The 72,089-nt window shown below is 39.9% G+C and overlaps 2 protein-coding genes and 1 pseudogene across 2 annotated transcripts in view; 2 read left to right on the forward strand and 1 right to left on the reverse strand.

Annotated features, from left to right (window-relative positions):
- Positions 1-5,599: 5,599 nt before the first annotated feature.
- On the forward strand, positions 5,600-41,474 carry LOC139457511 (histone-lysine N-methyltransferase PRDM9-like). Its single transcript, XM_071238897.1, has 10 exons — positions 5,600-5,616; positions 7,871-8,051; positions 14,515-14,640; positions 15,027-15,118; positions 19,097-19,208; positions 25,370-25,446; positions 31,634-31,834; positions 37,235-37,400; positions 38,931-39,020; positions 40,330-41,474. Exons 1-10 carry the CDS (start codon positions 5,605-5,607, stop codon positions 41,472-41,474), a joined length of 2,202 nt encoding a protein of 733 aa, XP_071094998.1. The 5' UTR covers positions 5,600-5,604.
- LOC139457975 (uncharacterized) lies at positions 21,458-25,306 on the reverse strand (annotated as a pseudogene).
- Positions 41,475-53,645: 12,171 nt separating the features above from the next.
- LOC139457512 (protogenin-like) overlaps positions 53,646-72,089 on the forward strand; it is a 38,840-nt gene continuing 20,396 nt past the window's right edge. Inside the window, exons 1-7 of the mRNA XM_071238898.1 lie at positions 53,646-53,749; positions 56,338-56,491; positions 58,192-58,328; positions 59,017-59,191; positions 61,874-62,010; positions 63,455-63,614; positions 66,789-66,925. Of these exons, the coding sequence (XP_071094999.1) occupies positions 53,686-53,749; positions 56,338-56,491; positions 58,192-58,328; positions 59,017-59,191; positions 61,874-62,010; positions 63,455-63,614; positions 66,789-66,925 (964 nt within the window). The 5' untranslated portion in view covers positions 53,646-53,685. The remainder of the gene's footprint in view (positions 53,750-56,337; positions 56,492-58,191; positions 58,329-59,016; positions 59,192-61,873; positions 62,011-63,454; positions 63,615-66,788; positions 66,926-72,089) is intronic.

Here is a 72,089-nt window from a genome sequence, read left to right on the forward strand (position 1 = left end):
ATTAATGGTAAAACTTTGAGGAAGATACTTCAGTACAGATTTTTCAGGACATTATCCATTGTAGAAAAACACCCACAGCCTTGTTTCAAATTTGATTTATTCTAACTAAAGATATATTATTTCAGTTTATCATTATCCCTTTGCCTATGTTTACAAGCAATGAAACTGCATAAAATTACTTGTCCCCAATACTTTCCTGCTATTTTTTGCATACAAGTGTTTGTAATATGTACATACCTTTGTATCTGATCTTTTAATGAAAAACGTTTATTTGCAGTTTTGGTTTACCATGATGTAATCTACATATATTTTGGCATCATATAATAAATGAAATCTGTTTTGTGGTAACCAGACTTCACAGGATCTGTTCAATATTATGTCAATATGGGGATTTTCTCACTGCTTTTCAATGGATGTGGCTATGGCTATTAACGTGAAACTACTTTCCCTGGGAAATTATTTCTGCTACATGGCTCCAGATAAGGACTGTATGTACAAGTCAATATTATGTCAATATGGGGATTTTCTCACTGCTTTTCAATGGATGTGGCTATGGCTATTAACATGAAAATACTTTCCCTGGGAAATTATTTCTGCTACATGGCTCCAGATAAGGACTGTATGTACAAGTGCAAATATATGAGATAAGATGTATGACTTAAGGAAAGGACCTGATATCTGTGTATGGCCAAAGCTTTATTTAAATGTTACTTTTATGTTTTGAGCAATATTCCCCTCAACCTCTTGACATCATCACCATAATAGCTAAGTGCTCACTGCTGCTACACAAACTTGACATATAATATCCTTATATTTCTATTTAAGAAAATCAGATTGGCAAACATGGATGAGCTGAATGAACTCTTAGCAGCTTTTCCAAAATCGAGCAACTGAGAGAGAACTGGTGAGTGAATTAAATTTCTTTAGATGTATCAAGTATGGGAAATTTACTCCAATTTTGATTCATATAGAAGATCCGGGGTAGAAGATATCTTCAGCAACCCATGTTTGCCGTAAAAGGCAACTATGCTTGTCGTATGAGGCGACTAATGGGATCGGGAGGTGAGGCTCTCTGACTTTGTTGATGCATGTCATCAATCCCAATTGCATGGATTGATGCTCATGATGTTAATCACTGGATTGTCTTGTCCAGACTCGATTATTTACAGACCGCCGTCATATAGCTGGAATATTGCTGAGTGAGGCGTTAAACAACAAACCAAACCAACTGATACATGTTTCTGCTTGAAATATTTATAAGCATATATTTAATATCATGTTTGCCCTATTAAGGGACCCTGACACTTACTATGGTAATCTTCCAAATGAAATTTCATGCTGACTTACTTTTGATGGACATACAATAGAGATTGCACACCTAAAACTGTTTTCCAGCAAGATTGGAGGAGCGGGGTTATGTGGTTATTGGGGATTTTTATTGGGCTAAATTAATAGGGTAATATGTCAGTTATAAAATCTTTTTTAATTGACATAAGAAACAGATTAGGGACCTACCATACAATATTGGGAGTTGATATGTTATTTGCGTATATAATTACACATAATTCAATTTACTTATTTACACATATTATTAACTCATCAATTTACTTACTGGGATTCCGATAATTCTAGGGTGGGGCCTTCTGCTTTTAGCCCCTAAATTTGGAAAAAGGCCCACATTTTCAAATACAATGGGGCATTTTAACATTGTGCTGTATGGACAAGTGCGGGTGTACCTAGGGAATATATGAAATTGTCACATAAAGGGCCCATGGCAGAAAATTCCTTGAGTGAACCCTGTATTTATTAACAGGTGTCAAGACTTAAAATAAAATATACACACATATGTAAGGTGGTGCATGTGAACAGGGTATTACTTATTCTATTATTCCATTATGTTAACACACTTGTGAAGTCCATTACTTGTAATTGTGAGAGTGCATGCAATGACTTATAATATGCACACTGACATTTTTTGCTATCATTTGTAAACAGAAGCTGAGGAGGAAGCCTGCAGCTGGGCTCTTACAAGCCACTGACAAGTACATGGTGACCTGTGTAAAAGAATGGCTTCGAGTTCCAGGAGCAAGGCTTAGAAATGGCATAAGGAATACGCGTACTGAAAAACAGAGGTGTAGATAGAGAATCTGCAAACAAAAGTGCTGAATTGCAACGGAACAAAGAAATCCAAAAAGATGGTGTTGACAACATATTTTTCACAGGGTTATGACCCTTGTTTTTGAACTTGGTACATATACTGCCAGGTTCTCTTGGACACTACTGAAGTTAATAAATGAAACTTTCCATGCTTATCTAAGGTACAAACTCCAGAAGATGGTTATAAGAACTTATTTTGTATGGAGTTATGGCCTTTTCTTCATGCTATTTTAACTTGATGAAATATGGGGGGGGGGGGGGAGTTTGTCTCTGAATTTGAAGCCACATAAATGAAATTTTGCAGGCCAATATGAGGGGTATATGTTTAGACTGTGTTTTAAAACAGATTTTGAGAATATATGTTTCACATCCGCCTTGTTGCAGGTAGTAACACTGTTTTCTTGTAAATAATAATTAATTAATAATAAAGTTTATTATTCTATTTTGCTCTTTGTGTTTATTTATAAGTATTAACTACACATGTATTAGGGTACATAAAAAATAGTACTGTAACTAGTGTAAGCATTTCGATTGTTTTGTACAGCTAGAAGTATTTATATTACTAACATTTGGTTTTCAAAGTATTAACTATGATAAAAAAATATTATCTTTTTAAAAATGCAGTATTTTTTAGTTTTACCTTTTATCTTTGTAACTTTAACATCACGGCTAGCTGCAGCTTTTAGAAATGTTTAGTTTTATGTACCCTAACACTACACTTGGAAAATATGAAATATGAAGATGAGATGTTGTCAGTTATGACTTCTGATGACATCAGCCTATTTAAGACAATGGCAGATGCTGCGCTGATAATTATTGTCGACGTTCGGCCGATGTCCATCCAATGCTGATTCCATAACAGTTGCCGGAGGCTGGCCAGATAACTATTTACGACGTTGGGCCGATGTCGATCCGATGAGCAAAACTTCATCGGCCCGACATTGTTTGCCGACGCTGGGCCAATGCTGGGCCGGTGCATTGCCGATGCAGGGCCGATGATGTTTGCCGACGTTGGGCCAATGTCGATCCGATGAGCAAAACTTCATCGGCCCGACGATGTTTGCCGACGCTGGGCCGATGCTGGGCCGGTGCAGTGCCGATGCAGGGCCAATGACGTTTGCCGGCGTTGGGCCGATGCCGATCCGATGAGCAAAACTTCATCGGCCCGATGCAGTTTGCCGACGTTGGGCCGATGGTGTAGCCGACGTTGGGCCGATGCAGGGCCGATGATGGCATGCTACCTGGGGGGCTGCTTCGGTTGGAGCACCGTTCAAGTTTCTCGCAAACAAGGGAAACAATAAATAAAATGCTCTCCGCACGGAAACGGAACCTCATGAATAACTCCTCGGGTTCCATGAACTCGAGAGGATTTTGTCTATCGACTAATCCCCTTGACAATGTTGATGTTTGTTTCTGCCTACGACGTACGTCTACGCCTATTCAACACCGCCATTTTATGACCGACAAAAAAACTTAAGTTACCTTCCTACCTAACTCAAGTTGTAAACTCTGTTTGAGCTCAAAATCAAACTCAGTTTGGTTCGAGAAATGCATTTTGCTGAGTTTTCTCAAATTTGAGTAAAAACTCAGATTTAAGTCAATTTTTTAACTTATGTTTGTTTCTTTCATATATAGTCTAGTGGTTAATGCGTTCGCTCGTCACGCCGAAGGCCCGGGTTCGATTCTTCTATAATGATTGAATTGTGTGAAGCCAATTTCTGGCGTCCCAAGTCGTCATACTCATATGGCTCGGCGTAAAACTACATCACAGTCACCGGAAATCACTTTAATGAAGCGGGTGTAAAATAATGTGAAGGCATAATTCTAAGAGAATTACTGGACGATTTGGCAGGACATAGGACACAAACTAAATACCGTTAATAGTTGAAATTATTCCCAGGAAAGAAGATAAACTGAACTGTATTCCTGAATAACAACCAGGAGATCTATTTCGAGTAAGAATTCTTTTTCAGTCCGCGATTTAAATGTATTTTTCTTCTAAAAGGATCGAAGACCTCAAACGTCCAATGCCATGCAAGTTCAGTTTTTGAGGTCGGCCTAATACCCGAGGTAGGACCAATTTAATTTAGGGAAAAGATTATATTTTTAAAAACACCCACACAAACCTCCCCTTAATCCCGAATATCATCCATGTTTTCACACACACACAGTCTCATTGCTTACCTTTAAGTCACGTACTTTACGCAAGTCTCAAAAACATTGAGAAAAGGGTGATATTTACAGTTGGATTGCTGAAAAAATATCGAAAAAATGAAATAATATGAAGGATATTGACGTACACTAAATTATATTTTTTCGTGGAAATGTTGAATCTAAGTACGATTTTATTTGCGTCCCACGTAGCGCACTGCTGGTCGAGTCCCGAATACTTCTATTAGGCCTAATATAAACCCTGAATCCCGCTTTCCAAGAGGGGGTTGGCAAACTCATATTAACGTGATAAGAGACTCAAGGTAATTTGTTGAATTAATATTTTCTGATATTACAATATATATGTATATAAAACCCGATTATGGCTTTAAACGCTAATCCAAACACATTTCGACACTTTGGGTTCATGAGAAAAAGAGATAGAAAAACGAATGCACACTCAATTTATACTTATAATAATTTGTCCTGTAGTGTTCAGGTTGTTAAAAATGTTGGCCTAACCAGGGAACTTTATTCACAGCCACTCGTAGCACATGTTTTGTCAAATCTATCCCGTTTCATTAAAAAAGCTAGCTGGAACACGTCGCGTCAATGATGTCACGTGATTCTTACGCGGGAAATTGGTTACCGGAAGTGCCAATGTCGTCTGCTGCAAATACTGGCGTCTGCTATCTGTTGCGCAACCCCTTCTTGAACATAGATTTTAGAGCAACTCAGACAGGGCACCCAGTTATCTGTTTCCAATGCGCGAGACAACTGCCGAAAGCACTGAAAATATTCTCTTCAGAGTTTTTCTCTTTTTGAATCGATTATTGTCAGGTAAGATCCATGTTAATTATTTTTTTATGTTGTGACATTGATCATTTTGATTCGTGGTCAATTTCAAAACAATAATCGACAGTTTAGTGTGGTTACAGGAACATGCTATATGGGGTCCCAAAATGATGACAAGCTGATTTTCACATGTGGACGAATGTCATGTCTGCCTTGTCTGTATATCTGAAAGGCTTGTCACCTTTGAATACAAAGCAAACATTTCGCACAAAGTTAATTGTATAGTAATGTGAACATGTATGTATGGGTTGACATTCTTGTGATATAGTCGGAATCGAACAATCGACTCTGTTCTTGACAGAAAGTTCTTGGAAACCGGAATTTGTCACTTTTATTTATCTATGAATGATTCCAAGTTGTGCACGTATCTTCATGTTTTCATTCCTGATTTCATTTTTCAGAGTGAGCTCTTGACTGTGAACATCGAAGTGGACAATCATCATGGACATACCGGTAAGTTGAGCTCAAGGGGTCGTTGTCGGCACAGATACTACAGAAATGTAACCCCAGGTACGATTCTGTAAACAGAAATGTACCCAAGCCAAAATTAAAATCAAAATCAATATATTTTCTTGTGTTTCATGAGCACGTGAGTATAGATTTAAACGGCGAATTTCATGGTGTGGGGGAATTGCTACCACTGCCAGTCTTGGAAATACCTTTTTATCCCCCTGGCACATAATGTGGGGAGATATAGTCGATGCCTGTGCTCTGCCCGTCCGTCCGTCCGTAATCATTTCATTTACGGAACATATCGAAAACCTTTCAATATTTTTCATCAAAACTTAGCAGATATATGTCATGATGTAACAGATCCTGAAGTGGTGCCTTTTGCTAGTTGCGGATTTGGGGCGTATTCTTTTTCTCAATATCCATGGAAACAATTTGTAACTTGTCTAAAAAGGGTAGGGTTAGTAGGTGTCATATCCGGAGCACAACTTAAAAACTGTGAAAGACTTTTCATCCAAACCTTGTACATGTGTTAACCAAGGGCTGAAGTGGTGCCTTTTGCTATTTAGGAATTTTTTAAAATTGATTTTTCCTGTCAAACAAGTTTGACTTTGACCCTGTTCTTAGTAGCGTATTTGTCCGGACCATATCTCTAAAACTAGTAAGTATTCTTTCATAACACTTTGCACAAACAAAGACCAGGTTGTCAAATGGTGCCTTTTGCTACTTGGGGGGTGTTTAGATAGTATATATTTTCTGTTTCCATGGCAACAAGTTTGACTTTAGGGTTCATTGTGGTGTGTTTGTCCAGACCATTTCTCTAAAACTAGTAAGTATTCTTTCATAACACTTTGCACAAATAAAGACCAGGTTGTGAAATGGTGTCTTTTGCTACTTGGGGGGTGTTTAAAATTTGTAGATTTGCTGTTTCTGTGGCAACAAGATTGACTTTTACTGTTCATAGTGGTCAGTGTTTGAAATTGGCATTCGTCCTGTAGTCCTTGCCAAACTGCCCAATGGTTAACTTAAGGTATCATAAGGACTTGTAGAAATTTGCCCTTTATAAGGCTTTTGCTACTTGTTATCATTATAAGGACTAGTGGACTAAAAATGTTAGTTTCTACCCCTGGTGGTGTGTTTGTGCGGACCATATCTCTACTTTTGAAACTGCACACAAAGACCATGTTGTCAACTGGTGTCTTTTGCTATTTAGGGATTTTTAGAGTTTATATTTTTTTCTGTTTCCATGGCAACAAGTTTGACTGACTGTTCAAAGTGGTGTGTACCTGACATTGAAAAACACAAATCCATGGAATTGTTTGGATAGCTCAATAACTTGTTGGTTTGTTGTTTAATGCCACACTCAGCATTATTCCAGCTATATGATGGCGGTCTGTAAATAATCGAGTCTGGACCAGACAATCCAGTGATTAATATCATGAGCATTGATCCACGCAATTGGGATCGATGACATGCATCAACAAAGTCAGCGAGCCTGACCACCGGATCCCGTTAGTTGCCTTTTACGACAAGCATAGTCACCTTTTACGGCAAGCATGGGTTTCTGAAGACTTATTCTACTCCGGAATCTTACCGGGTCAGCTCAATAACTACTCTTTTATACAGACAGACATATTCATTAGAAATTCTCTGATCAAGTTCTCTAAACACCAGTCAAAAGATTTGTTCATTCAAATTTGTGGGGGCTGGGGGGATTTGTCATCTTGTCTTGTTGAATACCTGCACCGTGGTGGCAGCTTGATCATTTTAATTTTAATCTTTCTCCGGTTATCAAACTCAGCAAAACTTCTTTGAATCTTCTTAGTTAAACATCAGCATTTCTAGTCAACTTTCTTGACACTTTCTTTTTTTTCGATGAAGTTTGGGCGGTACCGTCTTGACCTTGTGTCCTAGACATTGTCAAGATTGTGTTAACAAGTTCTGTGTTTGGCTTACTTTTCTTAGCCAATCAGCAGTGCCTCTACAGACAAGACATGAAAGAGAAACATCATTTCATACTTCGCTGGTTCCCGCATCGCCATTGATAAACAACGGCTATACGATGTCACTTTGATTCTGGGACGCAAGAGAAACCTTGATTCAAAACAACATTAAATTATGTATGAAGTAAACATTATTCCACATGAGGGTTGGCTGTAGGTTGGGTTGTTTTGCTTCCTAGTATGTTTCAGTGCATATTTTTGTACATGGTATGCCTTTAATGCAAACACTCACTGGAGAATCACTTATTTTATAGATCCTGCCAGCTTTGAGCAGAGAAGGTGAGCGTCCCATTGACTACAAGGCCATCATGAAGAAGAAAGTTTGTGATGAAATCGAACAGTTCTTCACAAAGGCTGAACTGACCACCATGTCCAATTATGAAAAGCTACGACTACGAAACATGAGGAAAAACTATGAGATGATGGCTGAACTAGGTATGCTGTTGTTTTGTTGTTTACATATTTGGCATAAGATAATTTGAAAGATTCTGAGTCACAGTAACCTGTGCTTACTCCTTTGGAGTGTGTAGTTGTTGAATATACTGGGACGGTGGAAAACAGCGTTAGAATAGACCGATCCAGTCCCGACCGATAAGCCCCGCCCACCAGCTGCCGTCCTCGTTTTAGGCGTTAGGGGGGACAACCACTGGCTATTCGCTATGGCGTCACAGCCGGTGAAACTTGAATGAGCGGGTGATGAATTTGGCTCAGGATGTTTTGTTGCCAGTCGTGTGTCAAAAATATCAAAAATAGTTCTGTTTTGGGTTCTATTTTAGTTGTCAAATTGCATATGGGGAGTAAGAATGAGTCATATGTCCGATGTAATGGTGTAATGAGGAAGTCACCATGGCTGAAAGTTAGAAGTGTGCACTACTTCGAAGCACTCACGTCAGGCAGAGCATAATATATTTTCAATATATAGCATGTAAATAATATATCACTCATCCAAGGGCGGGGTAACTAAGTTTTGTTTTTACTTTGTGTAGCAGGGCATGGAGTCATCCCACAGATGACATCCTTACCTTGTCAGCTTTCTGATGGGGTTAACCTCTTTGGTCATGTGGACAAGGCGTCTGACCTCGGTCAGAAAGTCTGTGGTTGGAATCCCATCACGGGACTCGGAAATTTTATGGCCGCTACATTTGCATCGCAATTTAGTGTATGGAAAGTACTGGAAACCGTAAACACAAGCACAAAGTTAGAAATCATGTGGATATCTATAAATAGAATGTCAACAGTTACATTGGCCACGTTTTTTGTCTGGTGCTCTAAGTGAAACTAATAAAGCCTGAAAGGCATGGAGTTAGTGGGTCTTATTAATAAATAAACATTTGAATAAGAATAGTTGAATAAAAGAATAAAATCAAAGCAGTACATTATTTTCCCCACTGCTACATTGGTTTTTATTATATAATAAATCATAACATATATTTTATTTGGGCATCTGGAACATGGGGTTGGGTATGTCACCAGGGATAAATCTAGACCCTATTCAGCCCTAAATCTGTAGCAGATGTCAGTAAACTGTCTCTCTTCAAATGTTTCTAGGCCATACTAAAATAATGCAAAATGTAAGGAAATTATGTTATTATTTTTTTTCCCAATCTGTTTGCCAAGGGCACTTAGTTTGGAATTCTAAATTTAGATCAAAATCCCTGGTCACACTTCCAGAATATTGGACTAAATAAACTGCCAACATTTAGGTTCATGTTTGAAAACATTAAGAGGATCCAAGATAAAATGAGCACCTGTAACAGTGAAACTGCCATAGTTATGGCAAGTCAGTCGGATTCATGTTCCGGAAAAGGGAAACCTGTGGTGGCAAAAGTATCTGAAGACAGGGTCTGCAGTACTTCCCATCAATTAACTTGCATTGAAAAAATATTCAACACAAATTAAAATTCATATATGATCTTTTATTCAAAAGACTTGCTAATCCAAGCATTATTACTGCTAACAACTAAACATGTAAATGAAGTACAACAAATATCTCATAAGGAAGAGAATTTATGGGTGTTAACTTCTTAACTATGGGGAACAACACCATCCTTAAATTTTCTTCCGTTTTGTGTATCACTTCTAAATGCCATCCAAAGACATACATATGTCATAAGTTAAAAGCCTTAATCAACAAAATTACCTGTTGACATCATGACTGTTACTTAATAAGAAGAAATAATTCTTTCATTGCTCCAGAAACCACATAACAACAGGAAATAACACTAAATAATATTTCATTTTACAAATCACATGTGAAGTGACAAGTATTACTTATGCATGAGTCACTGAGACAACATACATTTAAATGCAAATATTAGGTTGCTGGACACCTTGAGTTCATTAGATATTTAAACATACATTCCAAGTATGCTTCACAAATACTGAGGTGGCCATGACCTTTCCTTAAATGATTAAAATACACACAAACAGGGATTCAGACCAGTTCCTTGTCTAGGATACTGACTGATCGTCATCCATAATGTCATAAAGTTGTTCTAAAATTTGGTAAATCATATCTAAAGATTAAAACCCCACTTGAAAATGTCCTGAGTGAGTGGGTTTAACGCCGATTTTAACATTATTCCAGTTATATCACGGCGTGTCAGCTTAATATGGAGGAAAGCCCGAAGTGATGCAGGTCTCAGACGTTTACCACTTCGCTGAAACCCACGAGCACGGGTATGGTGCTGACAAACTTAGAAACATAATAAGCAAAATAAAAGTCTGTGTGTATTATACACGACAGATATATTTATCCAGAATTTAATTGCCCATAATTAAGGTTGCATATAACACACGAGTGCATATTATACACAAATAGATAAGTCTTGTGTACATTGATCAATCGGAAGGGGTGCTAATTGGGATTGTTCACAAGCCAATATATTAGCAAATATCGCCATGGGCGCTTATTAGAGCGGGGCGCTTATTACGTCGAATACGGTAATCATAACCAAAACTTGAACAATATGTAATTAACCAACATTCTTAATAAACACTAGCTCTTGCTCAATTACCAAATATTGACAATCTTCTCAAATCAAGGTAAAGAATTACATTTTGAGTTAAATACATTTCAATATTCACAGTTATATATGACATGTATTAAGAATTATATAATTCATTCTGTATCAGAATTGGTCAGGCACTTTGGATAATGCCTCAGCCCTGATCAGGGTGTGACAAAGAGATGCTGCCTTTGTTAACAAATTCTTTGTATCTTGAAATAAGTATCATGTGTTATGATACTGACAATGACTTTCAACACTTTCTTTTTTAAAAATATATTATTTAAAAAGAATTTTTTAAATAATATTATGTCCTATAGAAAGAGCCAACAAGCTAAGTTTTATACCCGGTGGATGTTGTACCATCAAATGTTTAGTGTTTGTTAGTGCAATTAAATCATATTAATCTTACTTTTTTACGGCATCAATTAAATGACAGGTTGGAAACATTATTAATTACTTGATTAGATTATAATTTATATCATTACTTGACCATGTTACTCTGAGTTCATAAAAAACTTGCTATTATTTCCAGTAAATTTATTAAAATGACTTGACACATAAAATAATTTTTAACAGTTATATTGTTTCACTAAAATGTATATCAGTAAGCTTCCACTACCACTACCAGTGAATGACCTATATCTTATGTCAACTAAGATTTTTTTTTATTTCAATCTGTCAAAATATTTCAGTAATTCACTTCCTTCTCACGAAATTGTCCTCTTCTTTCTAACCTTGAAGGGATGATTCCAATTCACAAGAGTAGGATCAGGTAATTCATTACTGCATGGGTCCTGTCTCTTCATAGAAATGCTGAAATAGTCAAAGCATGATTTAATGGGAACTTATATCAGTAAAATCGAAATATTTTGTGGAACGAAAACCATTGTATGATTATATATCTATGTTTAAAGAATTATTACTGCTAGTGTAATTTGCAACATTATGCTTGAGTAATTTGCAATATTAATAGATAGCTTATTGTGATTTTTGTGATTTTGAAACTAAATCATATCTAAAAAACTAACAAAATAAATCATATCTAAGAGAGAGGAATACAATTTCCATTAGATTGTACTTCAATGTAAATAATAGTAGATTTCGTTCTGCTCTAACCAAAATCAGATCACTGTCATATTTGTTTACAGTGTGGCGCAGACGTCTCGCGTGTCATATTTCAGCAATATTACCTGCTAACTCAATGCCTGATGTTGCCAAAATACATAATTCAAAAAAGATTTTGTAGTTACAAGCATTATCCTTGTTTGTAACGTGTAAAATCATAACTTGCTTCTTGTTGTCATTTACCTGTATTGAGTATGCATATGTGCCAAAGTGCGAAAATTCTTGCAAATTCTCACCTTTGAGCAGACGTGGTTCCCGTGGAAAATGGTGTCTACATTTAACTGATGGTGAGGCCTACCGCACATCTTGATCAGCCTCAAACATTTTTTCTCCTGACTCTGTGGGTTTGGGTAAAGGTATATATCTAATCCTAGCGATACGTAATGAATATCGCGAAAATAGCACAAACCGTAGCCACGTCGCTTCTCGGGTGTCGTTTGACCTCGGATGTAAGTCTGACAAATCCGCAAAGCACGCCCGGCCTTCTGATTGGCTCAAACTGACGCATGCGCCAATTTTGATTGACAGACTAGATTGGTCTATAGGCACTGGTCCTGTTGTCCTTGCCAAACTATCCAGTAGTTAAGGTATAATGACTAGTAGAACTTTGTCACTTTTAAGGCTTTTGCTATATGTTATCATTATAAGGACTCATGGGCTAACACTGTTAGTTTCTACTCCTGCCTTTGACTTGCCTACTTAATTTCAAACACTGAAATAGATAAGGTGACTTGGTTGATTACGTGGTTTTGTACCCCAATGGCATAGGATGTTGCACTTATATTTTGTTAACAGGTTTGTGTGGTCCAGACAGAATATTTAAAGGTCCCCTCGTACAGCTGAAATATTGCTGACATCAAAGACCAAAGCAAACATAAGTGTAATATTTGTAATTGGTTTGCTTGTGATTTCAGGCCTTGTCTCATTAATGCGGCCAGTACGCATGAAAATCAAGGAGTCCTTGTCATAACCGTGATGTTAAAATTTAGGGGGTTCCTAGATTCAAATACCATTGAAGACCTTAAGAATCAATGGAACCTCCTCAATTTTGAAAAAGGGTAATCATATGGGCTGTACGAGTGTGAAAACTATTAGTTGGAAGAGGGGAACAGCAGCCTTTTGTTCTAGCCTGGAGTACATTTCTATCCATGTGAGGATTCTGGAAAGTAACAGGACTGCAGTACTTCATGCTTGTCTTAGTGCCAATCTCAATGAAATCAGACCTTAGTTCTGGCTACAGCTAGACAAAGATCTGAGGACATCCCATTAGGGGTCAGGTCAGAACGACCTTTAATCCAACCAATCAGAGCGTCGCTTACCAGATCATGAAAGTGACCGTCGGAATGTGATTTCTAATCATGCAACCACGAGAACTTTAACACGGGGAATTCTGAACGATAGTTACAGGTTTAACGACTGAATCCATACAATCTAGACCTTCTATTAGTATTATCCATTCCAGAATGTTCTTTAGTTCAGGTTTCAAAGTTTTAATGGAGAATTTGTCAAAATATGTTTCGAAGCGTTGTCACCAATTTGAAATTAGTGCCGTAAAGCATGTGAAAGCTCTCTTCTGATTGGTCATTCCATTGGTGGGTCAAAGTTTGCGCAAGGTTGGTCTTACTTAACCCATAATGGGATATCCTCAGATCTTTGTTTAACGGAAGATCTGATTTTAATGAGATTGGTCTAAGTGCTAACCGAAAAGGGGATTGGATATGACTTGGCTCAGTGTGCAGGGTTTCTTCAAATCCATCCATTTTTGAGGAAATCAACTGATTATCCTCCAATATGTCCTGAACATATTTTTCAAATTTGGAAAAATGATCAGAGTTGATAAGATCATAAAAATATCCCTTTGGCATTTGTCTGTAGTAAGGTCACTGGGGTGTAGTAATTCACAGATTTCAGTGAACAGGGTCACGTGACGAAAATATTTGCATATCGTATTGTGAGCTGATGCATCACTAGAAAACAATACAAAAGTTCTTTTTATTGTTAGTATTTGTGTCTTATTGTGGTATATTCTATTGATAAAACTTGCAGACCTAGTCATCGTAACACAGAGGAGTGTACCTTGCTCATGCTTCAGTGACAGTTTTGCTGGTACAAACTCTTATACAGCTGTTATACAGCTGACTCAGCATGTTTTAGTCACTTTCCTATTCATACTGTCTGAACATCAGTTGTTCTATTGATACAAAGAAATAGAAATCTTTTGTTGCTAGTCATAAGTTTGTTTGTTTAACACCACACTCAGCAATATTCCAGCTATAAGATGGCGGCTGCATTTCGTCCACTGGTCCTTATGATGATAACAGCAAACCTATTTTAAATGGCAAATTTCTAATAGTCCTTATGATACCTTAACTACTGGGTAGTTTGGCAAGGACGACAGGACTAGTGCCCATTTCTAATGCTGGTCTGCAAAGTATCGAGTCTGGACAAGACAATCCAGTGAGTAACAACACGAGCATCGATCCACGCAATTGGACATGCATCCAACAACTCACTGAGCCTGACCACCCGATCCTGTTAGTCGCCTCTTACGACAAGCATAGTTGCCTTTCATGGCAAGCATGGGTTACTAAAGACCTATTCTAACCCGGATCTTCATATAATAATAAGCTCTTCCTTTGGACTCTCTTTTAGAGTTACAAAACAATGAGGCTATTTTGGGAAAGGCATAACTTTAGTCGTAACTTTACAGAAATTATGAAATAACCAATGATTACCATTCATAATGGGTTGTTTTTTTTCAGGTCTACCAGTCATCAAACCTGAATTTATGCGAGGCCCCAAGGGCAAGAAGAGAGTGAAGAAAGTCGTTGAGGAGTCGGACAGTGACGAGGAATGGATTCCAGCATCACAGAGGAAAAGTAGCAGAAGTAGGTGCTCTATAATCAGTTCTTTGGAAATAGAAAATATCAGGGGTCTTAGACCAGTCAAATTCAGAAAGAGTGAATGACACGTAAAACTACAGTATTGTTAATTTGCAATAGCTAATAGCTTGGTGCATAATTGACGAAATTCACTGTAAATACCAATTTTAGTTATTATTAGATGTATTATGATGACACATACTGTTAACATTACATTATGACGTTTTCATGGGGCCCTTGTCATTACACTAAAGTCAAGTTATGTAAATATAAAGTGGAAGTTCCCTGAACTACATTATTTCCAATGCTGTTCGTAGGTCCAAGTGTACTATCATTGAGCAATTTGGGTTTTTAGTTTTTAATAATTTGTAACTCTTACTTCTACATTGCAGCTGTCAAGCCAGTAGCTACATTTAGGTATCCAATCAAAGAGGAGCAGAAAAAGAGAAAAGTAAAGCAAGTGAAGAAAGAACCAAGCGTCAAGGTAATACTGTAAAACTATGCATTTGTTGTTTTCAGTGTAACATAAGTCACTTCTTCAAGGCCATATAAAACTGTTTCCCACATACGAGTACATCGTATTGAGTCTTGGTGCCCCCCCCCCCCCCCCCCCCCCCCCCCAGTAAGCACTGGTCTATGTGTCTGAAATACTGTTTAAGCTGCATGATACCATCATAACTAGTCATAAAGTCCTATTACCCAATTATTATGCTGTTCTGTCCTTGCACATCAAACTTTTCCCAACTCAAATCCTTGTATTAACCCCTCCTTAATTATGCAGTGTTTATCAGAATCCGTTCCATTTTAAATAAGATAAATACCATACAATCTCCCATCATTACATAGCATCCTGTTTTGAAGTGAGGTCACCACCATGCTCAGAAGAGTAATTTGATTGGATGAGAATTGTGCCAAACAAATTCAGCTTCCAAAAGAATCTATGGCAAATGGGTCCAGGGTATTTATCATAGTGAGTGAGTGAGTTTGGTTTTACGCCGCTTTTAGTAGGGAGGTCAGGCTTATTTTGTACATAAATTATTTTGTACAGGTTTATGCATCTACATTTAGTTTATGTGAAAATGAATAAAAAACACTTTTCCTTTTTAATTTATGTCAACAACTTTTTGAGATATGGCTGTTTTAAGGAGTGTAAAAGGCGGCCATTTTGTTTTCCAAGATGGCCGCCATTAAGTTTGCATATTTTTCAGGATTAAAAAGCTCCGGGAAAATAAACTGAAAAGGTATTTTCCTATTTTTAATACATTATTTACCTGGAAAGAAACAGTCTCAACCAAGCCATTAACAATCAGCTCCTTGACTGTATCATAACTTTTAATTTTAACATTTAAAAACATGGAAAATGGCTATTCATATGCACAACAATAGCCAAAATTACCATACTTTGAATGGTGTTAGAAGTGCATTGACAATTCATTTGCATTTTAAGATCCCTGATGTGATTCAACAATAATATTTATTCACAAAAAATAAAGTAAAAAACAATCAATTCCTTCATTATCATTTTCAAAAATCATCACGAAAATGTACCTTTATCAATTATCAATCATGAAAATAGATGTGGCACCATGCAGTGATCGGAATTCCTTCAATGACATGCACAAAATTGAACATAATTATTTTTTTAATGAAGATATCTCAGTGAATTTTGGAAGGCATGTACATCTTTCAATGCTCCATTTGGGGTGCATCATCATGTTCCTCTTACTGCAAGTAATAAGGTTTTATCTCCTCTATAATACAAAGAACAACAACCTTGATATGCAGTTTTGATCAATTTTATTCGCATTTGTATCGTGTGGACTGACCGGACCGAGTACACACTTACAAGTCTGATGAAGATTTTACAATACACATTTTAAATTTGTATTAAATGTGAAGTGTTCACTGCTGTCTTTCACCTGACGAACCAGCCTTCAGAATCCCAAGGAGCAGAAGCCTGGTTGGCTAATCTCATCCAGTGACCAGTCATCTGTAACAAATATTTGGAATCACTTGAACTCATATCCAGTTCAGTATCAAGGGAGATATAAGAAGAAAAGATTCAAGCAATTGTTATGTGTAATTATATTCAGGAAAAATTATTTTTACCTGACTAATCTCATTAATATATAATAGGTCTTTTACAAGCTTGGGTATTTGCACCCCACTGTCTAACGGCTGAATAAATGCAAAGTGTGATATGGGATAGGTTATAAATAAAACACAAAGTCATATCACTCACTATCACACACTAGGGCCATTCAATATTGTTCAGTTTGCTAAATGTAATTTTAAACCTGTATAGATCTATTTTAAAGTGATGATAATCATATAATAAATACATGGATAACAATATTAAAATTGATAAATATTTGGTGAATAGGATGCAGTCAACAAAATGAAATCATGTTAAGTTGACTGGAATTCCAGTATTAATTTAAGTTCTATAACATAATTTATTTTTGTTTGGAAATAAAGCACTGTAACTATTTTCATGATTCACTCCCCCTGCAGTTGTATTATATTTTGACCATCACCACCCCCTTTCGCAGTCATTTTTTCATTGGTAGATATAAAAACTAAATTTTGGAATGTTCAAATACATTGTCAACATTTCCTTCTAATTGTATAGCGTATACAATTAACTTCATGACTTTTTAGCAACCTTTCATTTAAGTTGTCAGGATAAAGTACCGGGGTATATTTCAAGTGTCATCAATTACATTTTGATAAGTCAGCGGCATCTTTACGCAAAGCAAACCGGAAGTAAAATTGACAAATGTTTTCATGTTTGTATGACGGCAATTCAGTGGCAGCTAGCTGAATCTTGCTGACAATAATCTTTTTTCAAAGTGCTGTGCTTTCAAGTATGTGTGTAAATGGTAACCAGATGTGAAATCGCACAAAATGCCTTCTTTAAAAAATAATGAAGTTGTAAACATTCGAGCTACGAAACATGGACCAGTCCATTTTGATACGGGGAAATGGGCTGCCATGAAAATCTCAATGTACATAAAAATAAAGTTTTACATTGTGATACCCCAACAATAAATGTTTATTGCCTATCAATACAAATTACAACGACTACAAAAGACTTAGTCCCCCCAACTAAGACAGGGCGTGTCAGCAATTCCTGTACTTTCTCCCTTGTCACCCCTACTATGGACCAAGCCCACTCGGAGTGCGACTGAGCTGTCAGCATGGCTGTGATGGAAATTGGGCCTAATTAGGATGAAATGTAAACAGAATGCGTTCCAAATATAACATTTCAATGGAAGTGGTATTTTGGGGGACATTTCAGGATTGTGAATATACACACGAAGTCTTGAATGTGTTTATTGTCAAGACTTCTACTGAAAGCGACAGCTAGGAAAAACCTTGGACGAGTTTAAGTTTATTGATAGGGGAGAGGTAGTAACTCTATAATCTTTTTCCTGTTGTTTATTTTCCTTTTTCAACTAATAACATCAATTGATATCTGATAAAGGAAACATGTTTTTTTATTTACCAACATTCTACTTATGTAAGTTTTTTTTAACGGGTTTTACCTGTCACATTGTCCGTGGGACACTTCCATCTTTGGCATTGTCCCCTTCCACAATAAGCTCGTCTGATCGGTGGTAATGTCGGCTGCTAGATGAAAACGACGGAACTTTGTTGAGAAAAAAGTAGGTGTGCCTAGAATTTTACAGTTTTTCGATTACAATATTTAGAAACTAGATAGTCTTGAAATACATAGTAGCTATTCGTTTTGCCGCCATTTTAAAATTTTCACTGAAAATGTTAGTAAACTTACCTTTGAATGATTTTTGTTTTCAAATTTCGCGCCGCTAGCTCCAGAACGATATCAAAGTCGTTAAATAGAGTCTTCCATCTGTCATGTGATATAAGTATTGTTGTAATGTGAATCCAGGCACACCTCCTAGTTTTTCCCTCAACGTCGAAGGTACCAAGATTTTATGGTGCCATTTTGGCAAAAAGTGCATACCCTTGTAATCTAAAGAAGCTGCATTCTTAAATAAACATTCTATTCATGGTGAAATAAGCGAAGAGAACAAACAAGAATAGGCATAATGTTTTATTTAGACATTCTTCATAAGCATGAATCTTCTTGTTCTTTCTGTTAATGAAGCTGAAATGTAATGAATTTTGTTAATCTTCATTTAATAAACAAGATGGCCGCCGGGCCTGACCTCCCTACTTTTAGCAATATTCAAGCATTATCACGGCAGGGGACACCAGAAATGGAGATATATAATACTCTGATTATTAGAGGGTGGTACTTAATAGCCACATTTCACTATTTCAGCTTCCTGAGAACATACCTGTTGAGTACAAGTGCTTTGTCCATTTCAGATAGTTGCAAGATAGATCAAAAATGCGAATGTGGACAATAAGTTTTATCCTTAACTGTCTGAGAGTTCAGGTGATGTAGTAATAACAGTATAACCTAATGTTGCAGAGAACAGCGAAACCAACAGCCACTGAGACTGTCAGCTGCCCCTATCCCCTCCGACAGAGACCTGACACAAACTACATGATGATGGAAGGCCCTGATGATGACCATTTTCTGTGTAAGTTTGATCTGGAGCATTATTGACTGTTATTTCCCTGTGTTAGGGGTATGAGAAACATTCGTAGTTTGCTCTCTAATCACCTAAATAACTGTAAAACCATTATCTTAGTATTTACAATGTCTGTGTGATACTAAATCCCAAGTAATGGCGTGAGTAATTGAGATAAACATGACCGTCCCAAAACGGATGATGTCTGGAAGCCTATGATCCAAGTTATATATTTTCTAGGGCTGGAACGTTACACCAACTGTGCAATCGGATATGTATCATGATATCTTATTCATGATGCGATACATGTCTCGAAAGGTTTTGGTTAAATTGTGTTAATCTGAACGTTTTAAATATGAAATTTAACATACATAAGGATGGTATCCATTGCTGTCATCGATTGGCTGCCTTAGGTCTTGTGCTTAGAAATTGACCAATCACGATCCTTGCAGCAGATTACAACGATCATTAATCCACCATGAGGTCCACACTTCAGTGATGCATGAGAACAGGAGATTAAGTATGTCCAGAATAGACTTAAGGTAATTTGGGGAGATCAATCAGTCACTGAGGCTGTACTTCAAACAGTATTTGCTAAAATAGAAGGCATTTTAAACTCTAAACCATTAAGGTATGTGTCTAGTGACGTGCGTGACATAGATCCTGTTACTCCAAATGTACTGCTGATCAGATGCCAGGATCAATCCCTTTCACAGGTGCCAGTGAAATCATAGGATGGCGCAGATGGCGTCATGGTCAAATCCTTACAGATCAGTATTGGAAGCACTATTTGAGACGTAATTTGCCAGACTTGCAGTTAATAATCAAATGGGTTTCTGTTTTGAAAGATCAGAAAGACATTGACTGTATGTTGTGATGATAGTTGACCAACAAAGTATGCATGCCACCTGGTAAGTCCCATCCCAGTAGTGAAGGTAGAGTTTGTGTTGCTACAGTAACTGTGGGTGACCGCTGACATTACGCGATCAGTCACACAACTGATCAGACTCTCACTCTTAGAATGCCCAGATGATGACTGATTATTTGTGCCTTTGATACTTTTAGTATTCTATTGCCAATGACTGACCTTGTTTTAGTGCCATTGAACAGTACAGACATCATAGTCAAGGACCAACCTGTAGGTCCCATGACCAAATCATTGAAACAAAGGTTTGAAAGTGTTTTTGAGTTTCCTGCTGTATACTGAACAATTTTGACTTGGGCTGCCCAGTTGAAAATCCCGGTAATTTTTGGGAAGGGTCAACAAAGGTCAAACAGGGGTCAAAATACAAAATTGTGTCGATATGCATATCAAATTACTCGTCCAGTCATAAGGAACCTAGAAATATATAGTTTGTTATACTTCTGAAATGGGGGAGCTATGGCCAAAAACGTTGAAAGGTCAACACACTTTTGGCTGTCAGTGAAATTCACAAACACAGTTAACATTGTCCGATAGTCATGATTTTAGTGTCTAATAATATGTTTTCTGACATGACAAATTCAACCAAGCTACTTTTAAAAGTAAAAAGGGTTACCTTGACCTTGAAAATCGAAAATGGTGGAATTGGCTGCACGAAGAATTGTCATGCTTCAGCAAAGTCATTGGAAACAGGATCCTTGGCCAATAACGCAGCATATTCACAGCCAGCACTGCCTGAACATCTGAGTGATGCCAGAGCAAACTGCTCTGTAGAATCGGACACAGATTCAGATACTAGTGATTCTGATGGGTATGACACAGAGTAGGATGATGAACTGTGTACTAAAGTAAGGTTAGAAAAGTATTTCTGGACAATGGATTCTGAAATAGGCTGCGTTATTGGCCAAGGATCCTGTAATCGAACTCTGGTATACTGAAAATAATAAGAACCAATCCAGGGACATGTTCCAAGTAAATGTCAGCAACATTAGCACCATTCCAGGAACTGGTTACAACTAAATGTCACTATCTTAGCTCCATTCCAGGAACCAACTTCAACTAAATTGTTGTTATCAAAGCACAAATTAAACTTCCCATTGCCATGTCACACGTTGAGGTTACAGAACAACTCCCAGCATTCTTGAGTGACATAAAAACAAAAAAAGGTCTAAATGGGAAGGTTTTTTTTCTGAAACATGAAATGTAAAGCTACAACAAACCTTAAAGGTATCATCACTAACTGTGCAAGAACATTTAACTGATGTCCAGAAAGCAAACATACACTGTCTGAGCAAGACCAACAGAGATGAATAAGAACATGGAACTTAAAATGAGTTCATGATATGATTCCACTCATGAATCGCTTGTCTGTTGGCGTCATGAAGTTCAGCATTGCTTTGATATCAGCAACTTTTTCCTTTGCTAATTCTGGTTTCTTTGTGGAAGCCTTTGTTGAAGGCCATTCGATATTTGATGGATATCTAGGAGGAGATGACATGCAAGCACCAGCGCATCATGGACGAATGGATATTGTAGTAAAGGGCTCACTCAAGGAGGTTTTATATTTCAAACTGTACAGATCATCTTTTGGGAACTTCATGGATTTCACTTTTGTAAAGGGTACCTGTTTCAGGTTCAGCAGTTTAGCTGACTCGAAATACTTTTTGAAGTTGGACTCCTTCATCTGAATTATATGCATTGGTGCCTTACTCCAGGCCCTTTTTATCCGAAGGGCAGAATGTGTCATGACTACTCAGTTGTGTACTGTGGATACTGGCCACTTCCTGAATTGAGGAATGTCCAGGTTCACAATACTTGTGTTCAATTGACTTAATCGAATGATGACGCATAAAATCTTTCAGAGCAAACGCCATTCCAGAATTTCTATTTTGAGCAACACATGAATCTGACCAAAGGACAAGATGCTTTGGGTGATGTTCTGATTCTATTTTCTCAAGGATCGCAATCAGTGAACTAGCCAGTTCATTTGCACCTCTGCCAGCTTGCTTCTCATTCCATATGGCACAATAGGCTGATGAATCAATTGAACAATGAGCAGTTACGTTGTAGACGCTGATTTTGGGTCTGTAAAAAACCCTGAAATATTGGCTCTGGGACAAGAAATCACATTTTCGAGAAATTTTGTTAAATGTGGACCTGAAATGGTGTACTTTAGGACATTCTGAGCATAAATAAGTGTGTGGTTAAAATCTTTAAGTCTCAGTTTTTATGTGTGTACACAAGACATCTTTGAAATCTTCATAGATTAGCCACTTGACTCTTTCAACACCAGTCAACCAGAAGCTTTATCTGCTGTGACACCAAGTTCCCAGAGACTCTTGTGTGATAGATGGAGCCAACATTTATCAAGGAAAATATCTGCTTGTAAAACATTAGTCCTGCACTATGACTGTGGAATATATATATTTTGTGAAAACAACACCAATCTAGAAACGTATACAAAAGCAAGTCAAGCCAGTTCTAGCTAGGAAATCAGCAAAGGGGAAATTATATATTTATTTTTAGAGTCGAGAAGGGTATTGTGTAATATAAGATTTCATAGACTAAACGTTAGTCTAGTAAAACATCTTTGCAACTACATGTTATACACCATTTGAAAGGTCTAATCCTACTGTTTATATATATTTATGTTTATCACATTATTTTAATAAAGCATTTACAACTTAAGTAAGTTGTAAATAAAAACAAATGTAAGCTAACACATTCAAACGTCCAGATTGAGTACCAAGGAAGGGTAAATTAGACGATTTTTGTCAAATATAAACAAACATAAAATCCACTTACCTATTTCTTTTTTATTTCATTGTTTACCTGATCGGGAAAGTATTTTATAAATAATTGTAAATAGTATCTGTCATCACCAATTTCTCAATACCTGCGGCTGTCAGTAAAATACGTCCGTTTTCGAAGCTTCGTATTAGAAAGTTTATTTTTTCATCTACACTAACCTCGCCATGTCTTTTCGTCGCTGTAAGTTTGTCACGTGCTTTCTTGTCGATATCTGCTACGAGGGTGGTGATTGGTCAAACTAAGGCTGTCAATCAAATGACAGCAATGGCACGTGTGTAATCAAACATTTTGACGAAAGTTTTTTGTTATTCTGAACGTTTCAAGAAGGAAACTCGCGATCTATATTAAGAACATGGAACTTCGTGGATGTATCGTTCTAGGTTAGGAGCTGTGACACAGGTTTTTCGGGCATATTGGAAACATCGTATCTGAGCCGAGAAATCGAGGCGACGAAAGCCGAGATGTCATTTGATTTACATTATACGCGATCGCACGAAAAGATTGAAATAATAACTTAGCTGTAATTTCGACAACTTATTGATATATTTTGGTTGATGTTATTTATTACTTTGTATACTGGATTTAAATATTTGTTTAAAACGTCTTTGTTTTGCTCTTTGACATGTTTGAAGTGTGTGTCCGAGAATCTTATTTTCAATAACATCGCGGGAAATAGTGAATCATTTAATCTTTCGATAAAAAATGATAAATTGAAATGGAATACATATATTAGACATTGTGAAATGTGATTGATTTAATATGAATGATATGACAGGTAGGTTCATAAAATTATATAGATCTACCCTTTATTTTGACGTGACTACGACATGGCTGGTCTACCGGCCTACGGTGTTGAAAGAGTGTATTGGCTCTTCAAGCAAACTTTCTTGAAACCTAATTTTCTTTTGACAAAGTTTCGGGGATGCCATTTGGACTTTAGTCCTTGACATTGACAAAATACTGTTAACAATGTCTGCGATTGGCTTACGTTTCTATTTCCGTTTTATAAACCAATCAGCGGTGCCATTACGGACGCGACATCGAAGAGAAACGTCATCGGATACCTCTCAGTTTCCCGCCAAAATCTTGCTTGCACCGGAACCCCGCGAATATTGGATACACATTATCACATGGGTTTTGGGAGCGAGAGAAACACGAAACAAAACAACAATAAGTTATGCGTGAAGTGACCTTTTTTCAAAATAAAAAACGCGTAAAGGGACGCGTGAAGGTTGTTTTTTTTGCGTCCTATTTTTTTTCAGTGCATATTTTTGTATATGGGACGCCGTAAACGTAAACACTGTCTCATATCACCCTGATTTGGAGTAGAACTCAAAGAATCATGTTTAACTTCAAAGTAATAGGAAATTCTTCTCTGCGATATGTTTAGTGTAGAGAGATAGTACTCCTTATAGACGTGAATCTGGCTTTCACTAATATTGAAAAAGTAGGCATAGGAGTACATTCTCCTGCTTTGCTCTTTACTCCGCTGTCTCTTCTTGACCATTCTGTCAACTGTTTTGTTGTAAAAGTGTTGCTTCTCGCCGTCTGAAAGAGACCAAAATGACTCAAATAGATTCTTCCTCTCTGTAACTGATATTTTCCTTGCACACTTGTATTTGCACGTCCCAATACAATCTTTCTTTGTTTTCACACTTCGCTCAGGAACCTTCCGACCCCTTGTGTCGATGTAACTGTTCCCAGACTACCTTTGAAGGTTTTTTTTTAGATGACCCCCATGTACGGTGCACATGCTTGTTCATTCCCTGGCTGTTCCATGAGCGACTGGTCCTCCCTAGTATGGGATGGCAAAAAATGTCAACAATATGATGATCGTTTGTTAAACAAATGTTTTATTCGGGTGTCTAAGATTATGAGACAAACCATCAGAGTTGGTCTGTCCAATTCATGTCACTGGGCACATTTTGGTTTTGTTGCAATTATTAGATTTTGAGTTAGTGAGCAATTCATTGGTCTCAAATGGAATCAAATGGACTGTAGTGTTCGTTTTAGATAGGGAGATAGCACAATACTATTATGTGAAAAATCGCATTTCTCCTCATACTAATGACTTGAAACTTTTTCAAGACATAGAACAAAGCCTTCTGAGTCAATTTTGACCAAAAGTGGAGATAGAACAACCTGGTTCTCATTGGATAAAATTGTGAATAGATGTGCATAGATGTGCATCACTGATATTTATTTATGGTTGGATGTAAACATAGTTAATGTAGTCGTAATACCAAAAGAACTTTTAAAAGTGAGAATAATACTTTTTAAATTTCGTTTTATTCTAGGTTTCATATTTTGTATCTTTGAATCCTATGTTGTATGTCAGATATATTGTCTGATATCTGTGTTGTTACACCGACATCTGTGGATCATCAGTTCTAGTATGACACTTGATAGACTGCTGTACTGAACAATTGTGTTCCAGACTGTGAAGAATGCAACAAGGAGTATGAGGGAGACTGTCCTGTTCATGGACCTCTACTCGTCGTCATGGACACCCAGGTATGTACAGACAATGAAGTCTTGAACATTTATGACACAACAGGATTGCAAGCCTATTGCTGTTTTCACTTGTTTGGAAATATGATCTGCTACATTATATTAGTTGTCATTTACGTAATTTGAGTCAGTTACACAGAATTGTTTGTATGAGCCAAAAGAAATTTTTTCAAAGTCATGTAATATTGCAAGAAAATATTATTTTTTTTGAAACTGAGTATCTTCACCAGGCCATTAAAAAATGATTGTATTGCAGCAATAAATTTATGTTAACTGACTCATTTAGTGCTTGTTGTCGACTGCTTTTCATTTTGATTGACAGTTTTTTTATCTTGTCGCATGATATACTAATCACGCACATTTAAATATTTTTCATGTAAAGTAAATGTGAATGTTATTCATGATTTATGTCATATTCAGCTTTAATGCTGGACGAGAGGCCAGTCACAAGGGTTACAACTTAACACTAGCATGGGGCTAGTACAAATTTTCAAGATTTCCGCATTGTTTCAACATTACAAAGGAAGTTTATCTTTACCTGAGCTAGTAAAGCTTTTGAGTTTAGTTCTATCCTTCCCAGTCAGTGGTTGCGAAACAGATGTTCATAAGTGTATGAGTGCCACATTTTGACTTTCTTGCATATTTTTCACTAGATTCTTGATATGACTTTTTACTTCCACATTCATAGGGATAACCCAACTTAATACAGAAGCGTCGTTTCTGATCATTTAGACCCTTTTCGTAAGTTTGAACTCTGGGTTTTACCATACATTGGGGAAGGTGAGAGTGTTTGGCTGCATGCCCATGTAGGAATATCAGGGTTAGAACTAAACTAAAAAGCTTTATTTGCAAGGGTAAAGATCAAGTGCCCTTGTAATGTCACTGTAAGCAAGGATTATATCCTACCTAAATATTATCCCGGGGGAAGTTTTACTCTAGAGTATAGTATCCTACCTTAGTTGTCTTTAAATGTCAATGATTGGCCAATTGGTCAATGATGACTAACACTTGTAATTGCCACAGGTTCATCAACTACTTCTGAAATCTCTCCAGTCACAGTGATTGTATGGGCTATTTTGATTCCCGGTACTTTATGTAAATTATGAGGTAATGTGAAGTGGGTATAACGTCACATCCAAGATTATTGCACTTTTATGTACGTGTGTGTTTGGCTGCTTGTACTAGTCTGGTCAAATGCCGACTTTATTGTGTTAGCCCACTGAGATACAATGCTGCATTAACACCTCACTCAGACACAGTATACTGACTCCGAGCTGACCAGTCCTTGTTTTAGCCCCTTAATGGTGAGCAACAGTACCATATCTTATGGAAACAATTGGGACTTACGCCTTGGTCTCAAAAGGGTGGGGGAGGTGTCATCCAAACCTTGTAAATGTATTAACCAAGGGCTAAAGTGGTGCTTTTTTGCTATTGAGGAAGTTTTCAGAATTTGATTTTCATGTTTCCATGTAAACAAGTTGGACAGCTGAAACGGAGGTAGGTGTCGTTTCCCGAGCAGAACTAAAAATCTATTCAACATTTTTCATCCAGAAGTGGTGCCTTTTGCTATTTAGGAATTTTAAATATTCATTTTTCCTGTTTCCATTGCAACACGTTTTACTTTGAATCTGTTCATAGTGGTGTGTTTGTCCGGACCATATCTCTAAAAGTAATAGGTATTCTTACTTGAAACTGTGCACAAACAAAGACCAAGTTTGCTACTTAGATGTGTTTAGAAGTTAATTTTTTTCTGTTTCCAATTTAACAAGTTTGAATTTGACTTTGTTCATAGTGGTGTGTACCTGACATAGAAATACAAACTTCTGAATCCCAATTCCATGGTATTGTTTTGATAGCTCAATAACTATTCTTGTATACAGGTCTAAGAACTGTGACATCCATCACTATGATGTCACAATCGGCACTCACAAACTATGGAGTCCCTCCAATGCCCACACTGCCCGAAATACTACTCACGCCAGGACGGGCTCAAAAGACACATAAGGAGCGTCCATAGCTCCGACAGGTTCATTTGTGTGTCATGCCATAAATCCTACAAACGGCAGGATGATTTTAAAAATCACCATTACCACCATGGAATATGCACTGCCCACAAAGCAGCTACTATCACCGATATCACCGCTACTATGAGCGTGAGCGACGGCCCACCAAGGCCAGAAATCCCAGCCCCACTGGGAGAAGGACGGCCGGGCGCACTAACACATTGTGCGCATAACGTTACCGGCAAGCCAGCACATGACCCGACTACAAGCACGACACAATCTCCAGATTCCTACAGGGACACACCACTGGAATCACCGCCATACAGCCCGGCGCTGATACTCCCTCCACCATTTACCAAATGGACGGAGTACCTAAATGAGCCAAGTGTCAACTTGGACACCAAATTTTGGTCTGTTTACAGGCCACAGAATAGGGAAGATGTGGCAAAGCCATCTTTCACCAATAATAGACCAAATGTGCCAAACACCCAAGAGTAATGGCTGAAATTACTCCGTCTTTCTCCTTCAGCAGCCTAGAAAGCCGCTCTATTACTACAGTGGTTCAAGTAGAACCATCAAGTAAAAGGAAGAGGGTTGAATTTGGAACCACAGAATCCAAATCAACCCATAACATCGCAAAAGCGGTGGATTTACCCGACAATCTAGTCGGCCCATATAAGACATATAGGAATCTCACGAGCAAAATCGCCCGTAACAATATGCAACTGGAATTTACAATTGCATGTAAAGAGAAAATTCTGATCCCTAGGTCGTTTAGACCGTTTATCCTACAGCACCAAACCAATTACAATCAAGAATTGGTCAGAATTAGAAGCGAGGCGGCAAAATCATGCGCCTTAAAATTAATTGAAACACACATTTCCCAATTACAAGTCAAGAGACCAAGCCACCATGGAGAAAAACAAACTCCAAAAGGATGCTGACAAAACCTCACTGGATACACCCGTGAATCTACAAACTGGCACACGAAATTGGATAAACGATTTGATGAACTCAAAACCGAGTTCAACGAGAGGAACCCATACTGTCCCAAACTATTCATGGAACCCACCATCACCCCACGTAACCCAACGGGGACCGCGCCGCCAAGAACCTGGAAACTTAGGCCTCTGAACCGGTTCAATAACAAATCAAGACAGACCTTCAAAAGGAAACCTGGAACCAGTCAGGAAATTTCCAACTGGAAAAAGTCCTAAGGCAGCTTGCCAATGCCCTCAATGTGAGCGGCAACAATAATACAGACATTAGCAATGAATTTTCATATTTGAATCTCAACAATAATAGTTCAAATACAAATCCTGAACCTTACAAATATGCCTTTGTTGTCAATCTGTCTGATTATCAGTTTAATGAGACAGAACTTAGTGTTCTTAGCAAGGGTCTGACCTTTAGCCCTACACCGTTAGATACGGATCTTAGCAAAATATATAAAGATCTTAAAGCCTTTTTTTCGGAGAATGAGAATCTCTCACTTCTCTCATGAGACAAACAAAACAGATACAGGTGATAATTTCAAAGATCTAGAGGGTAAATTTGGCCCACGAAGCACCTGGACCCCAAATCCAGGCATAGACCCTATGCTCGCTGCCTTCATCAAATCAGTTAAACACCAGTTTCTCAAAATGAACACCATCCCGTTCATACGCAACAATCTAACACGTGCACAGAGAACTGCCATCAATAGTCTCAAAAACAACACAGAAATCGTGATTAAAAAAAGCTGATAAGGGATCAGCAGTCGTTATTCTCAACACTACTGATTACATACAAGAGGCCACATGTCAACTCATTGACATAGACCATGACCCCACCATGGAATTTGCTAATGAGATCACACAACTTCTCACCAAAATCTTCATTAAAGAAGAGATTACTTACAAAATATTCAATGGACTGTTACCCAAAGACCCCAAACCCCGCTGGTTCTACCTCCTGCACAAAATTCATAAAGCCTAACACCTGGCAAAGTACCAGGCCGCCCAATCATAAGCGGAAACTGTACTACCACTGAACTGATTAGCAGCTGCGTTGACGAACACATAAAAGAGTTTGTCAAACATTATCCCAGGTACATCATCAGGGACACCACCCACTTCATCCAGCCCGTGGGCTCCATCCACCTCCCACCCAATAGTGACATCATTCTTGTCACTATGGACGTCACATCCCGTTACACCAATATACCCAACACGGAGGGCCTCCGTGCAGTAGCTCAGGCCATTAGACGCTTCAAGCCTGACTGGTCCATCAGCTCCACTAGCTTACTTTCTTTACTTAGACTTGTTCTATACAAAAACAATTTTGTTTTCAACTATATACACTTCGTACAAACCGGAGGAACAGCCATGGGTACCAAACTAGCCCCATCATACGCAAACATTTTCATGGGAGAATTAGAAGAAAAACTTCTTAAAAAACCCAACTGATAGCCCAAACTCACATCCCATAATCAAATTCACGGCCGAATTTTCCAGAGAAAAAGTGGCTTTCTTAGACACATGGGTCATATTTAACCAAGAAACCAATAAACTGGACTTTGACCTATATTGCAAACCCACAGATACACATTCTTATCTGCTATATACTTCCTGCCACCCGCGTCACATCAAAGTCAAAGGACCATTTCCTCCGACTCAAAAAGATCTGCAGCTCGCAATCACAATATGAGTTCCACAGTAACAATCTAGTAAAGTATTACCTCAGGAGAGGTTACCCCAAGAAAATTCTCTTGGATAATGAAATAAAAGCTAACGCTAAAGAGAGAACATCCCTCTTATCACAAAAACAGACACCCTCTAAAGACACTAAACCAGTGATCTTTATCACAGATTACAACCCCACTGCACTCAAGGTTAGCTCTATGAAAAAAAAATCCTGGCACCTACTTCTAGGATCAGACACCTGCAAAGACACCAAAGAACCACACACTGAAGAGATATCCTCATGAGAGCGGCAATCACCTATCCACCAGCCAAACCACAAATCAGTGGCCGAACTGTGCCCAAACAGCTGTCACAAACAAACATGCAAAATCTGCATAAATATGAAATCGGTCAACACCTTCAACAGCCACACAACAGGCAAAAAATCCACAAAAGCAGAAACATAATCTACCTGCTCAGCTGCATTAAATGTGGTAAACAATACGTAGGTGAGACCAAACGACACTTCTGCACTAGACTCAAAGAACACTTTGCAGATATAAACCACCAAAGGGACAAACCTGTTGCTAAACACTTGAATTCCGTAGGAGACTCAACCAGAGACCTACACTATCAAATCATACAACAGCTCCGAGCACGGCTAGACGCCGGTCCATTGAACTAAAATGGATATTTGATCTGAAAACCATCCATCCACAGGGCATGAATGATAAGATCTAATCCTGGAATTCCCAAACCCACCCACCTATATTCTATTCTTGTATACAGACAGACAGATTAGATAGAAATTCTCTCATCAAGTTGGACTTAAAGTAGCAGTCGGATGATTTGTTCTTTAGAATTTGTTGGGCTGGAGGGATTTGGCATCATCTGATGACTCTTGTTTGCCCTGTCAGCATCTTCACCATTGAAACTGATGGACTGAGGATGAAGCACCCCACTCTAATAAGCGCTCACAGCAATATTTGCTAATATATTGGCTAGTGATCAATCCCAATTAGCACCCCTTGAGATTGATCAATATACACAAGACTTATTTATTGGTGTATAATACGCACTCGTGTGTTATATGCACCCTTAATTATGGGCAATTAAATTCTGGAAAATATATCTGTCTTGTAAGATGTGCACATACTTTTCTTTTGTATCATTTCAGGCTGTCAGCATAAACTACCAAATTTACAATCTTTCAACTCTGTTTTTTTATTTCTTACCAAAATTATATTCTAATAAGAGCCCCCTATTTCTAATTTTGAGAGCGCCTTTAGAGCTATCAAATCCTGCCCTGGGCGCTTGTTACGTCGAACACGATATGTTTCTTCTTAACAAGTCGATGTTGCCAAAACAAGCCATATCTGTTTAACAGTTTTAGATCCTTTATTTTGGAACAGAGGTTTTTTTATTAATTGTTGGAGCAATGTACATGATCTGTGAAGTAGTGAACTTGTTTTTTACCCATAGGGATCTTCACTATTGCAGTAGTCTCCTTGTTTCTGTATGCAGGTATCGTCACCAAGCAAGAAGGGTGAACGAGCTGAAAAGACACTGCCACCAGGTCTGGAGATAAGATCTTCCTCAATCCCTAATGCTGGCCTGGGGGTGTTTGCCATCGCTGACTTCCCCACACGCACAAGGTTTGGTCCGTACGAGGGAGACAACATCAAAGATGCTGATGTGGCACACAACTCTGGATACTGCTGGCAGGTGCTGAACATTGTGCAATAGCTGGTTAAATTTATAAGACTTGTATAGTCACGATATGTGACTATAAACCATAACTCACTCACTCATAAGACTTGTGGAAAGGACTAAATTGAGGAAGTTTGAGCCATATGAATAATTTCAAGAAAATTACATGTGATGTGAATGACAAGCATAGCACTGAGCTATTGCACTGCAGTTGTTTTGAATATTTTGATAACGGTAAATCGGATACGAAAAGCTTTCAGTTTCAGTAAGGGGAATAATGGGTCCAAGAATTTTCACACTACAAACAAGTAGGGACAACTGTGACTTGTTATTATAAACAATCAGGTGTTGCAGATTAAAAGCAAAGGTCATATACCCTGTGTAAGAGTTTATGGGTATTGAAATACTAGAGCACTGAACAGAACTTAAGTTTGAAAAAACGAAATAAGACAAATACTATATTGACAAATTGATCAATATGGTATTCAGCGTTTTAGGTGACCTGGGCTTGTAAATATAGAGTAGACACAATTTATGGATAACAACTTTTATAACACTGTAAAGGCGGCATTTCGGTATAGATCCTTATACTGTTGTCAAGCAAAACTAAATGAGGATTGGAATGGGATTAAGGGTTTCGTCCATTTCAAAGTTCATGTATTTCGTGGACAACTAAATGAGGAACATTGCACAAAATATACATAGTAGGTGGAGGATTAACAGCAACAACAATTGCATACATGAGTGGGCTAACATGAGTAAGTTAGGACAACACAAGGATAATACGGTCACAACATATGGACAGAGAACACATAGGAGGAAGCCGATGGTTATTATTGCTTAATAAGTTCATAGTAGGCGGATGGGATGAAATAGCCTTGATCTCTGTTGACTGATGGCTTGTAGCGGTGAATGTGGACTGCTTCTGTTAGTTTTCTTTTAGTGAAGTCATGGAGGTTGTTGGAGAGGGTTTTGACATTGTTCCAGTTTATGACTTGTAAATATAGTTTAGAAAGGTGGCACTTCTTCAGCATTAGGATAGTTGGATATATCTTGCAACAATCGTGGAATTGTGATCACCAATAAAAATGTAATCCTTTTTTAACCGTTCACTAGTCCTTAAATTTTTCAGAATTAATATTGTGACTTGAAAGATTTTCAATGGGAGGGTCAGGTGGGCTTATGTGATACAACTGTAAAATGATTTTCCAAAATAGATAACGCAATTTGAGCATTGGGATAAACTCTTGATAGTCTCCTATTTTTAACAGTTATCAATAGTTTTTGTTATGACTTACAAATATATTTTTCACAAAATTGTGGGTGCTGCTAACATGAAACTATGCATCTTCAGGTTGTCAGCTAATAAGGATGGCTTCCTTTATGATTTAAATTTCTTATCTTTTTCATTTAATTTTCATTTAAGTTGAACCTTAAATATTTGTTAATAGCAACACTTGTTAATGTCTTCAGCAACCCATGCTTGCCGTAAAAGGTGACTATGCTTGTCGTAAAAGGCGACTAACGGGATCGAGTGGTCAGGCTCGGTGACTTGGTTGATGCATGTCATCGATCCCAATTGCGTGGACCAAGGCTCATGATGTCAATCACTGGATTGTCTGGTCCAGACTCGATTATTTACAGACCGCCGTTATTTAGCTGGAATATTGCTGAGTGCGGCGTTAAACAACACACAAACAAACAAAACAAAACTTCTTAATGTCAGAATTGTTGTGTACTTTGATGTCAGTTGGCTGAAACAGAGAACAAGAAGAGATTTGTGGACAGCTGGATATTTCAAAATGCCAGCTGCATTTGCTTATACTTGTCCTTAGAGATCTATTAGCTAATGGCTGACAGAGTCAAGCTGTTGCACCTTGTTATTTAAACTTTCCTGCACCCACCAATTTGATTTTATTACTAGCCAGCTAGCCAACTATGCTTGTCGCAAGAGGCGACTAACGGGATCCGGGGGTCAGGCCCGCTGACTTGGATGATGTATGTCATCTTGTCCCAATTGCGTGTATCGATGCTCATGATATCAATCACTGGATTGTCTTGTCCAGACTTGATTATTTACAGACCGCCATCATATAGCTTGACTATTGCTGAGTGAGGCATGAAATAACAAACAAACAACAAACCATAAACTTACATGCTTGTATGATGTTAATTCATTTGTCATCTTGTTTCATGCCTATGTAATCTCCCCTCGTACTTTGCGATCATTTTGTTGATTAATATCGCAGTCCCAGCTGAATTCAGCAGCCATTGGATCACTATTCTGGATGTTATCTTTTATCAATTCTTCAATCCATTTTCATTCTGCACAAATTTCTCTGAAGCTTTTCTTTATGAATTAACTGGACATTATTAATAATTATTATGAACTGACAGTCACAGCCTACGTAGAAATTGGCACTATAAGTCTGAGACTGAGATGTCCCTCGGGTAGTGGGAGGCAAACACTGTGTCTTTCCAGATACAATCTGCCAATATTGATGATAATGTATGGTTGCTATGTAGAGCAATGGTCAACGTTACTGCCCTGCCCTTGTTTCACGCAGGTTGTAGGCCACCAGCGGTGGTAATCACACGAAAGGAGTAGACTTGTAAGATTACGTTTTCATGTAGAACGTTGAAAGTCTTGACTTGAAGAGGTTCATGCACTGGTTTCAACAATCTTTCATAGTGCACTGGCCATGACATGCACTCAGTCATGCTTTCAGTTATGACAGTCACAGTATAAGGAGTGAGTGTCTGTTAGTGGCCTTTTTACGACAAGCATAGTCACCTTTCACGGCAAGCATGGGTTGCTGAAGACCTATTCTACCCCGGAATCTTCACGGGTCCATTATCCATAGTAACCTCTCTGTTTAGTGTTATAAGACTTTAAAAAAACAAAGTATTATTCAATTCATACCAAGGCGATGAGAAAGAGAATGAGTTTGCTGTGAACGTTGTGTGATCAAGTCGTGCTGGAATCAGGTGGTGCATGACCCATTGTTTATGGTGGTGGCCATGGTGAAGATAAGGATGTGTTTAGGTCAGGTGTTGTTTTAAAAGTTTTAAAATTGTGATTTTAGGCAATATGGGTACATTTCTGAATCAAGAGTACAAATCAGCAAAATATTCTGTGACGGGACTGATTTGACATGGTGTTTCAGGTCTGTGTGGACTGATTTGACATGGTGTTTCAGGTCTGTGTGGACTGATTTGTAATGGTGTTTCAGGTCTGTGTGGACTGATTTGTCGTGGTGTTTCAGGTCTGTGTGGACTGATTTGTCGTGGTGTTTCAGGTCTGTGTGGACTGATTTGTCATGGTGTTTCAGGTCTGGGTGGACTGATTTGTCATGGTGTTTCAGGTCTGTGTGGACTGATTTGTAATGGTGTTTCAGGTCTGTGTGGACTGATTTGACATGGTGTTTCAGGTCTGTGTGGACTGATTTGTCATGGTGTTTCAGGTCTGTGGACTGATTTGTCATGGTGTTTCAGGTCTGTGGACTGATTTGTCATGGTGTTTCAGGTCTGGGTGGACTGATTAGTAATGGTGTTTCAGGTCTGTGTGGACTGATTTGTCATGGTGTTTCAGGTCTGTGTGGACGGATTTGTCGTGGTGTTTCAGGTCTGTGTGGACTGATTTGTCATGGTGTTTCAGGTCTGTGGACTGATTTGGCATGGTGTTTCAGGTCTGTGTGGACTGATTTGTCATGGTGTTTCAGGTCTGTGTGGACTGATTTGTCATGATGTTTCAGGTCTGTGTGGACTGATTAGTAATGGTGTTTTCAGGTCTGTGTGGACTGATTTGTCATGGTGTTTCAGGTCTGTGGACTGATTTGACATGGTGTTTCAGGTCTAAGTGGACTGATTTGTCATGGTGTTTCAGGTCTGTGGACTGATTTGTCGTGTTTCAGGTCTGTGTGGACTGATTAGTAATGGTGTTTCAGGTCTGTGTGGACTGATTTGTCATGGTGTTTCATGTCTGTGTGGACTGATTAGTAATGGTGTTTCAGGTCTGTGTGGACTGATTTGTCGTGGTGTTTCAGGTCTGTGTGGACTGATTTGTCATGGTGTTTCAGGTCTGTGGACTGATTTGTCATGGTGTTTCAGGTCTGTGAGGACTGATTTGTCATGGTGTTTCAGGTCTGGGTGGACTGATTAGTAATGGTGTTTCAGGTCTGTGTGGACTGAATTGTCATGGTGTTTCAGGTCTGTGTGGACTGATTTGTCGTGGTGTTTCAGGTCTGTGTGGACTGATTTGTCATGGTGTTTCAGGTCTGTGTGGACTGATTTGTCATGGTGTTTCAGGTCTGTGTGGACTGATTTGTCATGGTGTTTCAGGTCTGTGGACTGATTTGTCGTGGTGTTTCAGGTCTGTCGGACTGATTTGTCATGGTGTTTCAGGTCTGTGGACTGATTTGTCGTGGTGTTTCAGGTCTGTGTGGACTGATTTGTCATGGTGTTTCAGGTCTGGGTGGACTGATTAGTAATGGTGTTTCAGGTCTGTGGACTGATTTGTCATGGTGTTTCATGTCTGTGTGGACTGATTTGTCGTGGTGTTTCAGGTCTGTGTGGACTGATTTGTCATGGTGTTTCAGGTCTGTGTGGACTGATTTGTCATGGTGTTTCAGGTCTGTGAGGACTGATTTGTCATGGTGTTTCAGGTCTGTGTGGACTGATTTGTCATGGTGTTTCAGGTCTGGGTGGACTGATTAGTAATGGTGTTTCAGGTCTGTGTGGACTGATTTGTCATGGTGTTTCAGGTCTGTGTGGACTGATTTGTCGTGGTGTTTCAGGTCTGTGTGGACTGATTTGTCGTGGTGTTTCAGGTCTGTGTGGACTGATTTGTCATGGTGTTTCATGTCTGTGTGGACTGATTTGTCATGGTGTTTCAGGTCTGTGTGGACTGATTTGTCATGGTGTTTCAGGTCTGTGTGGACTGATTAGTAATGGTGTTTCATGTCTGTGTGGACTGATTTGTCATGGTGTTTCAGGTCTGTGTGGACTGATTTGTCATGGTGTTTCAGGTCTGTGGACTGATTTGTCGTGGTGTTTCAGGTCTGTCGGACTGATTTGTCATGGTGTTTCAGGTCTGTGTGGACTGATTTGTCGTGGTGTTTCAGGTCTGTGTGGACTTATTTGTCATGGTGTTTCAGGTCTGGGTGGACTGATTAGTAATGGTGTTTCAGGTCTGTGGACTGATTTGTCGTGTTTCAGGTCTGTGTGGACTGATTTGTCATGGTGTTTCATGTCTGTGTGGACTGATTTGTCATGGTGTTTCAGGTCTGTGTGGACTGATTTGTCATGGTGTTTCAGGTCTGTGTGGACTGATTTGTCATGGTGTTGCAGGTCTGTGTGGACTGATTTGTCATGGTGTTTCAGGTCTGTGTGGACTGATTTGTCATGGTGTTTCAGGTCTGTGTGGATGGTCGTGGTTCTCACTTTGTGGATGCTGCCAATGTAGAGACTGCCAACTGGATGAGGTTCGTCAACTGTGCAAGGACAGAGGATGAACAGAATGTTACAGCATATCAGTTCGAGGGAAGCATATACTACCGATCATACAAGCCTATATTACCAGGTGAACTTATTGTCTTAAATAGCCTTTCTTCAATTGATTATCTGAAATCCTTCTACATTATAATGAAGTTGTAACCATGAAAAAGACGCATATTCACCTAAGTTTTAACTTAGGTAAAAATGAGCTGATAGTTATTGTAATTGAGAAATTAAATACCAATCCCAAAGGTGATTCTGGGGAAACATTTAAGACTTCTCTGAAAAATATCAGAAATTGAAGACTCTGATAATTGCATGATGGTAGGTTTCTAGGAAATTCAACTGTGACCTGGCAGTGGACTTTCTCTACACCCCACAGCCCGGGTCTTGGATTACCAATATCGTCTAACTGGAGGCTGCCTGATGTTGATATGTACTGTATTTTCTTGAGCATAGTGCGCACCCATGTATAATGCGCACCCCCCTCTAGCCGATTCAATATTTTGTAGAAAAAAAATTTGAATTCCAAGCGCAGAAAACAAATTACACCGTACCCCTTTAGCGAAGTCCGGCAAACGAACTGGTGATGAGAAACTTGATCAGTACAAATTTGAAATTTTAGATAAAAAATCACCAGACATGTTGATTTACCGTTTAAATTGTATTTTTGTTCTGATAGGCATTGTTTTATATCCAGGGATTAAGATTACCTTGTGTATTTTCTCGTAAACTAAGCCGGACACAGCAATCAGCTGTACACACGTTTTCTTGGAATCTACCGGTGATTCGGTCAAGACACACCCAGTGATATAACTTTACAGGATTTTGATGCAAGGATCAGCAAAAATTGTATCTGAACCTATTTTTTATCAGGAATAATATATTCCAATATCCTATTAATTTAGATGTAGCTTTTACTAAACATATTTAAAATAATAATAACCCTAAGCGAAGCAGCTGATCGCTATTGCCGGGTATTATTTTTTACATGGAACCAGTCTGACCAGTCACCATCAAGGCTCCAGTGCACAAGATCGCGAGAATTATGTGTTGACATAAAATCATCCATCAAAAACAAATATGACTTTTAACGAGTCACAGTATGGCATTTATGACATATGTATCCATTCTCTGTCAAGTAAAGTTCATTTCAAGGCGTCAATAGCGGTAATCTGACCGTGGTTGCTGTTAATAACGGTGAGTTTTGAGATCTTACGATCGCTTCACACACGATTTTGCCGAAATTAATTAAAACAATATTAAAAGGAATTTTGAATAAAATTAATAAAATAAGTTACAAACGTAAGTCCAGATACACAAAGAACACTTTTTATAGCCAGACAGTGTTATTACATGACTAATTTGCGTACTTTAGTATGGATTTGTTGACATGGTATTTCCCGTGTTACGTGCTCACGGTAATGTTTTTCCATGGGGGGGAAAAGCATCAAAATTAATTAATTTGTGTATATTGCGCACCCCCTTCTACACAGGTGTATTTCTGGGGAAAAAAGTGCGCACTATACCCAAGAAAATACAGTATGCCCATGACATCGCTGACATACATGTGAAACCAAAATTAACTGTATAACAGTTTTGTTTATGTTACCAGGTGACGAGCTGCTGGTGTGGTATGGACAGGACTATGCTAGAGACCTTGGAATAAGAAGAGAGGTGAAAGTGCATCATTCAAAAATTCCAGGTAAGTTTTGCCAAGTAAACCAGAACTATTTGCAATCTTTCTTGACACATAAAGAATCTCACCCGAGTGTCTTTTGATATCAATTATATCAACACGAGTTGATAAAAAGGGAAAAATTCCGAGGCTTGCCTTTTTGCCACTTTTATCAACAAGTGTTGATATTTTTTATATCAAAAGACACGAGGCTGAGATTTTATTTATCATCCAACATCATTCTTTCAACTTTTTTAATTTGTAGAGATACTTACAATACACTTTGTTACAATACAATCCATTATTCTTTGACAGCTGTCATCATATACAGAGAGGTAGTTGCAGTGATTTTGCTAGATACTAATGGCAATTAGACAATTTCATGATTTTAAGTCAGTGTCTTCGAAAATGAACTTATTTGAACCCTGTAGTCCTCGACTTTCACCACTAGTCCGAAGCTGAAGTCGAGTAAATGTTGAATATAACTGGTTTGAGGGGTTTACTAAATGTTACTACATGTATCATTGTATTTTACAATTCATTACTAACAATTTGACTGTCCTACCGGGTCAATATCAAGAGGGATATCAATCCAGTACACAACTCATTTTGAATAACTTTTGAAAAATGACTACATTTAGGAGAAAACAAGTAGTCAAGGGTTTTTGCTTGTTTCAGGAAATATTGAAGACAATTCTTATAAATACAACAATAACAACTTCACAGACTGCTTCTTAAATGATCATCACACAAAAATGTGTAGACAACATGCCAGAGTCCTTAAGATCAGTCTGTGCAATATTGCAACAAGTTCCATCCATTCTATTACCAGCCAATTAGGAAACAGTCTGTAAGTGGATATGGCCTAATTTATTTTTCAGTTTATGGAAACATAAACTCAGAATGATTGTTCAGCAATCAAATATCAGAATCAATTGAAAATTTTGATTCAGTTTCGAATTTTAGTGATCCACACTATTTTGTGATCTTGTTTAATGTGTGTGATTTTTTCCCTTTTACCAATCACTAGTTAAAGTGAGACACTTTCTAAACAATGTCCAGGTCTAAAGGCACCAGATTCTGTGTCCTGTGCTGTATTGGCATTTTTTATCAAATTGAACAGTAGTGTGGTGTGATGAATGGGCGGTTGGATAGACTAGTGGATAAGGCATTCGCTCGTCACACTGAAGACCCGTGTTCAATTCCCCACGTGGGTACAATGTGTGGAGCCCCTGTTTGTGGTGTCCCCTGCTGTGAAAAAAGCGGCGTAAAACCATACCGACTGATGTGATGAAATAAGATCTGTTTTTTTTATATTTTTGTTTTTAACTTTCAGATATTTACCCTTGTGATAGCTGTTATTTGAGTTTCAACTCCGTTGGCTATTTGTGGAAACACATGAAGAACAAACACGAGGGTCGGGTCACTGATCAGATCTGTGCCATGGCCAAGTTGTATGGATACAGTGTCAGAGATTTCACGTTCAAGTTGGGTTCTGGATTCATCTTTGTGCCACACTCAGCCATGGGAGAACAGAACCTGAAAAACAGACAAGAATGTGTAAAACTGGAACCCACAGTTGATTCAAAGATCATAGAAAATGATTGTTACAATACAGAAGTTAAAAGAAAACATTTTAGATCAGATCAAGTGATTTCTTGTCACAAATGTGGTAGGGCATTTAGTCATTCAGTGACTTTAGAGAGGCACACATGTGTGATCAGAGCAAGACCTTTCAAGTGTAGTGAGTGTGGGAAGGGGTTTACACGAGCAGATAACCTGCAGCAACACATGCGATGTCACACTGGAGAGAAACCTTTCAAGTGTAGTGAGTGTGGGAAGGGGTTTACAGTAGCATGTAACCTGCAGAAACACATGCGATGTCACACTGGAGAGAAACCTTTCAAGTGTAGTGAGTGTGGGAAGGGGTTTACACGAGCAGATCACCTGCAGCAACACATGCGATTTCACACTGGAGAGAAACCTTTCAAGTGTAGTGAGTGTGGGAAGGGGTTTACAGTAGCATGTAACCTGCAGCAACACATGCGATGTCACACTGGAGAGAAACCTTTCAAGTGTAGTGAGTGTGGGAAGGGGTTTACACAAGCAGGTGACTTGCAGAAACACATGCGATGTCACACTGGAGAGAAACCTTTCAAGTGTAGTGAGTGTGGGAAGGGGTTTACAGTAGCATGTAACCTGCAGCAACACATGCGATGTCACACTGGAGAGAAACCTTTCAAGTGTAGTGAGTGTGGGAAGGGGTTTACACAAGCAGGTGACTTGCAGAAACACATGCGATGTCACACTGGAGAGAAACCTTTCAAGTGTAGTGAGTGTGGGAAGGGGTTTACACAAGCAGGTCACCTGCAGAAACACATGAGATGTCACACTGGAGAGAAACCTTTCAAGTGTAGTGAGTGTGGGAAGGGGTTTACACGAGGGGATTCTCTGAAGAATCACATACAATGTCACAGTTGATTTAAATTTTTCATGGGGTAGTGCAATATGGAAATAAGCATGGTAGATTTTGTTTACTAGATATGTACAATACTTGATTGTGTTGAAAGGAATTCTTTACATTCTAAAACAAATAAATTCTGGTCATTGTTAGATTTATGATTGTGTACAGTCTTTTACAAATTTACACATTTAGTTATATGATTGAAATTGTTAGGCAATTATATTGCTCAATGAAATGTGTAAATATATTTTTTTAGAAATAAATGTATAACACTCAGTCTTGTCCTGTCAGATCAGAAATATGAACGCCCAAGAACTAGTTAGTTGCAATTTGAAAACAACATCCACACACCATCTTCTGCACGTTCCTGTTAGTTTTATTAACCGTACTGTATTGTTACATTTCATACAGGTTTGAATGTTTACATTTTGTAAGTCTGTACTTTTTTAATTGCAATTGGTACCAAAGTGAAATATGTGTGAAAGTCATTACCATCGGACCACCGTTCGTCACGAGACACCCAAACACGAGGTGCTACTGGTTGCCACGTGCAGGGCGGGCTAATCGTGCAGCGGGAGTGGATATTTAGACTGATGCCCAGATTCCTGGTGGCGGTGAATTACTGCTGAACAGTGGTAAAAATAAAAAAGCTCTAGATTCATTCAGCCTAATTTAGGATAGTTACGGAGAAGTACAGACAGGTCTGTTTTTGAAAATTAGTATCCATTAAAACAAAGTTACGTGAACTTTAATAACAGTTTGATAAATGCAATCATTTAGCTGACACTTAATAGTTTGAGTAGTTTGGTAATACATCGTCCCACAGTTTTCCTTGAAAGGTTCCCCTCCCATAGTTAAACAAGAGCGGTCACCCTCCCACAGTATAGTATAGTATAGTGAATATCATTTGAAGATTAGTTTGAGGCATTAACTTGATCGAACTAACAGCCTCAAACAAGCCTCACGTGCGACAATAATCGCGAGATTTCGGACATTATCCTATGCTTAAAATCTGTTGTAAGCAGTAGAGACGGACGGATATCGCTAATATATCTCCAACTCAATTTGGGAAGGTAACCCATGCTTGCCGTAAAAGGCGTATATGCTTGCAAGAGGCGACAAACGGGATCGGGTGGTCAGGCTCGCTGACTTGGTTGATAAATGTCATCTTGTTCATGTCAATCACTGGATTGTCTGGTCCAGACTGATTATTTCCAGACCGCCGTCATATTGCTGGAATATTGCTGAGTGCGGCGTTAGATAACAAACCAAACCAAACCAAACCGAAACCTCTCACAAGCATGTTGCTGGGGGATTGTGCGATTTACACTACATTGCATACTGAGACGATATTGTATTGGGTTAAGCAAGCATAAGACAACGATGAGAAGCTCCTTTGACTTGGTTATTGGCTGATGGACAAGGAATTGAAACTAAGAGTTTATAGTTGACACGAACAAATAAATCATAAACGCCGGGGATATTTTACGAAGGAGGTTTGTGTGTTACAATATCATAAGCAGGTGTTTATCAGTCACTCGCAGTGCAAAAATGTGACTAGACTTGGGCCACATGACAGTGATAATAGCATGATATGGTAAAATTCATGATGGAGGCACTGGTGGCCCAGTCGTCTAAAGCGCCGCGATTCGCTGTGCAGAGTTGCGTCCCTTGAGCACGCCAGAAACCTATGATTGTGGGTTCGAATCCCGGTTCGCCCCGATTATGTTTCTAGGTTTGTCAGCACCACACCCGCGCTCGCGGGTTTCACCTAAGTTGTAAACGTCTGAGACCTGCATCACTTCGGGCTTTCCTCCCACATAAAGCTGACACGCCGTGATATAACTGGAAAACTGTTAAAAGCGGCGTTAAACCCAACTCAATCACTTACTACATTCATGGTTTCAGTTACTGTTACAGTGGAACCTCATTATAAATTGTCTTTTGGACGTATTGCGGCATGAAGTATAAATAATTAAGTTCACACTGCGATAAAATAGCGGAAGAAAAAGTCAGTACCTTCGCTGGTTAATAACCCTCTATTAAATTCGGACTCATCGCACTTTGTGAAACAATATAAAATGGAAAATGTCATGGAAAACAAGCAACCTATGTTATATTTGCCTTGTGTGTGATGTATCCCTGACCTGATGCTCAGTTTGTAGACCGTTTTAGAAAAAAAGGTTTTGTGTTGATATTATATGTTTTGATTGTAAATATGACACGTCAACGCTAGAGAATAATCAGTCTCAAGTATTTACACTGGGCGTAAAAGGGAAAACAGTAATGAAAACTATATGAATTGATCACTGAAAATGAGTGATGACACCAGACGTTACATCTTTCCTTTTTATCCCCTTGGCATGTAATGCGGGGGGATATAGCGATCAGCCAGCCAGTCTGTCCGTCCGTCTGTCCGTCTATCCGTCCGTAATCATTTCCTCTTCCGGGGCAGAATTCCAAAACCATTCAGTGTATTTGATCGAAACTTGGCAAACCTATCAGGCACATACTGAAGTGGTGCCTTTTTAATTTTAATTTTTTAAAATTTGTATGGAATGAAGTTGGACATAGACTCAATTGGGGATGGGGTTCGTTTCCGGGGCAGAATTCGAAAACCATTCAGTGCATTTGATCGAAACTTGGCAAAGCTATCAGGCACATACTGAAGTGGTGCCTTTTGATATTTCTTTTTCACGAATTATTATTTTTTACAATTTTTATGGAAAGAAGTTGGACCTCGACTCCATTGGGGAACGGGTTCGTTTCCGGGCCAGAATTCGAAAACCATTCAGTGGGTAAACAATGTATGCTTCTTAAAGAACATTCAACTGTTGACTCATTACATACAGAATTGCACATTTACTAGTGGTTACTTTACAGACAGCTGCCGGGGGGACATGGCATCTTTCTGATGACTCTTGTCTGTATTGTAAGGTTCAATTATACATTTGGTCGTTGCTGCATTTTGATGATTCTAAATATGAAAGGGTTAATTTGCTACCTAGACAGATTGATTATGTGCTAAATACTGTAAAGATCCGTGAAGGCCAGGGTGCCAGAAGTTGTCTTTTGCTACTTAGGGGTGTTAAGAAGTTATATTTCTTTTCCGTTTCCATGGCAACAAGTTTGACCCTGACTCTGTTCATAGTGGCATGTACCTGACATAGAAATATAAAGCTCCGAACCCAATTCCATGGTATTGTTTTGATGGCTTTTGTACGGACAGACAGATTAGATAGACATTTTCTCATTAAGGGCTTAAAGACAACAGTCAGGTGATGTTTTCTTTCAAATTTGTGGAGGTCGGGGGATTTGTCTTCTTTTGATTACTCTTTCTAAAAACAATATTGCACATATCGACTTTTGATGTGGTCCCCAAAACATTTGTATTCCTGTTGATCAGGATTTTCATATTTAGAGTGAGTGAGTATGGTTTTACGCCACTTTTAGCAATATTCCAGCAATATCACGGCGGGGGACACCAGAAATGGGCTTCACACATTGTACCCATGTCGGGAATCGAACCCGGGTCTTCGGCGTGACGAGCAAACGCTTTAACCACTAGGCTACCCGACCGCCCTCATATTTAGAGAACGAAGATCTAAAGATTATTTTGTTTATGTCTGAATGGTCTTTGTATCAATGTATTGTATTGTAGTGCACATCTTACCTTCACTTGCAACTTACGTCTGAATTGTCACCAACATTTGATAATATAAAAAGTTCCCACCAGTGAATACTCAGTCTCGTTTATCCGTCGAAACAGAATTCAATGGACGTAAAGGAAAAATAACGGTCAAAATTATATAATTTCATACTTTGAAGTTTACACTGTTTCTTTCATTCTGATTGGCTGAATTGGTAGTCACGTGATCTGATATTTGGAGTTCACACACCTTTTTGTGAAATTGATCGTGTGAACGTTTGCCGGAACTACTTTCCGGGGGTTTCCCCGAATTCTCGATCGGTGTTTATCTAGCAACAATGAAAACAATGTAGTACCCTGCTCAGATGTGGCCCCTGACACAGAGCAAACGCGACTGCTCCTGATCAATACCAAACTAAAACCCGATTCACTATCGCATCGGGAAAGAAATCTAAGATTTAGAGAAACCATAAAACATAAACATAAATATATAAAAAACCCAAAAAAACCATGCCTGTTTTAGCGATTGGACATCGGAGACGAGAAAATATCCGTAGACGGAATTAGAAATATACTGTTCCGGTTTCTGAGTTGGCCGACCTTCTCCGTGCATTCTAGGCCGAGAAGCGGCGGCACATGAGGAGTGACGGGGCACAGTAATGAAGGTGTTATACAGTAGGTCCATCTCAGGTGACAAGAAACACCAGCTAAGCAAAGTATTACAGCACACGTGACAAATCCCAAACTCCAAAATATAACACACCAACGCAAGCTCAGAGGTTCACACAGTTTAACCAGCGCACACACTTCAATGAACCCATCCAAACTGACGTTCAATTCTTAAATGAACGGATCACTGAAAATCATTGATGACACCAGGTGTTCGCGAAAAGGGAAGGCATGAAAAACACACAAGTTGCAAGAAAAAGTAAGCGCGTGTTGCATGACGATCTAGTGGTTGACCAGAAACCCAGTCGCTTGAAATACTATTTTTTGTTCATCTTATGTATAACGCTTCCCAGTTCATGAACATATCTCCGCTAACCACACCACTCGATGACATGAACATTGTTTGATAACCATAATTAAATATCCTCTACGTCCTCTAACTGGGCATTTAGGAATATCCCTGACACATCAATAATTATGTCCTTGGTGTCACTCTTATGTGCATGCTCGACATAATTTAAGATTACGATCTGTTAAACCAATCAATAGTTAACTTAATATATATTTTAAATCCTGACATTTCATAACATCCTCAAGACTTGCATCTGAAACCTCTGATAAAACAGTGCATTTACTGTAGGCATATTATCCCGGCTTTTGTTCTTTATCATTCAACACAACTCCTTTCATATCGATAATATTTCCGATCACAGGACCAAAGAGTTCTGCCACAAACAGAAATAGAACCCCTTGTTTCCGACACCTAAATTAAATGGAAAACATGACCTGTGTGGATTACTCAAGAGGAGGCCCTTTAAATATATATAAAGTAATATCCATTTTATTATACATGGACTAAATCTAAGACTTACGGCACACACACTGAGGAGATTTAGTCAGTTGTGTTGGTTTCATCGTGACGCGCCATGGCCTGTGCTGGGGAACCTCGATACACAATCTGGGATTCGAACCCACGATCATAGGTTTCCCGCACTCCTAAGTGAAGAATATGGACACGACGCCGCCAACTACTGCAGAACTGTGTCATGGTAACGACGCCGTCAACTACTGCAGAACTGTGTCATGGTAACGACGCCGCCAACTGCTGCAGAACTGTGTCATGGTAACGACGCCGCCAACTACTGCAGAACTGTGTCATGGTAACGACGCCGCCAACTACTGCAGAACTGTGTCATGGTAACGACGCCGTCAACTACTGCAGAACTGTGTCATGGTAACGACGCTGTCAACTACTGCAGAACTGTGATATAGTAACGACACCGTCAACTACTGCAGAACTGTGACATGGTAACGACGCCGTTAACTACTGCAGAACTGTGATACAGTAACGACGCCGTCAACTACTGCAGAACTGCGACATGGTAACGACTTATATAGCGACGTGCATGTGTTAGTGTGGCTGCTTGTACTAGTCCGGACTGAAGCCGATTTATAGTGCTTGCCTACTGAGATACCATGCCGCAGTTTAACATGAATATACTGACTCCGAGCCGATCAGTCCTTGCTTTAGCGCCTTAATGCCGAGCGCCAGACAGGGTAACAACAAGTAGCATCTTTTAACCTCTTTTGGTTTGACGCGGCCGGGGATCGAACTCAGGACCTTCCGCTCTCCGGGCGGACGCTCTACCACTAGACCACGGAGGCGGTCGTTATTCAGCCAACATTACGTCAATAGTGCGTATGTTTACGTATACCTCGTACAATGATGGTGGAACACGTGTGCTTTGCGAGGATTTTCATAAACTGGCAGGGGCATGGGTGACCCCGTCCTTAAAGGCGCCGCAATTCACTATGCAGAGTTGCGTCCCTTGGGCACGTCAGGAACCTATGAATGTGGGTTCGAATCACGGTTCATTCCAATTTTGTTTATAGGTTTGTACCCAAGTTGTCAAAAATCTGAGTCGAGCATCACTCCCACATGAAGCTGATACGCTGTGACATATAACTGGAATACTGTAAAAAGCGGCATTGAAACCAAACCACTCACTCACAATCAACTTGCTTCCTTTGAATCAAATGAATAAGATGCATGTATTTCCAGAACGACATATGACCTATCCAGCAACGACAGTGACATCATTGTGCATGTACATGACTATATTAATGATGTGTTTATTTCACTCAAGGGGCGATCGGGTAGCCATGTGGTGTCCCCCGCCGTGATATTGCTGGCATATTGCTAAAAGCGGCGTAAAACTATATTCACTCAGTATTTCACCCAACGTCAGCTTGTGGGATGTTAAATCATTTCTCAATGTCTTTGCATAATGTTCACAAAAGTACTGATTGTCTGTGTGGTGTTGTTACAACCAGCACCGAGGGGGTTATGACGTTGACACAATGTATTGTATGTCTGAAAGCTTCTTGTACTGTGTGCAACCATCATGTTAACATGCTGAAATGACCTTGTGCACGTAGCGCAGTGTGTGATATTAATTCACTGGGTGGTTCCATAAACAAGCAAGTCTTCCTATAACTTACATCTGCATTTAAACTGCATTGAAAATTTCCTTTGATCAAAAGGAAATTGAAATTTAATGTTTTTTTGTACAAAATGTATGAATTCGAATGAAGTGATTTGAATGGGGAAGTGCAGACTCTCACAAACAGCATAACCCCCTCGGTGCTGGTTGTGAAATGTAAACAGTTCAAACTTGCTGATCATCAGGCGCTCTTGCTGGGCGTTGGACACTCTTGCTGATCGTTGGACACTCTTGCTGATCGTCGGACGCTCTTGCTGGTCTTCGGACATTCTTGCTGATCGTCGTAAAATTTGCTGGTCGTTGAACAACCTTACTGGTCGTATGACACTCTTGCTGATCGTTGGACAATGTTGCCCTTCGTCGGACACTCTTGCTGGTCGTCGGACGCTATTGTTGGTAGTTTGACACTCTTGCTTGTCATTGGACGCTCTTGTTGGTTGTCGGACCCTCTTGTTGGTTGTCGGACACTCTTGCTGGTCGTCGGACACTATTGGTGGTTGTTGGACACTCTTGCTGATCGTCGGACGCTCTTGCTGGCCATCGGACAATCTTGCTGATTGTCGGACACTCTTGCTGGTCGTCGGACACTATTGTTGATTGTTGGACACTCTTGCTGGTCGTCGGACAGCTCTTGCAGATTGTCAGACTCTTTTGCTAGTCCCGCTGGTCGTTGGAGAATCATTCCGGTTGTCCGACACTTTTGCTGGATATCGAACACTCTTGCTGGTCGTTGGACACTCTTGCTCGTGGTCGGACACTCTTGCTGGTCGTCAGACACTATTGCTGGTTGTCGGACACTCTTGCTGGTTGTCGGACACTCTTGTTGGTCGTTGGACGCTCTTGTTGGTTTTGTCGGATACTCTTGTTGGTCGTCATACTCTCTTGCTGGTTGTCGGACACTCTTGCTGGTCGTCGGACGATCTTGCTGGTCGTCGGACAGCTCTTCCAGGATGTCAGACACTCTTGCTAGTCCCGCTGGTCGTTGGACAATCATTCCGGTTGTCGGACCCTCTTGCCGGATGTCGGACACTCTTGCTGGTCGTCGGACACAGTTGCTCGTGGTTGGACACTCTTGCTGGTCGTCGGACACAGTTGCTCGTGGTCGGACACTTTTGCTGGTCGTCGGACAACTCTTGCTAGTCGTCAGACGCTCTTGCTAGTCAGACACTCTTTCTGGTTGTCGGACACTCTTGCTGGTTATCGGACACTCTTGCTGGTTATCGGACACTCTTGCTGGTGGTTGAACACTCTTGTTGGTTGTCGGATACTCTTGTTGGTCGTCATACTCTCTTGCTGGTTGTCGGACACTCTTGCTGGTAGTTGGGCAATCTTGCTGGTTGTCATATACTCTTGCTGGTCGTCGGACAGCTCTTGCAGGATGTCAGACACTCTTGCTAGTCCCGCTGGTCGTTGGACAATCATTCCGGTGGTCGGACCCTCTTGCCGGATGTCGGACACTCTTGCTGGTCGTCGGACACAGTTGCTCGTGGTTGGACACTCTTGCTGGTCGTCGGACACAGTTTCTCGTGGTCGGACACTCTTGCTGGTCGTCGGACAACTCTTGCTAGTCGTCAGACGCTCTTGCTAGTCGTCAGACACTCTTTCTGGTTGTCGGACACTCTTGCTGGTTATCGGACACTCTTGCTGGTGGTTGAACACTCTTGTTGGTTGTCGGATACTCTTGTTGGTCGTCATACACTCTTGCTAGTAGTCGGACGCTCTTGCTAGTAGTCGGACACTCCTGCTGGTGGTTGAACACTCTTGCTAGTAGTCGGATGCTCTTGTTAGTCGTCATACACTCTTGCTAGTAGTCGGATACTCTTGCTGGTCGTAGAACATTCCTGTTGGTGGTTGAACACGCTTGCTGTGACCCTACTTAGTGTATTTCTGACCGACGTTGACATAGACGATGTCTCGGCACGCCATGTTTACAACGCACGATCTTTTACAAAGCGCATGACAAAATCTAACACTGTTTCCAATTAGCATTTTCAGCTCCCTTGGGGTAATGCAAGCCATTCAATCTTGTTCTGCTTTCAAATTCCCAATGAGGGTGAACAGTACAGGTTTCATGTACGCACTCACTCACCCACCAACCCGACCACTCACTCACCCACCAACCCGACCACTCACTCACCCACCCACCCGACCACTCACTTACCAACCCGACCACTCACTCACCCACCAGCCCGACCACTCACTCACCCACCAACTCGACCACTCACTCACCCACCAACCCACCAACCCGACCACTCACTCACCCACCAACCCGACCACTCACTCACCCACCAGCCCGACCACTCACTCACCCACCAACCCGACCACTCACTCACCCACCCACCCGACCACTCACTCACCCACCAACTCGACCACTCACTCACCCACCAACCCGACCACTCACTCACCCACCAACCCGACCACTCACTCACCCACCAACCCGACCACTCACTCACCCACCAACCCGACCACTCACTCACCCACCAGCCCGACCACTCACTCACCCACCAACTCGACCACTCACTCACCCACCCACCCGACCACTCACCCACCAACCCGACCACTCACTCACCCACCAACCCGACCACTCACTCACCCACCAACCCGACCACTCACTTACCCACCAACCCGACCACTCACTCACCCACCAACCCGACCACTCACTCACCCACCAACCCGACCACTCACTCACCCACCAACCCGACCACTCACTCACCCACCAACCCGACCACTGATTCACCCTCCAACCCGACCACTCACTCACCCACCAACCCGACCACTCACTCACCCACCAACCCGACCACTCACTTACCCACCAACCCGACCACTCACTCACCCACCAACCCGACCACTCACCCACCAACCCGACCACTCACCCAAAGGATAGAAACGTGAAGTAAAATGTATTGAAGGATCAAAATCTCAGCGCAATCAACAAAATGATATACAGTATAACATGGCACAACAGTTGCGAGAACTGAAGTGGGATAGAAAAAAACACTTTTAACGTAATGGAAAAAGGGCACATCGGCTTAAATCGCATTAATAGCGTGTATGACCACACTAAAAAACTCACCGGCGCGTGGAAATGGTCAGTCGTCTGATGACGTCACGTGGGTTACGTCGTCATAGAAGTGCCTGGAAAAGTTCTTGTCAGTGTTTGTTTGATGCTCTACGCGCACTCAGCAATATTCCAGCTATGTGGACCAGACAATCCAGTGATTGATATCATAAGCATGAGCCTTTTTACGGCAAGCATGGGTTGCTGAAGACCTATTCTATCTCGGACCTTCACGGATCGCTTCACATAGTAATGATAGGGAACATGTTTATATAGGTGGTTTGCTTGTACCGTACATATAGTAATGATAGGGAACATGTGTATATAAGTGGTTTTGCTTGTACCGTACATATTGTAATGATAGGGAACATGTGTATATAAGTGGTTTTGCTTGTACCGTACATATAGTAACCATAGTGACCATGTGTATATAAGTGGTATTGCTTGTACCTTACAGATTGTAATAATAGCGAACATGTATTTGTCATCCAAAACTGGCTCCCACAGGAGATATCGCTTGGGTGTAGATATCGCTGCAATGAAATTTCATCACATTGGTTTGCAGACCACTGTGACGTCATTGGTTACCATGATACAATCGTAATGCTTATTACTGTCTACAAACTGAAAAAGTTGATTTTTTTCCACTTTTATCAGCTTTTGTTGATGAATTTGATATCAATAAGACCTGAGGGTGAGATTTTCTATATACACTCTTCAAGGAAAGAAACGCACATGTAGTATGTAGTTCATTGAACTACACAAAAACTCCGGTTTATAAATTGGATATATGTTATTGGAAACTCTTGGTGGCCTGACGCGTCAAAATGCGGCCATTGTCGATTTGCAATGTCTTAAACGGAATTGTTTAAACAATGTTATGGTGGAAAACAGGAAAGCAAAATGCACGTGCAAGTTATGGCATTCGTAACTCGTGTTAGTGGCTATAATAAGGCAAGCATAAGCCAATAATTTGTCATTCAATTGCCAACATTTTTCAAGTTCGAAAATGCCGAGACTCAGCGCTGCCGATCAGAACATCGCCACAGGACATACCCAAAGAGGGGAATCGCAGTCTTCTGTTGTACGCCACTTCAACGTCCACCACAGCACCATTTGCCACCTTTCAAATTGTGACCGATACTCACAGTTCAATTCCACTGAAGACCGTCCGAGAACAGGCCGACCAAGAGTTACCACCCCTGCACAGGATCGTTACATTCGACTGTTCCACCTACGTCATTGCAATGCCACAGCTACGGAGACTGCAGGACGCATCCCTGGTTTGAGGAGGATATCGGACCAGACCGTCAGTAACCATCTTCGCGAGGCTGGAACCTTTGCAACAGATCCATCGACAGCGACGTTTGCGTAAGTGTGATGCCTTACAGCCTTGGAATTTGAGAAACAAAAGACGAGTGTGGTTTAGCGATGAATCACGATTTCTTCTTCGCCGGAAGACAACGTGTTTATCGTCGTCGAAATTAGCGTAAATTCGACAAATTCGGTTGCGGTAGTGTCATGGTGTGGGAGGCCAACACAAGGAGATCTGACTTGGTTGTGGTTCAGTGAAATTTGACAGCAAATCGCTACATGAATCAAATTCTTCAACGCAACCTTCCTCCAATCATTGACCGCCAGAGGGAGCTGTTTCAATAGGACAACGGCCCACTGCACACAGCTCGTGTCAAGGTTGACTACCCTCATAATGCCAACATCGACGACCTACCCTGGCCGTCGAGATCTACAGATCTCAACCCAATCGAACACCTCTGGGATAAACTCGTTCGACGTTTACGTCAACGTCAGAACACGCCGCAGACACTCCCACAACTGGCAAACACGTTATAAGCAGGACAGAATTCGTACACTTATCCAGTCAGTGCCGAGGAGATGCAGAGCCGTGATTGCTGCCCTGGGCGGTCACACGAGATACTGAGTTCAGCGCATCCTCGTGGCCTTATGTGACATGACAATGAACATTTGTCAATGCCTTTGTACAACGACAACATGTGACTATCGAGCCTCAAAATTTCATATTTGTTTCTATGATATTAAACTGAATATATCGACTTTATTAGGTACAATACATTCACTACAAATCTACCTGTGCGTTTCTTTTTTTGAAGTGTGTAATATGAGTTTGGGTTTCCACATATCCTGTGGACGGCTGACCTTGTTATCGTCATCGTCAACTACGTGGTTGACATTTGAAGGGCAACACGTCTGACTCCATCGCTTTCCACTTCCTACACATTATCAGGCTTAACACACTTGACACTTGACATGTACTTGACACACTCCTCATTCCCAGCTCGTGAACAACCATGTGACGTGCAGTTCACAACATGGCGTACGTTGACATGCAGCATCTGCTGCTATTGGTAATATGTTTGGGCCCCCTTGCTGTGTGTAAGTAGAGTTTAATTAAGACGATTTTATATTTCGTTATTTCTGTACAGATTGGATTCATCACTTTGAATATTGGAAACATTTCGAAATTTCTAAAAACTAGGTTGATATTATTCACAGAGAAGGAAGTTCCATGAACTATTTGCGACTTGTGCATTTCGGCATGCTTGTGATATTTAATCATACCTGTGACCTAATGCCATAGCTTTAGTTGTTTCATATTATTTGAAACAGACTTCTGCAGTTACCCAGCTAATCTGAAAATCTTTTTTCAAGTAATGTGAAAAAACCCATAGGATGTGTTGCTGGGTGAGGGGCGATGAGGGCACACAAACGCACTTCTTGTCGCGAGCTCGTCTGACCCGAAAAATCGTCGTTCATTTTCGACTTCTCTGAAATGGCTTGATGTATTCAGCTGAAATTTGGTGTGCTTGTTAACAACTATAAGGGAGTCTAGTTTGTTCAAGTCATCAAAATCGAAATTTCAAAATGGCTGCAAGTTAGCCATCTTTGATTTGAAAAAAGAATATTTCAGTGAAAGGACCAGTGACGTGAAACTTGGTGGCAGAACAAATAACACTCTCAGTGAAAATTATATGAGTGAAAACCAGTGAAGACACGAGGTGTTTGCGGATTGGTTAAACATGACCTGCTCTATCCGTAGCACCTGTCATCCACATAGTTTGCTTAGAAAATATGTGTAAAAATTAAATTAAATTAAATTAAATTAAATTAAATTAAATTAAATTAAATTAAATTAAAGATTGCTAACTTGCAGCCATATTAAAATTTCGATTTTGATGACTTGAACAAACTAGACTCCTTTATATACTGAACCGCAAAAGAAACGTTTATTGCTGATTTGTGTTAGCTTATTGCTGTTGCTGATTGCTTGCGTTTTAGCTCGACTAGAGACTGGGGGCCCCCTAACTAAGGCTGGGCATGGGTGCATGTCTTGGCGTGCTAAAAACCTATGATCGCGGGTTCGAATCCCTGTTCGCCCTGATTATGCTTTTAGATTTACCAGCACCATAACCATGGTCGCGAGTCTCACCAAATATGATAATGTTTCTGTCCAATATTACTTCGGTCGTTCCTCCCACATCAAGCTGACACGCCGTGATTTAATTGAAAGACCGTTCATAGCAGCGTTAAATGCAAGTCACTCATGCAACATTAAGTTAACAAACCGTTCTAGAACTGAAATATTGTTCAAAGGGACATTAAACCCAACTCACTTACTCCTCCTAAATCAAGCTGACACACGGTGATATAACTGGAATATTGTTCAAAGCGACATTAAACCCAACTCACTCACTCACTCCTCCATCATCAAGCCGACACACCGTCACAGAACTTAAATACTGTTCAAAGCGGCGTTAAACCCAACTTACATACAAACGTGATATACTACGAAGTTTGGTCGAGACACCAGTGAATAGTAAACCGTTATCGATGAACTGATATTTTTAATTATTTTCATGAGATCAGTAATTGTTTTAATGCAATCGTCATATCTGTTAATATCTATGAGTTGATTCAGTTAAATAATGATAAAGATAATTATTTAAATCATAATAGCAAAACTGAATTAATGTACAGTAAACTACGGTTATAACGAACTCAAAGGGACCACTAATTATAGTTCGTTATAACCGTAGTTCGTTATAGTACATATACAGCATGACTACAGCAAGTAGTCGGGACCAAAAAGTAAGTTCGTTATATCCGTCAGTTCGTTATAAGCGTGTTCGTTATAACCGTCGTTTACTGTACATCATTAATTAATTTAATGACAACAGTAATGCTTAATTCATTAATATATGTAATCCCTTTCACGATATTTATTCACAGATAATTTCAGGAATTCGGTTTCTTATTTCAGTATGTTATTTACAGGTATAATGAACTGACTTTATATCAGTAACTGGTTTGAAGATATCATTGTAAGTATTGTTATAAAACTGATATAGACCGCCTCCGTGGTCTAGTGGTAGAGCGTCCGCCCAGAGAGCGGAAGGTCCGGGGTTCGATCCCCGACCGCGTCATACCAAAAGACGTTAAAAGATGGTACTTTTTGTTACCCTGTCTGGCGCTCGGCATTAAGGGGCTAAAACAAGGACTGGTCGGCTCGGAGTCAGTATACTCTGTCTGAGTGGGGTATTCATGTTAAACTGCGGCATGGTATCTCAGTGAGCTAGCACTATAAATCGGAATCAGTCCGGACTAGTACAAGAAGCCACACAAACACAGACACGTACATGCACGTCGCTATATAAGTGCAATAATCTTGGACGCGACGTTAAACCCCATTTCACCTCACCTATAAAACTGATATGATGAATTCTTTTAGGCTATGAGGGCTTGAGGTAGCATTGTGGTTAATGCGTTCGCACGTCACGCCGAAGACCCGGGTTCGATTTCTAAAATGTGTGCAATGTTTGAAGCCCATTTCTGGTGTCCCCCGTCGTAATAGTGCTGGAATATTGTTAAACGCGGCGTAAAATCACACTCTCTCGCACTCATTTTAAGGATATCATTAATTAATTTCACGATACCATTAAATATTTACTGATTTTCCATTCCAGGTGCCAAAAAGCTTGTTATGGATCCACCAGAGCCAACTATCAGAGTGACACGACCGTTTGCACTGTCTTGTCATGTCGCGGGGGTTCGATGGAACCAAGACGTTAAGGTTGAATGGTTGGACCCTGACGGGGAAGTCATTGACTCTCATGACAGGTAAACATTAGGTGGTGGCGTTCGACCCGTGAAGACCGGGGTAGAATAGGTCTTCAGCAACCCTTGCTTGCTGTAAGAGGCGAGTATGCTTGTCGTTAAAGGCGACTAGGGGTGGATCGGGTGGTCAGGTTTGCGTGGTTGATGCATGTCATCGTATCGCTTGATATTGATAGCCCGCTGACACACAGTATACTGACTCCGAGCCGACCAGTTCTTGTTTTAGCCCCTTAATGCCGAGCGCCAGGCAGGGTAACAACAAGTAACGTCTTAGCGTTTTAAAAGCGGTATGATGCGATCGGGGTACCATCCCCGGACCTTCCGCTCTCCGGGCGGAGCTCTACCACTAGACCACGGAGGCGGTCAGGTGAAAATTATTGTAAATGATTTACAATAGTCTTGTGGCCCGTGGTTTCAAATGAAAGTTAAGCAACGATGGTCTCGGAGAGTTGGTGGATGGGTGACCACGTGGTTGCTTGACTCCTTGGAGTTTTCGGGGCTATGGCCCTGAACCACATGTTCATCCAGCTATAAATGGGTACCCGGTCGGATGTGAATTTAGACCTTCGTGAACCTCATACGGTACCTTGGTTTCTGTACTCCTCAGGGAGTGAGAGGAATTGAGTGCTCACGGATCCAAAGACCTGGGCAGTAGTACTGTAGCAATAGTACTGTAGCAATAGTATTGTAGCAATAGTACTGTAGCAATAGTACTGTAGCAATAGTACTGTAGCAATAGTACTGTAGCAATAGTATTGTAGCAATAGTAATGTAGCAATAGTACTGTAGCAATAGTACTGTAGCAATAGTACTGTAGCGATGGTACTGTAGCGATAGTACTGTAGCAATAGTACTGTAGCAATAGTACTGTAGCGATAGTAATGTAGCGATAGTACTGTAGCAATAGTACTGTAGCAATAGTACTGTAGCGATAGTACTGTAGCGATAGTACTGTAGCAATAGTACTGTAGCAATAGTACTGTAGCGATAGTACTGTTGCGATAGTTCTGTAGCAATAGTACTGTAGCAATAGTACTGTAGCGATAGTACTGTAGCAATAGTGCTGTAGCAATAGTGCTGTAGCAATGGTACTGTAGCGATGGTACTGTAGCGATAGTACTGTAGCAATAGTACTGTAGCGATAGTACTGTAGCGATAGTACTGTAGCAATAGTACTGTAGCAATAGTACTGTAGCGATAGTACTGTAGCGATAGTACTGTAGCAATAGTACTGTAGCAATAGTACTGTAGCGATGGTACTGTAGCGATAGTACTGTAGCGATAGTACTGTAGCAATAGTACTGTAGCAATAGTACTGTAGCAATAGTACTGTAGCAATAGTACTGTAGCGATAGTACTGTAGCGATAGTACTGTAGCAATAGTACTGTAGCAATAGTACTGTAGCAATAGTACTGTAGCAATAGTACTGTAGCGACATGAACATTCACTTGGTGAATGAAATCTGATCAGTTACACACGGACTTCATAATGCGTGCGTACGAGTGCCCGCGTTTGTGTGCGTGCGTGCGCGATTGTTGTTTAACGGCCAGACGTTATATCGCCAGAATATTGATGATTTGGTCTTTAAATCATCGAGTATGGACCAGGTAATCTTGTGATTGACATGACGAACATCGATCCACGCCATTGGGATACGGTCCGATTATGTTGTAAACCGTGTCTTCATTGACTTGTCTTTTAGGAGGCTCTACCACAGTCTTTACGTTGTGATCTTTATGGAATCTTGGCGCGATGATGTGAAAGAAACGGGAAACTATACGTGCAGAGCAACAATCGGGGGAAAGACTGTGGAAAAGTCTACATGGATCTACTTCTCAGGTAAATTGTAGTCAATCTCCATACACAACGAACGAAATTCGAGCCCGTACGACGAACCCCTACATTTTAGTTATCTCATCCCTAAATACGCAGAACTAAAAAATTGATATGCGTTTTCAAACGGCGTTAGGGGCAGAGGGCTTTTTGTCTGAGACAAAATATATTCGGTTACTACTCAAAGCATACATTTTGTTCACTGAGAGGAGGGGAGCTTTCGTTTACTTCTTCAGAACTTGAACATACAGGATATTTATCTCTTGTGAAACTTGAGGTACACGTATTTCTTTCAGGTATTTTCAAAACACACCACGTGACCTATATCTCACCATCACCTCCAAAATCTGAATATTAAATGGTCGTTTGGGTATATAGAAATTATATACCTAATGTTCTATAAGTCACCCGTCAGCCCATTCAACCTGTCGCGAAGGTGCAGCAATTGAGTTAGGATCGTGGGTTCGAATCCCAGTTCGCCCCGATTATGTTTCTAGATATATCAGCACCAAACCTGTACTCTTGGATTTCACCGAAGTGGTAAACGTCTGAGACCTGCATCACTTCGGGCTTTCCTCCCACATACGGTGACACGCCGTGATACAACTGGAATACTGATCGAAGCGGCGTCAAACCCAACTCACGCACTTACTCAAACATGCTAGATTCTACCATACGTGATCTGATATTTCAGATGTCCCAGCCGTCGGTATCTATCCAATTGATAGTAATAATAGTGTATCGAGGATCCAAGGAACAGGAAAACTTGCCCTGACCTGTAAAGCCACAGGATTGTCTGCATCGGACACCAAGATAGAATGGCTGGATACTAACAACGAAACCATTGGTCATGCTCTTAAACCCGGCAGGTAATCTTACATCACCATACTCTGCATCTACACTTCAGTCCTTCTGCTTCCAGATCACTTACCCTGATACACATGGTTTGAATCACACCATTCTGCATCTATACTCGGGGGCAAGGGTGGCCCAGTCGTCCAGGGTGCCGCGATTCGCTGTGCAGAGTTGCGTCTCTTGGGCACACCAGAAACCTGTGATTGTGGGCTCGAATCCCGGTTCGCCCCAATTATGTTTCTAGGTTTGTCAGCACCATACCCGTGCTTGTTGTAAAAATCTGAGACCTGCATCACTTCGGGCTTTCCTCCCTCATTTAGCTGATACGCCGTGATATAATTGTAACACCGTTCAAAAAAGTGTTAAACCCAACAGACTCACTAACTTCTATACTCCAATCCTTCTGCTTCAAGATTTCTGCCACTGATATACATACGTAGTTTACATCACAAGATTCTGCATCTATACTCCAATCCTTCTTCTTCTACATGTCTGCCACTGATATACATACGTAGTTTACATCACAAGATTCTGCATCTATACTCCAATCCTTCTGCTTCCAGATGTCTGCCACTGATATAGAAAGTTTACATCACAAGATTCTGCATGTATATCCCAATCCTTCTGCTTCCAGATTTCTGCTTCTGATATACATGGTTTTCATCACAATATTCTGCCTTTATTCTCTTATCCTTCTTCTTCTAGATTTTTGCCACTGATACACATGAGTTGACCGATGCAAATCCCTAATTTGACTAGTGCCATATTCTCCTTTGTTTTATCGGATGAAAAATTGAGTTGCCTTTTCATGTGTTTGTGATGGGTTGAGGTTGTGGAGGACACGCTCACTATTTCGCAGTCACATGGTATCGTCAGTGTGTGATATTGATTCATAAACACCTGCTTTAAAAGCGTTAAATCTATTGACGATGAACAACCTTGTGATGTATGTGATGTGTTGTGAACAATATGCCACTGTTAGAAGAAAGTATCTCTCGCAATATTACACTGAATATCGATCTCTCATAAAATTTAACCCCAAATCATTTAGACCCGGAAATTCATGACATTTGTGAGAAAATCTACCCCAGCAATCACAGGGAGACTGTGCCTACAAGCGCCGGTTGATAAGAAGACGGAATGCCGTAGGACCTAGTTCCGGTCTGACAAGGCGATGACGCTCATTCCTTCTCACATCAATACAGGCGATACGGAGCAGCCATACGGACGATGAAGAGCAGTGATGCGGGCGATGAAGAGCAGTTATATGGGCGATGAAGAACAGTGATGCGGGCGATGAAGAGCAGTGATGCGGGCGATGAAGAACACTGATATGGGCGATGAAGGGCAGTGATGCGGGAGATGAAGAGCAGTGATGCGGGCGATGAAGAACAGTGATGCGGGCGATGAAGAGCAGTGATGCGGGCGATGAAGAACAGTGATATGGGCGATGAAGAGCAGTGATGCGGGCGATGAAGAGCAGTGATGCGGGCGATGAAGAGCAGTGATGCGGGCGATGAAGAGCAGTGATATGGGCGATGAAGAGCAGTGATGCGGGCGATGAAGAGCAGTGATGTGGGCGATGAAGAGCAGTGATGCGGGCGATGAAGAGCAGTGATGCGGGCGATGAAGAGCAGTGATGCGGGCGATGAAGAGCAGTGATGCGGGCGATGAAGAGCAGCGATGTGGGCGATGAAGAGCAGCGATGTGGGCGATGAAGAGCAGCGATGCGGGCGATGAAGAGCAGTGATGCGGGCGATGAAGAGCAGTGATGCGGGCGATGAAAAGCAGTGATATGGGCGATGCAGGGCAGTGATGCGGGAGATGAAGAGCAGTGATGCGGGCGATGAAGAACAGTGATGCGGGCGATGAAGAACAGTGATGTGGGCGATGAAGAGCAGTGATATGGGTGATGAAGAGCAGTGACGCGGGCGATGAAGAACAGTGATATGGGCGATGAAGAACAGTGATAGGGGCGATGAAGAGCAGTGATGCGGGAGATGAAGAGCATTGATGCGGGCGATGAAGAGCAGTGATGCGGACGATGAAGAGCAGTGATATGGGAGATGAAGAGCAGTGATATGGGAGATGAAGAGCAGTGATGCGGGCGATGAAGAGCAGTGATATGGGTGATGAAGGGCAGTGATGCGGGCGATGAAGAGCAGTGATATGGGTGATGAAGAGCAGTGATGCGGGCGATGAAGAGCAGTGATGCGGGAGATGAAGAGCAGTGATGCGGGCGATGAAGGGCAGTGATACAAATGTTGATTATGACCTACAGATTTACGGATCCAGCAATATTTGAAGAACGTGTCGCAAAACATATCTTTATCTACGATTGTGGCGTCCGAATATAGTTAACTCAAACTATGTCTGAGGTCATGCTTACCCTTTTCACGAACACCTGGTGCCTAAACTGATTTTCAGTGATTTATTCACATACTTTTCACAGGTGTTTTGCCTTTCACGATTTTTATGCAATCTGTTCAGATAATCGAGTCTTGATATTCTCCAGCGTTGGCGATGTTAAAGTACATACGCGCGGGTGTTATTGGGTTGTAAGGGTGCGGAATTAAGACAATTAAATAATTCATGATGACATTTTCGAGTGTCAAATATCAGAAAAGTACCCGCACAAAAGTGAGAAAACGTGTCGTATTTGTCTTCTTATTTAGTTGCCTCTTTTATATTTTCAGGATCTACACAAAACAGTTTCCTCTGAGAACGCGTTTGCAGTTCGATGACGTGAAAATTGAAGACCATGGACAATACACATGCCGTGTCATAAATGGTGGCAAAACAACACTGAAATATGTACATCTCAACGTTTATGGTGTGTCCTTAAAAGACTGAGTCATCACCTTTCGTAACTAACCTCATATCCACTCGTACACTCACTTTCCCACCTTTCTACGCAATCTACCATTTCACCATACACTCACTCACCCACCTTTCTACGCAATCTGCCATTTCACCATACACTCACTCACCCACCTTTCTACGCAATCTGCCATTTCACCATACACTCACTCACCCACCTTTCTACGCAATCTGCCATTTCACCATACACTCACTCACCCACCTTTCTACGCAATCTACCATTTCACCATACACTCACTCACCCACCTTTCTACGCAATCTACCATTTCACCATACACTCACTCACCCACCTTTCTACGCAATCTACCATTTCACCATACACTCACTCACCCACCTTTCTACGCAATCTACCATTTCACCATACACTCACTCAGTCATCTGCCATTTTCACGGAGGCCACCTCTATAATGTATGAACTGAGAGATGGTAACACAGCAGATAGTCTCTGTGTAGTGGATGAGATTAAGTTTATAGCAGATAGTGTCTGTGTAGTGGATGAGATTAAGTTTATAGCAGATAGTGTCTGTGTAGTGGATGAGATTAAGTTTATAGCAGATAGTGTCTGTGTAGTGGATGAGATTAAGTTTATAGCAGATAGTGTCTGTGTGGTGGATAAGATTAACTTTATAGCAGATAGCGTCTGTGTAGTGGATGAGATTAAGTTTATAGCAGATAGTGTCTGTGTGGTGGATGTGATTACGTTTTTAGCAGATGGCGTCTGTGTAGTGGATGAGATTAAGTTTATAGCAGATAGTCTCTGTGTAGTGGATGAGATTAAGTATATAGCAGATAGTGTCTGTGTAGTGGATTAGAATACGTTCATAGCCTATAGTGTATGTGTAGTTTATAGCAGATAGTGTCTGTAGCATGGATTAAATTAAGATTATAGCAGGTAGTGTCTTTGTGGTTGATGAGATTAAGTTTGTTGCAGATAGTGTCTGTATAGTGGATGAGATTAAGTTTATGGGAGATAGTGTCTGTTTAGTGGATTTGATTAGGTTTATAGCAGATAGTGTCTGTGCAGTAGACTCGACTAAGTGTATAGCAGATAGTGTCTGTCTAGGGGATAAGATTAAGTTCATAGCAGATAGTGTCTGCGTAGTTCAAAGCAGATAGTGTCTGTATCATGGATGAGATTAAGTTCATAGCAGATAGTGTCTGTGTAGTGGATGAGATTAAGTTTATAGCAGATAGTGTCTGTGTAGTGGATTAGATTATGTTTATAGCAGATAGTGTCTGTGTGGTGGATTTGATTAGGTTTATAGGAGATAGCGTCTGTATCGTATCGTGGATTAGATTAAGTTCATAGCAGATAGTGTCTGTGTAGTGTATAGCCGATGGTCTCTGTGTCGTGGATGAGATTAAGTTCGGTGTTTACATCCTTGCTTCTGTTTCAGGAGTTGTTGTACGTCCACCACCAAATAGTTTAAAGCTGATCAGAAACACCGGACTAGCTTTGCATTGCTACGTCACCGAGCCATCAGGAGGCAGTGATGTAACTATAGAATGGCTGAGCTCCAAAGACGTATCGCCTTACGATCCAAAGAACGCACACAGGTAAAATAATTGAGGTTTAATTATAACCAATGTGTATCTTTCTGCAGCAGGCCTATTTTTTTACCATACATCTGTTCTATTTCTGAATTCTAATATTTCCATTTATCGCAAATAAGTACATGCTATCTATCACCCCACCCTGGCTTACGCTAGAGGTATCGCTTGGGGGAGATCAAACAATGTCTCCCGGAGGATATCGTTACAATGAATTTCATTACAATGCTTTTGCAGACCATTGTGACTCCATTGGTTACCACGAAGTCCCTACCATTGAAGGTTGCGTGCTGTTCTTTTACAACCAAGGAACTGGTTATCACTGTTTATGTTGGAAAATTATGTTGGATGACAGACAGAATCTGATTCAAACATATATATTTTTTTAAAATATGTGAGAATGGATTGGTGAACAAGCGAATCGCTTATGTGAATTCCGCTCCATAACGCATTATACATCATACAATTAATACATCATACAATTCATACATCATACAATTAATACATCATGCAAATAATACATCATGCAATTAATACATCATATAATTAATACATCATGCAATTAATACATCATGCAAATAATACATCATGCAATTAATACATCATGCAAATAATACATCATACAATTAATACATCATACAATTAATACATCATGCAAATAATACATCATGCAATTAATACATCATGCAAATAATACATCATGCAATTAATACATCATGTAATTAATACATCATGCAATTAATACATCATGCAATTAATACATAATGAAAATAATACATCAAACTATTAATACATCATACAATTAATACATCAGTGAAAGTTAAATGTAATAAATGAATTATACGTGCCAGGCTAGATGTGTATACTTGATAAAAATATTTGCAGTTTCTTATCATTCACGTCATTTACTTAATTGAAAATCTGCCATTTTTTTAAATATGAAGTTTTGAATAGAATCTAATATCTGGGTTTGATCTTCCTTGATCAAATACGAATTTCCGTACAGCACAGTTTGTGAAGAGTAACCATGTGGGTAAAAATACATTTCATTTCCAAGAATATAGTTATTTGTACACACACACACACACACACACAGACACAAACAAACACAGACACACACACACGCACACACACACACACACACACACACACACACACACACACACACACACACACACACACACACACACACAAACACACGCACGCACGCACGCACGCACGCACGCACGCACACACACACACGCACGCACACACACGCACGCACACACACACACAAACACATACACACAGACATACACGAACACACACACGCACACACACACGCACACACGCACACACGCACACACGCACACACACACACACACAAATGTAAAGCATCTTCGGTATGTCTTCATTGATGTTTGTGCAATTCATTTATCAGTTAGGTTTGCGACAAGGGTTCACTTTACAGTCAATTGAATAGGATTCAGTATTATCGGGAATTAATTTAACTTGCCATCTAGTAGCCCATTCTGACATTATGTCCAAGTCATTATTGAGATTACTAGAAGACATATCCGGACCTTCTATGATCACATGCAAAGCTGTGTCATCAGCAAAAAGTCTTACATTACTATTATATTCTTTCAATAATGTTATTGATATAAATAAAAAACAATGATGATCACAAGATCGAGCCCTGTGGCACACCTGCCAAGACAGCTTATAGGATTGAGCTATGGCCATTTATATCTACCTTTTGATATCGATTTTCTAAGTAACTGTCAAACCATGTCAATACCCTTCCACAGATACCATAATGTACTTCCTTTGTGTATTTTTAAGTACTCCATTTCTAATACCATCAGGGCCAGTTGCCTTTTCGATGTCCACGGACAGGAAAATATTCCTAACTTTACCTTTAATTAAAATTATATTTACTAATAGATTATCAACTTTATCTAATTCTACGGTTGGAAGGTGCATATGAGGATTACATGTGCGGGATCTGTCCACAAATACGTTTTCCAGAATATTAGCAATATCCATGGAATTATCACATAATTACATAACCTATCCCCCCAAAAATTGAGGGAAATTGTGTCTAGCAGTTTAAAATTTAAGAAATTCTTTTTGAAGCTCGGCCTCGTGTTTTTTAATGTCAAATATGTCAACAAATATCCCTATCAAAAGTGAAGTATATATTATCAGATAACAAATATTAACAAATTTATTTTCACCACAAATAGATCAATAGCCATTACGTTTCACATACTTCATAAATATTATGTGACATGGGTGGCCCAGTCGTCTAAGGCGCCGCGAGTTGCGTCCCTTAGGCACACCGGAAACCTATGATTGTGGGTTCGAATCCCTGTTCGCCCTGATTATGTTTCTAGGTTTATCAGCACCATACCCGTGCTCGTGGGTTTCACCGAAGTGGTAGACGTCTGAGACCTGCGTCACTTCGGGCTTTCCTCCCATATTAAGCTGACACGCCGCGATATAACTGGAATACTGTTAAAAGAGGCGTTAAACCCAACTCACTCACTCACTCATTCACTCGGGTGTTTGTTGCAGGTGCCACTGTTGGGACAGGATACGCTCACCTTTCCCCGAACACCTGGTGTCATCGTTCAGTGATAGTGATTCATAAATACAAGCTAATGATGTAGTTGGAATCGTACAATCGACTCTGCTTTTAGCAGATATTTGATATATTGATATATTTCATATATTTATCTATACTGAAATGGCTGACGGCTTCCTTCTTACACTTAGACCGCCTCCGTGGTCTAATGGTAGAGCGTCCGCCCGGAGAGCGGAAGGTCCGCGGTTCGATCCCCAGCCGCGCCATAACAAAAGACGTTACAAGATGGTACTTGTTGTTATCCTGTCTGGCGCTCGACATTAAGGGGCTAAAACAAGGACTGGTCGGCTCGGAGTCAGTATACTGTGTCTGAGTGGGGTATTCATGTTAACCTGCAGCATGGTATCTCACTGAGCTAGCACTACAAATCGGCATCAGTCCGGACTAGTACAAGCAGCAACAAACACACACGTGCATGCACGCCGCTATATAAGTGCAATAATATTGGACACGACGTCCTCTCACTCACTCTCTTATTTCTGCAGGATTTTCGCGCAGGAGACCTCGATGGGAATCCGCGAGTCCTCTCACTCACTCTCTTATTTCTGCAGGATCTTCGCGCAGGAAACCTCGCTGGGAAGCACGCTGTATATTGACGACCTGGCAGATGAAGGCGGAAAACCACAGACGTGTCGGGTCAGAATCGATGGGAACACCGTCGAACGAGACATATACCTCCCATTATATGGTAAACGATTATGGAAGATGTCTTGCTGATTAAGTATGCGTCAGTATTGTGTATAATCCAGGGTTGGAGTTACATGCAATAGTGATGACGGGATGACCCGGGCAGGAATTTATATACACGAGTACTCGTAGGTCTTCTTTGATAGGTGGTTAGGAGTACTACGTAAGGATAAGAATTTATGGATGAACAACTTCTTTATTACAATTAAGAGCGACGTTTCGGTGTAGGTGATAACGGTGTTGGCATGTTGGTATATTTGGGGATTCGTCGAACTGTATACAAATTCCACGTATTTTCAAACACATTTCGCTCCTAAAACGTCATAATGTATGCTGATATTGTTAATGTAGCCTTTGAAAAGCCTCTAGAAGTGATACACATAATGATTCCGAAACGTAAAGATGTTGGCATCCATAAATTCTCTTCCTTATCATTAATTTAGTTGTATAAAAAGGTCGTTATTACTGGTATTTAGTTGAATAATTGCAATAATTTGCAATATGGTATCTTCGTGAAGTTGAGTAGAGTCGATTTCTTTGTATTTGTCAATTCAGAACTGTCGATCAGCTTTGCATGCTTCCCCTCATCATCGTTGAAGTGGTTCTCATCGTTGAAGTGGTTCTCATCTCTGCCTTTCAGAGACAACTGCATGCCACAAAGTGAACGCACAGTTTTAAATATTCCCTCAGTGATTTCAAAATATGATCATACATTGGATCTGTGAGGATCAGACATATCTAACGGCGCCACATTGTCTCTCAACAGGGGGCTGATGCTTGTACTCCAAGTACCTCTCTCGACTACTCGAATAATGTGTCAATAGTGTGTACATTGGTCAATAGTGTGTACATTGGTCAATAGTGTGTACATTGGTCAATAGTATGCACATTGGTCAATAGTGTGTACATTGGTCAATAGTGTGCACATTGGTCAATGGTGTGTACATTGGTCAATAGTGTGTACATTGGTCAATAGTGTGTACATTGGTTAATAGTGTGTACATTGGTCAATAGTGTGAAAATTGGTCAATAGTGTGTACATTGGTCAATAGTGTGTACATTGGTCAATAGTGTGTACATTGGTCAATAGTGTGTACATTGGTCAATAGTGTGCACATTGGTCAATGGTGTGTACATTGGTCAATGGTGTGTACATTGGTCAATAATGTGTACATTGGTCAAAAGTGTGCACATTGGTCAATAGTGTGTACATTGGTCAATGGTGTGTACAGTGGTCAATAGTGTGTACATTGGTCAATAGTGTGTACATTGGTCAATAGTATGCACATTGGTCAATAGTGTTTACATTGGTTAATAGTGTATATATTGGTCATTGGTTTGCACATTGGTCAATAGTGTGTACATTGGTCAAAAGTGTGCACATTGGTCAATAGTGTGTACATTGGTCAATAGTGTGTACATTGGTAAATAGCGTGTACATTGGTCAATAGTGTGAAAATTGGTCAATAGTGTGCACATTGGTCAATAGTGTGCACATTGGTTAATAGTGTGTATATTGGTCATTGGTTTGCACATTGGTCAATAGTGTGCACATTTGTCAATAGTGTGTACATTGGTAAATAGTGTGTACATTGGTCAATGGTGTGTTCATTGGTCAATAGTGTGTACATTGGTCAATAGTATGCACATTGGTCAATGGTGTGTACATTGGTCAATAGTGTGTACATTAGTCAATAGTGTGCACATTGGTCAATAGTGTGTACATTGGTCAATGGTGTGTACATTGGTCAATAGTGTGTACGTTTGTCAATAGTGTGTACATTGGTCAATGGTGTGTACATTGGTCAATAGTGTGTACGTTTGTCAATAGTGTGTACATTGGTCAATGGTGTGTACATTTGTCAATAGTGTGTACGTTTGTCAATAGTGTTTACATTGGTCAATAGTGTGTACATTGGTCAATAATGTGTACATTTGTCAATAGTGTGTACATTGGTCAATAGTGTGCAGACTGATCAATAGTGTGCAGATTGATCAATAGTGTGCACATTGGTCAATAGTGTGCACATTTGCCAATAGTGTGAACATTGGTCAGTAGTGTGTACATTGGTCAATAGTGTGTACATTGGTCAATAGTGTGTACATTGGTCAATGGTGTGTACATTGGTAAATAGTGTGTACATTGGTCAATAGTGTGTACATTGGTCAATAGTGTGTACATTGGTCAATAGTGTCTTCTATGGTCAATAGTGTGCACATTCGTCAATAGTGTTTACATTGGTCAATAGAGTGTACATTGGTCAATAGTGTGCACATTGGTCAATGGTGTGAACATTGGTCAATAGTGTGCACATTTGCCAATAGTGTGTACATTGGTCAATAGTGTGTACATTGGTCAATAGTGTGTACATTGGTCAATGGTGTGTACATTGGTCAATAGTGTGTACATTGGTGAATAGTGTGTACATTGGTCAATGGTGTGAACATTGGTCAATAGTGTGCACATTTGCCAATAGTGTGTACATTGGTCAATAGTGTGTACATTGGTCAATAGTGTACACATTGGTCAATGGTGTGAACATTGGTCAATAGTGTGCACATTTGCCAATAGTGTGTACATTGGTCAATAGTGTGCACATTTGCCAATAGTGTGTACATTGGTCAATGGTGTGCACATTGATCAATAGTGTGTACATTGGTCAATAGAGTGTACATTGGTCAATAGTGTGTACATTGGTCAATGGTGTGTACATTGGTCAATAGTGTGTACATTGGTCAATAGTGTGTACATTGGACAATGATGTGCACATTGATCAATAGTGTGTACATTGGTCAATAGTGTGTACATTGGTCAATAGTGTGTACATTGGTCAATAGTGTCTTCTATGGTCAGTAGCGTGCACATTCGTCAATAGTGTGTGCATTGGTCAATAGTGTGTACATTGGTCAATAGTGTGTACATTGGTCAATAGTGTGCACATTGGTCAATAGTGTCTTCTATGGTCAATAGTATGCACATTGGTCAATAGTGTGTACATTGGTCAATAGTGTGTTCATTGGTCAATAGTGTGTACATTTGTCAATAGTGTGTACATTGGTCAATAGTGTGTACATTTGTCAATAGTGTGTACATTGGTCAATAGTGTGTACATTGGTCAATAGTGTGCACATTTGTCAATGGTGTGCACGGTTGTCAATAGTATGGTCATTGGCCTGCGATTTCTTCAAAAACAGAAACGCAATACGGACATTTTTTGCACAAAAGGCAAAATTAGCAGACGAAGAGGTTCAAAATGAACAGGTTTAATGTGTTAATTTTCCGGATCAAAGGACCACAACAAGGACGTGCAAACCATTAGTCGGGAAACACTCACGATTCGGAAAATACTGGCTATAAAATTACGCAGAGGTGGAGAATATTCAATTTCCTATTTGATGGTGTAAAGTTAACTGCAAATATTAATCCGGTTTTAAATAAATACACTTCTAAGTGTTGTCCGAGAATTTATTCTGCGTTGAAAAACAGTTCACCGCATTTTATCGTACACCGATAAAAGTACTGTGAGACGATTTTTTTCATTTAGAAGCTTTACGGAAACTGTAAGGGAACAAAATACTGCCTAATATCTGAACGACATAACTACATATCAAATGGAGCTATATGCGTATGAATAACGACATACATTCAATGCCAAAAATAGCACGCCGTAAATGACGAAAACTGATTTGTCTCTATGACGTCAAAAGGCCCCGGATATGTTACACACGTACAAAGAAAAGGGGGCATAACTCCGCTATGCATAGTACTAGTTTATTGTAACTCGGGTCGCTTGGTGAGAATTAGCTGTGGGTAAGGACAATTTATTTTCGTGGTGTTTTGTTCACGTGGAACCAAACTATTCCAACACAAATATCGATATTGAAACTGTATACGTTAAAATCCCCATAAGAAATGATGAAATCGTACTTCATTAAAAATAGGTAATAGAGAAATGGATTGCCCTGTCTAACCTATAACTTAGTCCTTAGATTCCAACATTCTCCTGAATGTGTAAGTGTAATTTGACTAATGTTGCACCATTATTAATGGAGCACTAGCCTTATCATCAAATGTAATGAAATACCAAAAAAATAACACCATGTTATTTGACGTCCTGGCTGGTTTTATGTCTTTGATAATGTCGGAGAAAGCAGCACTGGTATTTTGATTAATTCATATCTCTCCTATTTTTCGTTCATGGTATGGAAAATCTCGATGTGTAAAACGGAATTTGACGCCTTTTCGACACAACATAAAATGACTGCTTTCACCAAGTAAATAATGTCTTGAATAAGTAAACAATTAAATAGTTCATCGTGTACCTTAATTGGACAAGACACGCACCTGTTTGGCATCAATGTACGTAATGAAATACTCAAAAGAATATATACCAAAATTATCTTCAATATTGGACAAATATTTGTTCATTACTATGTTATTATTTCTCTTCATCTCCTCTCAGAATTACACAATAAAAGATGCGAAGAAAGCTCTTTTGGTATAGAATTTTCAGGATAATCGTATAAGGTTGAACCAACGAGGAACCTAGCATGGAGTTTATTATTTTAAACATTTTACAAATCCCGGAGAAATAAAGTAAACAGTATAAATAATATCCTGTGATCACAATATTGAAAAATGAATGAAGCCATTGATTATTTAATGCAAAACGAGAGGAATAATTCGTAAATTGTTTGTGACTAACCCGCACCTAGCGAAAATGCTACACTGTGTAAAATCTGTATTTTGCTTTGTTTACATTTCAAACAAGTGCAGTTTTTCGAGCACAGCGTTCGTTTTTACACCTGACTTATTTTGCTTGATTTAATCCAGCCACTTCGTATTGGTGACAAAGACCATTGGTCATTTGATTCTAAAATGTATGAGGAATTCAAGGATGTATGGCAGCTAAGTTTGAAATATACGTGATGTTACAGGCGCCTCATAACCGGTGTACCTGACACGTGATTTTGTAAACACTATCCAATATGGCGGAAAGTTCACTTCGGCGTTCGTGTTTGCGTATTTTTCAAAACATTCGAAACGATTCTAGGGTTATCGGAGACGGTTGGAATGATCATTGGTGATTTCATAAACGACAGATACCCGTGATCACTAAAATGCTATTTTTTAAAATTCATTTCTCCGAGTAAATACCCGAAAT

This window comes from Haliotis cracherodii, unplaced genomic scaffold, assembly GCF_022045235.1.
Source record: "Haliotis cracherodii isolate W230 unplaced genomic scaffold, xgHalCrac1.p SCAF_12, whole genome shotgun sequence".
In the NCBI taxonomy this organism is placed as follows: Eukaryota; Metazoa; Mollusca; class Gastropoda; order Lepetellida; family Haliotidae; genus Haliotis; species Haliotis cracherodii.

Excerpts from the sequence above, each read along its gene's own strand:
- LOC139457511 (XM_071238897.1), top strand. Across the intron at positions 8,052-14,514 it reads TGAGATGATGGCTGAACTAG|GTCTACCAGTCATCAAACCT; the intron begins GTATGCTGTTGT and ends GTTTTTTTTCAG. Across the intron at positions 15,119-19,096 it reads AGAAAGAACCAAGCGTCAAG|AGAACAGCGAAACCAACAGC; the intron begins GTAATACTGTAA and ends CTAATGTTGCAG.